This window comes from Pelecanus crispus, chromosome 9 (assembly GCF_030463565.1).
Source record: "Pelecanus crispus isolate bPelCri1 chromosome 9, bPelCri1.pri, whole genome shotgun sequence".
NCBI lineage: Eukaryota > Metazoa > Chordata > Aves > Pelecaniformes > Pelecanidae > Pelecanus > Pelecanus crispus.
Genome location: NC_134651.1, coordinates 9,549,649 through 9,621,737, shown reverse-complemented (window position 1 = coordinate 9,621,737; position 72,089 = coordinate 9,549,649). Strand labels below are relative to the sequence as shown.

The 72,089-nt window shown below is 37.8% G+C and overlaps 1 protein-coding gene across 3 annotated transcripts; it reads left to right on the top strand.

Moving 5' to 3' along the window:
- Positions 1-29,069: 29,069 nt before the first annotated feature.
- On the top strand, positions 29,070-71,500 carry PEX5L (peroxisomal biogenesis factor 5 like). Of its 3 annotated transcripts, XM_075716180.1 has the most exons (15): positions 29,070-29,132; positions 30,872-30,976; positions 32,341-32,379; positions 45,513-45,624; positions 47,618-47,827; positions 48,961-49,084; positions 50,262-50,358; positions 57,147-57,242; positions 64,567-64,683; positions 65,625-65,768; positions 66,636-66,706; positions 67,923-68,120; positions 69,875-70,040; positions 70,404-70,561; positions 71,296-71,500. In XM_075716180.1, the coding sequence occupies exons 2-15, from the start codon at positions 30,908-30,910 to the stop codon at positions 71,498-71,500; spliced, it is 1,806 nt and encodes a 601-aa protein (XP_075572295.1). In that variant the 5' UTR covers positions 29,070-29,132; positions 30,872-30,907. The 3 variants fall into 3 exon arrangements, with proteins under 3 accessions (XP_075572295.1, XP_075572296.1, XP_075572297.1); XM_075716181.1 differs by lacking the exon at positions 32,341-32,379; XM_075716182.1 differs by lacking the exons at positions 32,341-32,379; positions 47,618-47,827 and having other exon boundaries at positions 29,076-29,132.
- The last annotated feature ends 589 nt before the right edge of the window (positions 71,501-72,089 follow it).

The window sequence follows — 72,089 nt, the reverse complement described above, 5'->3', positions numbered from 1 at the left end:
CAAACTCTATAACAGGATTAAATTTTACTGTAAGGGTGGTAAAGGCTAGGCTTTAAGTAACCATTTATTGCAAAGGAATAAATGAGTCGGGGCCAAAATCTGATCCAGAATGTCCAAGTTACCATAGAGCCATCCAGATGGTAGTAGTAAAATAAAAACAGAGATGAAAATATCACCATTACTTTTTGGGTTTTTTTTGGTCTTCTGCATATTGTTGCTTTATCCAGTAAACCTTAGGCCATACCAATGGTTTTCCACCTGTGGCCCACAGACAGGGAAAATTCACAATTAAGAAAATTCATGGATATTATCTAGGGACACTAGAAATGCAATTAACAAAAGCAATGTCACAGTTGCTGGGTCTAAATTCCCTCTGCAGAGGTTCGTACCCCCACTGGAAATGTGCAAGGGCCTACAAGTGAAAAAGATTCAAAAATAGTACCCACGCTTCCCACCCAGGAGAGAAAGAACAATTCATTGATTAGAAAGCAAGCTTATGAACTGGAGAAAAATATTCAAACCTCTGCTCTGCCACGCACTCATGCGATCCTCAGCAAATCAATCATTCTATTCCTGAGTCTCTACCTGCAAAACACAGCATGCACATCCTTATCTCTTCAGATCCTTGTGAGAATAGCCTTAAAGATGTGCACTTCAAATGGATTATTGTCAATAGGTGTCACTAGATGGAGGAACAGCTGCCAATTGAATTATTTCAGAAACATTCCTAAAAGAAGCTACCTGTAATTATCAGTGGATTAACTGGCTTTACCGCACTGTGGAAGAAGGAATATTAGGAACAGCACCCGGTCAACTGTGTAGTCATTTATGAGACAGCTATGAATAAATGAAATATTTTTGTGAAAAAAATATGAAAAACAAAAGCCAAAAGTATCCCTCAACTGTCATATATGAGATTAATCCCAGGATAAAATCAGTCATTCTGCATTCCACTCCTCAAACTATTCTATTAAAACAGGGAGACTACAGGAAGCAAGAGAAAAATCAATCAGTAGCTTAAAATGATTTGGGATATGGTCAGTCACAGCATAAAGAGATTTCATTTTGTACTTGCAAGGAAGAAAGTACTTATATAGGAATTTGTTGTTTCACAGTTTCTAGATACTGAAGAATGGCATTAAAATGCCTCCCGTAGCTATTTATATGTTCAAAGACAGTCAAAGCTTTCAGTATTTTAAACAGTACTCCACAGCCATTTCTGGGATACCATATATTTCCTCCTCCAGCAGAAATGCTGATGCACAAAGTATCAAAAGATCTACCTACCTTGTGAATTTACCTATCAGTATAGAAATACAGGCTCAAAAGGGGTATAAATTTCAAGCTGTTGCTGGTGGAGTTATTGCAGCTAGTAACAACAAGGATTTTGTCCTTGATGTCCAAGATGAAACACACATCTACCAAGTGCACAATAATAAAAAATAAAATAACGTTAGGAAAAATAAATCGAGCTTGTAGAAGTAGCATAAGGTACAAATATTTGCAAAGCATTATAAATAATGCTGAGTATTCTGAGGGCCTTGGTCAATACAGATGATTCAAAAATGCAACTATTCATTGAGTCATTCCAGGCTGCTAAGGACTTCTAAATATGTCTTAATCTCTTTGTGCAAGATCTCCTTGCCTCTTGGCTATACTGTGAAGTTGGAAATTCATGTCTGAACAGGCCACTCCAGATTCCAGAGAAGGTGTTACATAGCGCAGCCTAGGCCATTAAAAAATGCAAGTTGCACAATTCACAGTGCACAGGTAGGATGACTTCCAATACCAGTGTCCATATGCTGAAACAGGCAGGGTTAATGCTGTCTTTGTCAGCAGACAGATCGGTAAGGGTATGTGAAGATAAATATTTGTGAAGCATTCAGATACTGCAACGATAACGACAAATAATGGAAAGGTGATGATAAAAATAACCTCACTCCTAAAACATCTTCAGAAGCCATAAAAATCTCACTAGGGATTATTTTGGTTTACTCAAATAAAAATGTGAGTGATATTACATAAAACACACAAACAAAATTTAAAACCTCATTCAAATCTGTAAAATAAAGTCCTGCAATATGTCATATTTAGTCAGCACCTTTTATATAAAGCCTTCTGTAACAACCTCATTTGCTCACTTGCTTGGTGGCTACATTTCTGAAGTGGTAGGTATCACATGGGTCTTCTGTAGTGAAGGTTTCCTGAGGTTTATCTTTGAAAACAGTATGCCCTATCACTGATAAATTTCTCAGAAAATGGTTTCTGCATCTTGGGCAACACTATTAATTTCGAGTTCTATTTCAAATCACATAATATATGCTGTCTTCAGTAGGATGACAGGTCTTGGAATAACATGATTTTCTCTGTAGAAAAACAGGAAGAATATAAAAAGTCGATAAAAGCAGAAGGTAGTAAAGAACTTTAAATGAAGCATCTGCAAACTCTCAAGGCTTTTATAGACAATTTTGTCATTTTGAAGGGGACGGTGGAACATTTTATCATTTAGGTTAGATAGCTCTCATTTTGCCCGCCAAAGCATGACTGCTTTTAACATTACATAAGCAAATGAACACACACACCTAAAAGCTGCGTATGTGGTCAATAAACACTCGTATTCAAACCAACAGAAACATTTGCCCATACATTTTTCTCAAAATTCTCAAAATTTTAATGCATCTGGAACTCGAAAACTTCTCTGACTAAAAGATTTCAATGAATAAGATTGAAAAGTTTGCTAATAAATTGCTACAAATTGCTTGAACGCTGATCCACTTAGTAACATTCGTATCGTAATGCAATTCATAACCCAAATCACATTTCAGAGTCTGCTACATTTCAGTAATGAATATAGCAATTCCTTCACAATAGGTTTATAAGAGTAAAGATCAGCAACTTTGCTAGGAAAAAAATGGATAAAGAATTCAATTTAAACAACATTTATTAGTTGCTTATAAGTTTCTTGAGAAAGTGTCTGTATCTGATTTCCAATACAACTGTTTTTAGAAGAATTCTGCACAACCTGGCTGTGGGCACAATAACAATCCTGGAAGCCTTCAAGGAAGTAGCCAATCATATGCTCAAAATATACAACGCTGCCAAAATTTCAGTCTACTACAGCTTGGACAACAACAAATACTCAAGAATATTACAAGCAGGTGAAAAAAAGACCCTTAGAAATGGAAAAAGGCATGGTCATTTTTTAATTAAAAGGAGTCTCTGTTCATATGCAAACAGTTGTACCTAGTCTGGGACCTACTTACCTTTTAAATGCAGCTATCCTTAGCACCAGTTTAGGAAAGAAAAAAAATGAAAGCTTAGTAGAAATTTGCATTAAGCAAATGAGTAAGCAAATTGTTTCAAAAAGTTACTAACTACATAAATTGAAGGAGAGATTAATAGTATACAAAACCAAGCAGAATTAGTTCCTGGCAATATATTATAGATTTCATCAAGCACATGCTAGCACATCTCTTTCTCTCAACCTTTGATCATCAACCATATCTTATCCTGCTAACTATCTTTTCCCTATTCCTTGTATTTTGTGCCAAGACAAAATAAGGTAACGTCCATATCCAAAGTTGTGGGCATAGATAGCACCAGAACAATGACAGTATATCCGACACGATATGTGAGTTATATCCGTGGAGTTAAATTTATTTGCTTGGCAAACTGTTTCCTCCTTCATGTATTATCACCTTTAGCTTACAAAATTTGGTGATGATTAACACAGCTCTGCAGAGGCTAATGCTTAATGGATTTTACAGAAGGGCTTGAAGAAATGTCCACAATGTCTGAGGCTTAAGTCCTGACACAGAAATGCATGTGCATACCTATGCTTTAAGTTTAACCGCATCAAATATTATACAGGATATTTTCTCCTTGTAAAAATGCCTCTAGCAAGGTTCAGCTCAAGAAACCCATAATAGAATATGTAAAGATCCCTTACTCAGCCAGTCTTCCCCTATCAGCTTTTAAAAAAATGTTTTTAGCTCTGATTATGTTTCTTAAGTCTTTGCTAGAGCTACATTCATCCAAACCGAGACAGAGCCAACACCACATCCTCAAAGTAACAAATCACACAGAAGCTGAGTACTGAAAACACATCTTTAATCCTTCAGTTTTGAAATATGTTTAAGTGAGAATCCATTCACAATAATTATGAATACAAAGCCTGCAACTGAGAATCATGGACTCTTCACATGTGATTTCTCAACAAGAAGAAAGGACTGAATACTCCGCCATCTCTTGTGCCCTTTATAAAGTAGTATATGATTCATAATTTACATCAAATACTCACTGGAGAAAAAGGTTTACACTCCAAGATGTTAACCTCTTAGGCATGCTTTCTTTGTTTTGAAGATTTATTTTCACTCAATGGTTATGTAGGTGACACACTACTAAGTAAAAAGATTATCCCAAATTTGCAGCCTAACACTGAAAACTGGTTAGTTTTAGATTATACTTAATCATGGATTTCAAGCAAGGATGCAAACAGGGGCCAGTGCCTGTATCACAGTTAATATGATTGGAAAGAACATGACGTTCAGCAGAAGAGACAGAGCAAGCCTGCTTCAGGTACACAGGAACTGAGCAGTTTCATATAATAGCAAGAAAATTCAGTGAGCATGGATCTGTCAGAGTATTCACGTGAGGACTTACACCGAATGATGCACACCAAAACAAAGAGCTTACAGTCTAAACCAACTACAACACACAAAGAGATGAAATAAAGAAGCGGGAGTGGACATTTTTCTTGTTAGAATTTTACAGGTGAAAAATCAAGTTGATGTAGACATTAGTACTCAAAGGGCTACTTGAAAACACCTATTCTAGAGACATTTTTGTTCTCATAGAGGTAATAGAAATTAATTTCTGAGTTCAATGATTCTGTAAAGTACCAAGAATTTTGTAGAATGGTGAAAATGAAGATGACAGTTATCTCCTAGGAGACAATAATCTTCAGTAGGATCATCCTTCTGAACATATTTAGCAACTCTGTAGGGTTCGATTGTTTTACAGGAAGAATTCAGAGTTTACCTGTGCTTTTAAATGTTTCTGAAGGGAGGATAGCAACCGAAGCTTTTCTACAGCTTTTGAAAGGCCAGTAAAGTGAAATTATTGGATAGGGACCAATACAATTTACAATTATTTCTTGTTTATAGTCCCCTGACATCGCATAGTAGCAACATATATTTCTTCAGAAGCCTTCTTATTTCCATGGCCAGAATTCATGCTTTAGTCTTTAGAGCCATACTGTCCATCAACTCCACCACAAATCATGTAAGAATTTATCTTTTCTAAACAAAGTACACATTCAAAACTCCCAACAGAAATCTAAAGCTTAGGCATTTACATTTTCACCAGTTAGTACCTTTCCAGAAAGAGTGTCCCATGTGTTTATTCATTGCATTCCTCATTATTATAACATTTTTTACCCTTTAGAGAACAGAGGGCAATATACCCTCTTTTAAAGGGAATATTGGTGGAAACAAGTTATTAGACAGAGTAATTTTCTCTTAATACTGAAACAAATAGTTTATAATTTTAAAAATTATTGCCTTGTATAGCAAACACAGAACGTAACATTTCCTTCCATTGGAAATGCCCTAATGAGTCACTGTCTTCTCTGCACAAGAGGACTGTTGATATGTATCAATCTCGAAATATGTCCAAGACTTTCATTCCTTTGACCCAGGCTAATCTTAGATCAGCAGCCTTGACTCTGGTGAACATCCTTACAAAAATTAATCGAAGTGACAGACGCAGAAAGAGGAGCAGACCAAACAGCAAAGTTACCATCAGCAATTAGAGAGAGCATTCTCTGAGGCCGCTGCCAGTTCCTGGGGGACCCTCTTCCTGCTCTGGACCAAAAGGCCCCTGACCGGAGCAGGAGGGCGAGCAGGAAGAGGGGCAAGTGTGACAGTCTGCCGGGGCTTGCACCTCCCTGTGCTGAACGGACTCGGCTCTTGCATTCAAGTTCAGTAAGATGGATGTGCTTTCATACTCTTCCCTTTCAGATACCTAATTACTCACTCTATCAATTTGAGTGTTTTCATATTTCCAGCTCATTCACAATCCTTCACAGCTGCTTTTCCCTGAGTCAGGACCCAGTTTGCTGCAGTTCACTTTTTCAGGATTATCACATAGTACATGCTTTATATGACATACTGGAGATGAAATACTCCCACCATTCATAAGAAAGTCATTTGCCAGATGGCATCTACAGAACAAGAACCTTGGACAACTTCATAAACGCTATCCCTCAGTTCTTACCTAGGTACTGAATGATTCACGGCCAGAAATGCACCACGGGTGGCTCTGTGCTCCCTTACCTTGGGTCTGCTATTAAAAAATTAAAAATTTATTTTTAAAAGGAAATAAAGATTAAATTCAGGATAGAATAATAGAATCATAGAATAATTTAGTTTGTAATAGGCCTCTGGAGATATCTGATGCAAACCCCTTTGCCCCAGAGTAGGTCTATTTATATAATACAAAAAGAATCTATGAATCTGCAAAAGATAATCTTATACAGAGTCCCATAGTACAATATCCTTCATAGGACATAAAAATTAATTGAACTTACAACAAGTGCAAACAGAATTGACAACCTTTGTTCTCTTGATACCCAGTGGGTGACCTGATCATAGGCTTCAACTGGGAAATGCATTCAGGCTCCCATGATAAGCATTAACAACTGTTTTCCCAAATACGAATGATTTCCTGCCTCACACGTGGTCTAAGTCCCACATATCCCAAAGACAGAAGGAATGAACAGTTACAATAAAAGAACAGTATTTTACTTTGTCTTCCTTCTTGCAAAAGGTAAAGAGGAAGCTTTGCTCAGTGACACCATAGCACAGCTAAAGTAACCGAGAAGCTGTGTCATCCCACTCTTCCACACACAGGCAGCAGCAGCCAAATGCAAAAGACATTTAATTAAAACTCTCAAGTTAGTTCTTTACATTTGGAGTGCTTCCACTGAAATACATTCTCTCATACAAAAAGAAAATTATGATCAGCCAGTATTGTGAAACCAACTGACGAGAGGATCAATGGGCTTTCTGATGCTGCCTGCAGATTTTGTTAGTACTCTATAAAAAAAAACAAAACAAAACAAAACAAAACTATTTTAAAATTATTTTAATGACAGCAATACAGCGAAGTCAAAATACAAAGAGATGGACAAGCTGGTTTTGAAAAACCAGTGACTCCATCATTTACCAAGAGAATTTTACTATAGCTAAATATATACCCTGCCACATTTTTTATTAAATGCTATGAACCCAATAAGCATAATATAAAGATCAAATGCCAGGTACAGTCCAGACCGTCCATTCCTTCTAGTGCAAGTAAATTAAAGCAGATTCAAAATAGAGACTAGGATCAGATTATAGCACTTGAGTTAACTGCAAATAGTTTTTGTCATTTGTGCCTACAAACCATAGCTACTACACCATCAGCAACATTCATAAAATTGGTTATAAACAATTTCAGAGGGAACCCTGTGGAAAGCTGCACCCTGATAGAGCTGTCTGGGTCTGTCTCTTCAGCTGCATTTTCTGTGGATACACGCCAAGTACAACATTTTGAAAAAGATGAAACTCTTTAGATGCATCCAGGGACCAAAGCTTTCTCTATGGCAAAGCAGATTTAATAATTCCTTTGAAGAAAGCTCTTGAGGAAGTTAGAGAAGCCACTAGTGTCTTATAAGTAGCACTTCCAATGACTCAAATCCAGCACCATGCTGTGGTGCCCTTCACTCCCTCCATTTAACACAAAGCCTGAATCACAGTATTAGCAGGCAGATAATAGTTACATAAAGTGGGCTTAGGCAGGAGGACAATAAAAAGAAACACATTATCTGTGCTCCTCTTGGTTGCATCAGTACCTGGAGTGTTCCTAAATGAGCTCCTCCAGGAAGGGTGTGCAGAAGACAAGGCTACAGCTGTACCCAAAATCCATACCGGGCAGCTGATAACAGAATGATGAGATCACCTGGTGACAGCGCAGAGCTGTCTTTCAGCATGACTCAGGAACACAGGGGCTGCACACGGCTATGAGCAACTCCGACTTCAACCCTTCTATCAACAGTTAGGGCCCAGTCCTGCTTCTATATGAATGCAGATGTCCACCTACATTTGCCAAAAGTAGAATATAGGATCATACATACTTCAAACTGGTTTAAAAGATACTGCAACTACAATACAACTACATTTTCCTGGCAAAGATATATCAGGCACATGGGAGCTACTAGCTCAAAGAAGAGCATATCAAAAATTACCAAGACAGAATTAGGAGGAACGAGGCAACTGGCCTTCCAGGTGTAGCAGATTCCCAGGAGACATCCTGTCACACCTGAGTCTTTCAGAAAGAACATGCTGAATTTATAACATAGATAAGGCCGAACAGCCACACAAGATGATGTGCCAAGGCACCCAATTTCAGAAGGTGCACAGACATAGATAGGAGGAAAAAAAAAAAAAAAAAAACAACCAAAACCAAAAACCTCTTTACATTTTAATTTTTTTTTCCTCCAAAATAAACTTTAATCTTTGTCAATAAATTGTCCTCTAGGGGAATTGGTGGGGGGGAAGTTCCTAGAGTAGATTTTAAAACTTCAGGGTTTTGGCATTCTTCTTCAGCGTTTTTTTTTTTTGGGGGGGTTGGTAATTACCATCATAAACAGCTGCTCCCAGTCACAGTACACTTACCGCTGCCAGGCCGCACACTGAGAGCTGGAAATCTACTGTAAGAAAAAGATTGTATAGAGTAAAACTCCAAAGGCTACTTTTAAGGCTGATTTAGTACCCTAGAGCTTATCAATTTAATTCCAGTTTTTACTGGAATTTTACAATTTTACTGAAAGTTTTACTTCTGTGTTTGATTACGTGATAGACCTTTAATCTCAAAAAGAAAGATTGCATGTTTGTGACTATATGATATTTTAGTTATGTAATGGGTAAAATTACATGGCAGACTGAATTCTACAAAATTTTACAACTAATGTCACTTTTCAGTTGAAATCTTTATACCTATTTACATTCTTCTGTACATTTAGGAAAGCATGATGGATAGTGTGATTAATTGCAAATGAGTGCATGTTGTTGAAATATGACCATCCAATGGTTAGAAGCTTTAAAACTCCCATATTCATGTTTCTGCAGTTGATGAATTTTCTTCCTAACTGGTCTTTTAAAAAGACTTCACTCTAGAAAAATTAATAGTCTCACTTCACTGAGTCTTTTCAGTAATTTAAGCAGTAAAAGAAATTCATCATGCAAGGTTGATCACACATGTTTAAAAGTTTAATTCTCCAGATTATGACTTTTAACAGGATATATATAAGTTCAGCTAATGTATCCCTGCAGAAAAATGTTATGCCTCAGAATACAATGCCTTTTGCAGGCAGGAGCTGGAGACAGTATTTTCTAACTACACGCAGTGCATGGCAATGCAGCGCTATAGGATTACTGCAGGTCATATTTGTACAATGTATTTCTGGAGTTTAAGACAATCAGCTTTCACTGTTTACTACCAATTTGAACTTAGTATCTCAGCAGTAAGTCCAGGTTCATCTGTAGTCCAGAAACTGCCAAAGACTGGACACAAGATGGTTTTGAGCTTTAGCCAATCACAGCAAAGCTTCTATTGAAAATGAGCTGATATGAGGATGTGCAGACACCTTTAACCGTTACAATTTTTGGATGGTCCTGAACAGACACCATCCTTCCCCTCCCTTGTGAAAAGGTCTGGGGAACCTGGTCATGATGTTGCATGTCTTCATTAGTTGCATATGTCTCATAAAACTCTACCTGCCCAACAAGACCCAACAACACAATTCGAAAAAATATTAAGAATGACTACAAAAGATAACATAAAAACTAGGATATAAAATATAAATTGCACTAGCATATGTCAATTACCTGCCCACTTTAATAGAACTATTACTTATTAAAAATACATTATTACAAAACAAATCGTACCAGTGAAATGGAGGCAGTGATGCCAGCTACACGCGTAATAACTCCAAAGCCAGCCAGCTCTGTTTCACCTTCCCTCAAAATAAGTACATAGGACGAGTTGCAAGTGTAAGATGGTACAGTTAGAGCAATGTGCTGTGCTGATATTTGGATTTCACAACTGCCATGAGACTGCTCTAACTTGACTGGTAGTCTTCTGAAATCCACAGATGATAAGCATTACCTATAAATGCAATCAACAGTGAAAGTGCACTGCCACGATGAAATACTTAGAACGCAGATACAGTTCCTGAGCTTCACTTGCTGTAGCTCTTGATTGCTCCCATGCATTTCAAGCTCTCTGTGCTACAAGTCCTGTAGCAGACTCTTTGGAAAGATGAGGCTGTCAAAGTCCGTGGGAGAACTGCTTTTTCCCTCTGAGCCTTTAATCATAAACACACTCTAAAAGAATTCAGTGCTACAGACATGCGAGTGTATAAACAGATAAACTTTCAATGTATGGTATCGGCTTATAATCTCACTTCATCATGTCTAACGCTTTGCCTTTTATAAGCCCCTTGGCTGAGCTCATCCCACGGCATACTTCATGGGGGCTGATGATACCATCAGTCTTTTCCTTCTGACATTTTTCATTATCTGTGTTCTCTCTTCTTCTGTCTGACCTCAGCACTTTTCACCTCAACAGCTGTCTCTATTCTCCTGAAAGCAGTATTTCTCTATAAGGATACTTAATCCCTGATGGTATTTTTTTAAATCTGTGTGACGAATAAATGATAAGGAGTATTTACCATCCAGGAGTTCTGTGGCTTGCCTGTGGCTGTGCACACTGACTGGGGCTACCTCCAGGCTCTCCCATTTCTAAATATTCAAGATGTTTCATTGTTATAATTCCCTATCATTCATACAATACACTTATGAGCTTCATTTGCTGCTTGGAACCAAGCTTAGTCTAAAGTTAGAAATTTTAAATCAGACATGTTTTTGTGCTGACTGAATATAAACTTTAGGCTGATTTTCAATGTTTATTTTTAATGGATTCTGAATGCTTCCACTAATTCAGGAACCCAGCTGATTACAACAAGAGAAGAAGGACTTATTTTGCTAAATGTAATTCCTGCTTACGGGATTTACTGAGTACCCCTTATAGCTGGAGAAGGCAATGGGATTGTGAGCATTTAACATCTTACAGGGTCAGGCCATAACCACTGTCTAAATTCCACCAGGTTAATGCTCTAACAGCAGATAACAAATGCTAGCCTGTGCCGTATCCCTAACTACAGATAGTGCATTATATTTAGTATTTAAATGTGTGAGAGTTAGTCTTTATACATGTTAAAATAGATTGTTATATTTAGATCTTAGACATTTTATCTTAATACAAGTGTCACATGTAGCTACAACTAGAACCCAGGATACAGTTTCTGGTTTTATAATTGCATTACTCAGACCTTAATAAAAATGGAGGGGATGTGCAAAGCTACCTATTCCTGCTGTGAGGTACCAACAGTTTGGCTTTAGGAAATACTTACAGAATATGCTGTACTCATGTTCTCATGGGCTCGGAATATAGCAATACCAACATGGATGGGCAGCAGTATAAAACCTTACAGTAGGAGTATTTGTAATATTTTAAACTGGCTTCTACCCATCTTGATAATTGATAATTACAATAATAATTACAGTACAAAAGCTAATAACTGTTCTGGATTTCTCTGAGCAAAAATGGTATTCTTTTCCAATAACTTATTTTACAGTATAAGTTCCCAACAACCTACATGGAACAAAGCACCTGTATGTATTTTTTGTTGCTCTTCACTCTTATTTCAACAGTTTTATATATGAAAGAAGTAAAAGACTACAGACATTATTGCTGCAAGAAGTTTAAGTACAGTCTCATCTTTGATTTCACATTAATAGCTGAAACTATTTTAGAAAACTGGACTATGGAAAAATATTTTCTCTTTAAAGTGGTGAGGGACAGCTGTGCTTATTCATTACCCTTTGTGCCACATTCCCTTATTTCTTCGATTTGTCTTTCATAATGGTATCCTCTTAGCCAGTATGCTGCTATATGGCCTCTAGCCTTGGTTCACAATTCTGAACGATTTCTAAGAAGTTAATACTCCTTTATAGAAGTGTTTGCTCACATCCATCCACTCACCAGGACCCCAGGGAGAAAAACATCAAACTCTCAGAAGCTGTTCTGTTCTACTCTAGAGGTGACAACCGCATTGCAAAGATCTGCTGTTGAGTGCTGAGCCTTGCCATAAAATCCAGAAATTTACATCACTCTAGTCCTGCTGTTTTTATTCCACTTGCTGTTAACATTAGGTATTTCTTACAAAATGAACAATTGAAAAGGAGATACAATTTTTTCTTTTCCCCTTTTGGAATTCATCCATGGAAAAAGCAAGACCAACAAAGAAAAAAAGATACGTCTAATGTAGCAAGCTCTGAAGTAGCATTGTAAAAAAAAAAAAAAACCCCACAAAAAACCCCCACAAAACACTAACAACAACAACAAAAAATCCTACTGATTTGAACATATGTAAGTTGGTTTTAAACATCCACATTTCTTTTCACTGAGAAGGACTGGCCAATATGACAGAGTTGTATGCAGTTTTTATAAACATTCAATGAACATAGATTTTTCAGGAAAAGTATAGCAGATATGGACTGGCTGGCTGGTGATGCCTGCAGTACACATCAAACGAATGTGCAATGAAGGTGAAAGTTTGGATAGGGTCAAGCTTGTGTAGCCATTTTGTTTTCAGAGACTCCTATTCATTAACACTATGAACCTGTTTAGGTTTTATAAAAAAGAGAGACAGTATTAGAAACGTCAGCACTGCATTCAAGGAACAGGTAATCTCTCAGGGTGTATTTACCTGCTCTGGTGAGCTTCACTGAGACACAAATACAATCACCCCATGACAGCTGTTGTATTAGTTCGTCAAAAAAAGTTTTGTCACATAATTCATATATGCCATAAAACACATTTCCGTATTTGTTTTAACATCAGATATGTCATGGAAACATTTAGAAGATGAATCAGTAAGAGAATCTTTTTATAGATTCCTAAATGGAGGAAGCCTGCTGATTTTACAACATGCAAGTATCCTGCTGGGAGAGAACAAAAATGCAGAACTAAAGTTAGGATGGAATTTCTTAGTCAATATGGCAATCACTGAAAAAAGAAGAGTCAGCATGGTATATTTACACAATAGGTAAGAAGTAAACTGCTTAGTTTGAAAATTTGTTGACAATTTTGGATCCTCATTTTGAAACGGCATTCTGTTCAAAACTTACATGCACTTATGTTAAAAATAAACCTAGAAACCCAGGAACATGGATTCCTTTGAATGTCCAATCCCCTGCAGTAATAGGGCACTGTCCTTTCTGTATGCCAAGGTCCATCTTAAAAATAATTTTTCCCCATTACTTCTTTTAGACAGCTTCAGAAACTTTTCATTGCCAACCTAAGTCTACTCATTATCCATCTTTTATTCTGCTAAAAATACAACCTTTCAATTGTATTTTTTTTAAATAAAAGCTTTCATGTCCCTGATGGGCCCTTTTGTGCATCTTTTAGCGTCAATCAACCCTTCTGCCAATCAACATGACTACTATGGTATTTAGATGAGGACCTAGAAGTGTTTGTACAATAGAAACGTTTCCTGTCTTGAACCAAAATACATATGATCAATTCACAGCTGCATAATATCACTAGCTTGCAGTAGTCCTGTGACTGACTGGTGTTTTTTTCTTACTGGTTATTTCCAAATGATAGACTTCCCAGATGACGGCAGAAGTTCCTTATTATTAGAAGGACCTTTCATCCTGGTTCTATTATTCTGATAAGCCTCTGCATTAATGATGCCTTCAAGCCTTGTATCATCCATAAGTTTATTAGCATCCCCAGCTTTTGGTGGCAGTCTTCCATGAAAAATATTTGGAGATATCAGTCCCAGACGTTCAGCTACTGATTTCGTTCTGACCTATATTTTTTTCCGTCACCTCAGCAACTATATAGAAGACCTGGACTTATTAAAACATCCTATTTAATTAAAAATTAAATATTTTCATAATTTTGCATTGCTTTGATAGTCACTTTAGTTGTGGGTCAGACGACAATAATTTTTTTCATTGTGATTTTTCCAGTCAGCCAACGAACCAAAGACAACTATTTGCACACCAGAAGAGGCAGATGCAATCTGGATACAAACAGAACATTTCCAAGGGTATTCCCATACCATGTACACTGCTGCTGGTGCTAACTGAGCAGAGGTCCCAGCAGTTCTCCTGCTAAATCTGTGCTTGGACATCGCTTTACTCAGATCATCTTGTAAGGTGCTCAGTATTCCAGACCACTCACATATCTTTTTCTAAATAATATTAAATCAATATATAAACAAGTTAGGAGAAATGTCAACATTGTACAATAGCTACTGCAATATAATCTGTGTTGCTAAGAAGCCACAGCTGTGCTTTATTGGTCCACAGTGTAATTCTAACTCGACAGCTTCATTAGAGAATATTTCACATCCTGCTTTACAAACACTTCCTATTGTTTCTAGGTATGATATTCAGTATAACAGAATAGTGGGCAACATACATCAGGATAAACCTCCTGTTAGTCAAAAAGTGAAACAGAAATACCTAATTTAATTCTGTAACAGCATTTCTGACTCACTGAACATGTAATTCTCAGAGATTAATTTCAAGTGTTGATATATTTATTTGTAAAGTAAAATTAAAGGTCAAAAACTAGCCTTCATTACTACTTTGCAGATATTTACTAGGAGGGTTTATAGAAATCATAACTTGAAACAGATGGCAAGTGATTATCTGAAATTCAACCATTACATACAATAGAACACTAGTCATAGCAGGCTCTGCTATAAAGAGTATAGCAGGCTGTACTATAAAGAGTAGAAAAGCAGCAGCAAAAAAAGAGGAAGACCAGAAGAGAATCCTAAGGCCACTGAAGGGACATGCAGAACAGAACTGAAAATTTATTAAATCCTCTCTGCACATCACACCTGACCTGAAGTGTGGGCCCAGGACAGGAAAGGTATCAGCTTTCCAAAATAAAACATTCCCCTCCAGATCAAGTAATGCCACTTGAACGGGCTGAAGTCACTGCCTGTGGGTATTCTACACCATCTATTCCCACTGGAGAAGTGAGGCATGGACATGAAGTGAACAGCAGAATCATTTTTGTGGATGCATCTCATGAGGCAGGAGTAGGGACCAAGTCAGTCTCTCAAACTGAGCTTGCTTTTTCTCTGAGCCAAGAGGTCAGGTAGTCAACAAACATGCTCCTCTCACTTAAGAGCAGCACTAGAGAGCTTCACAAGCAAGATATTACAAATTCCATGAATTGACTTTTTTATTATAAAAATATATATATATATTTGAGGATATTCCCTGGGAGATACAAGTCATGTACAAAACCAAGAAATTTTTTTATATTGGTTATATATGAGGTCAACTAAGGTGAGTACATGGAATATTATAACCTTAAAAGTTATGAATTACTAGGAATTGCTACATCTCATGGTATCACACAGCCCAGAAATTTAAAGCTACTTTCTTAATGGTACAAAAAACCTTACTGCAAACCTTGCAAAGAAAGTCCTCCTTTCTTAGCTCCTACAGTGTTTGTAACAATTGAAAGTCATCTACCATTTGCTGATCTGGTGATATCTGTAATACTTCTCATTAGACTTAAATAGCTAACTTGAAATAGTCATAAACAAGTCACGCTTGGTAATAGGAATTCTAAATTAGGCAGCTACAAGACAAACAAAAGCCTGTACTTTGTTCTTGTTTCTTCTCTTGTGCACAGGGAAGCGATTGTGCGCATAGCCTTTGATTCACAAATAAGCAAGAAAATTTCAGACTGAAATTTCAGAACGCAGCCTAAAATACAAGCACTTGCTTGTATTCACTGCATGAGTCTGATCTACATTTACTTTCAAAAAGCTCACTTTTGCAGAGAAGACAATGTCTCATTTTTATTAACAATTGATTTCCAGTTACCTATATGTATGGCAACTAATGTGCATATTTTTAATATTTGCAAGCAGATCTTGAAGAGAGTTTCTAAAAACTCACAACCTCTAGTATTTTCAGAATGCTTACAGAGTGCAAGAATAATTAAGAAAGCCCATATGCAAAAATAATACACAGTTAATATTAATGTTGAGTTCTCACTCTTGAAAAGTAAAATTTAAACTATATTGTCACAGGCAATAAAGAAATAAAAGGTCAGCATTTGACAAAAATGCCAACACCAAAAAAAAAAAAATGCTTTGGAGAAAATAGCAACAGCCTCAGCAGGCATACAAAGGAGTTATTCCTCTACTTGTGAGAGAACAGGGGCATGAAAGAAATAAGATTTTTTTCAACACTTTCAGGATAACACAGTAACATTTGAAAGGAGATGGTCTTTCATGTACTAGGATATAAGAACAAGTTCTTGGTTTACCTTAGCCAAACTGTGTTCAATCATTGGCATTGTTACTGACCAAAGAAACTTATTCTATTAATGAAATAAGACAAAATATGTGAGAAAACTCAAGTGTAGCTGATGAGAGGACAGTGCAATTCAGAAAGGAGTGTGTGAAAACAGCTCTAAGCTATCCTTTCCACTTCACTGACCATGAATCAGCCCCTTGAATTTTTTATTGGCTGCTAATGACTCCAAGGGCACTTTATGTTAAGGTGTGAACAGGAGGGGGAAAAAGAAAATCCTGGCCATGCTGTGTACACTCAGTTCAGCCTTTATAGATCAACCACAGCTTGGCAGGGTTTCCAACAAGGCAGCTCATATGTGGCCCAGGTAACACCCTCCCTTACAGGAAAGCACCGGTATTTTCCAATTCTACCAGGCATTTTACATAATTATAGGTAATTCTTCCTTACCCTGACCATGCAGTAGCTACACCGTGCCAATACCACAGGCTGCTTCACTCCTGGAAATCCTCATTCCCTCATCTCTGCAGGTTGCTCTCTGACACTGATCCCTTGGGACAGACACACACATTTCTCAGTTCACTTTTCCACTCATGAACATCTCTCCATAGGAAGGAATGGTTCAATTCACTCTCTTTACAAATATGCAAGTTTAATTAGTTAATAAGCATGTTTCTTAAAGCCTGAGATTTTGGCAGTTGCTCTGGTACGTTATCCTACCTCAGTAACTCCCCTGTAGCGAACTTTGGGCCTCTCACTGCTAACACCATCTGTGACAGCTGCTTTTTTTCCTCAGTTATGCTCATACTATCTGTGCTGAAAAAAAATCTGCCAGTCCTTGCGAGTCTAAGTACATGCCTATGTATTTATTCAAGTAATTTTTATTGATCTCAGTTGACAATGCCATCTTTCACATCATTTCACTGGGGTTTCATTAACATGAAGTACCTGAAGCTTAATGGGAAAGAGTCAAGTTTGGATCAAGACTTCCTTATTTACAAGTTTTTCAGAGTGAAATGGAGCAGCAGTGCATTTCAGTGAATACAAAATTCAGAGTGCTGCCTGATAGACCGATTTCAGACAGTCAGAACATTGTCACTAGAAAAGCTGTCTAAGGCCGCTCTACTCTCTTCCTAAAGCCACCAGGAGACAACATAGTGAATTACTGCTGGACTACACTGATAGCAAACTAGTATTTCTTTTCCTGTGCTGGCTCAGTTACTCTCCTCAGTGAGTAGAAAGCATAGTCAAGATACAGATAGATACAGATATTTGAAACTCTACCACTTATCCTCTACACCCAGGCCTAACACTTACCTCACCTGTGCTGGTGTGCAGAAATACCCGTTCTCCCCTCCACGTGTTTGTCAGCCACATCCTGGTCTATTACTCCGTACAAATTGCAGACACGAGCAAGCTGCTGCACCCCTTTCCCTCAGATACCAGCTTGTTAATTCTCTGGTAATAAGCACATTTATCGAAGCTCTCCGCAAGCAATTCAGAAAGTGGTTAACTCATCCCTACTCTTTCACTTGACCAAGATTTATTTGGTGTTCAAGAACAGTCCGTTCTAAATGAATGTGTTCTTGTGGAAGGAGACACAAGCAGCGTTATAGCACTGGACTACAAGAGTAATCCTGATTTATTTTTTTTTATAGAACCTCTGAGGAGAAATATTTCTGACAATAGCCATCATGCTATTGTCAGGCAACTTAACCTCCACAGCGGTAGGTTACTCTGCCCTGAACTACAGGGAAGATTTAGTTTAGCTTTAACTACATAGGACAGACTGGCGCTAGATTTGACTTGACATCCCAGCTGAACAGGCAGAATCTACTAATTAGTGCGACAGTACATCCAAAGGATTTTCTGTGTACCAGAAGCCAGTTTTGAAATAGAAGCAGTGTCATTTACATCCCAAGAAAGTAAGTGCTAAAGAAGCTTCACAGCAAGCATAATTGATGATTTAACAATTCTTTGCATATAAAACCTTAATTAAGATGCTTTGAGAATCAAGAACCTCTTTGTAAGAGGCATTTATCATTACCAGCTTCTTTTTACTAACTGGTCACAGATACCATGCTGTAGGTGCTCACAGAGTTTTTATTAAGCAAAATTACTACCCCACCAGCCAAACTAAGCTGGTTTAAATAGTTGCTATAAAAAGTGTGAACTCACCACCTTTTTAGTTATACTGCAGACATCCCCAAACTGAGAGTAAATAACTGAATTTTGAAATACTGCTGAATTACAGAAAAAAAATAGAGACATTGCTTCTCTGATGAGGAACCTGACAACCTAAGCATGTGGACTGCAAAACTAGTCTACTTTATAAACATATAATGTTAAAGCATACATGTTAAAAGCATGTGTAAACTGAGTGAATAAGTACATCTTCTTCTATAATAGACACTTGTTACTTGTTTTTGCATACTTACAAAGGAGGTAAAAAATAAATTTATTAAAAAGAGTGCTTTTGATTGCATCACAGTAGCTTGATATAGGAGAGGGTGAATGCCTGTTTAAAAAAAACCAATACAGAGCATACTGATATCCGCAATGTGCTGGCTATTAGAAACAGAGATATAGCTTTCAGCTCCTTGTAGAACAGGCCAAATGCTAATCACTGTCATTGATGTAAAATGAAATTAAATCCACTGAAGCCAAAAAGAATACTTGCAAATATATACAAAAGAGAAGATTTATATAAATGTAACTGAAGTGGCCCATTATGCTAAAACATTATCTTAGACAGTAAAGATAGAAGAATGAGCTCTTAATTGTCCAAGGGAGCTGAACTTCTGATTAGGTCTAGAAGTAATTATCTACTAGTGCACCTACATTTTTTAATTTTTGAAATTACAGCATTTTTGCAGTATTAGAGTAGAAAAGTCTATTCTCTGCAGTAATAATACACATCAAAGAATTAGGAATATCTTTTAAGAGCATACTCCTAATACCTTAATTTTAAGAACTTGCTTCCTGAAGGTTTCCAAACTGTGTGATAAACAAGGGGCTAAATGAAGGGACAGTAGCATAATCCTCTCTAAATGGGCTTATACGATGCTTCAGTACTTCAGATGAGATCATTCCAAAGCTGAAACTGCGTGCAGAGGCCACCTCTAGGTCAGGGACATTAAGTTATTTTGCAGTCACACTGTTACTCCACTACCTCATCTGCTGTTGCTATTGTCTCATAAATGGCAACCTGCTATTTTTAAGGAATAAAAATAAGGGGGTAAACATATTCTACTCTACTGTCTTAAAAATAGGGTTTTATTCTAGCAAGTACATACACTAAGACTCAGAATCCTTTGTTACCAAGATCACGCAGCGAAACAGACACAGAGTGAAGAATTTTGGGTCAAGGTACAGCATAGACCCTTTGTTGCCAAAGTGCTGTAACAGCTCTACTTTAGTCTCCATTCATTGTAGAAAGGACTCAAATCTTAAGGTTGTGGCAGAAAAATGACATAATAAATTCAAGGGTATCAAATATTTATACTATGGTGGGAATCAAATGTTTGTATTGCAGAAAGTGCTAAATCTATCCTGGCAGCATTCAGAACAGTGGCTTGAGAGAACTCAAATAGGTCAAGAAAATAAGTCCTAAAATTATTTTTTAATCATAAACTATCCTGATCTGTTGTTTTCAAACCTGCCAACCAGTATATGTTTTTATTATTTAATACCTACAGCTCTAATCACAGGCCTGATGAGAAAGTAACAACAACGTGCTTCAGAACAAATCCAGGTCATAACCCTCCATCTACCTCTTTTTACTTTTTTTGTTCCTTTCATTCTCTGCCTCACCATCTTGCTACCCTTTTATGTAGTAGAATCACGTATAATGTTATGCCAGGATTAAATAAATTTTAGAATTTCATGTTAAAATTTTCCATACTTTTTACATAGCATTTCAGCAAGGCATTTAACAAAAGAGCCAAAGAAAAACAAAAATCCTAAAGAGAATTAAATCTTTTCCTATAATTATTATACACTAATCATGAAAGAATCTATATGAAAGAATTAAACTGAAGGCATGGAGTTTGATCACATAATGTTTACCCCAGATTTACAGAACTCAAATCCTGAGATTTTCATCCTAATCTTCAATAAGAGTTAATACTGATGAGAATGCATTAGAAACTGTCTTCTCTGTCCAAGCTGTCTTCCTTTGTAAACAAAATCAGAACAATCAAAATAACAGTCATTTTAAAAGGCAGTATGTCGTGGTTTAACCCCAGCTGGCAGCTAAGCCCCACACAGCTGCTCGCTCACGCCCCCCCAGTGGGATTGGGGAGAGAATCGGAAGGCTAAAAGTGAGAAAACTCATGGGTTGCGATAAAGACAGTTTAATAGGTAAAACAAAAGCCATGCATGTGAGCAAAGCAAAATGAGGAATTCATTTACTGCTTCCTACGGGCAGGCATCTCCAGGAAAGCAGGGCTCCATCATGCCTAATGGTGACTTGGGACAACAAATGCCATCACTCCAAACATCCCCCCCTTTCTTCTTCTTCCCCCAGCTCTATATGCTGAGCATGGTGTCATATGGTATGGTCATACGGTATGGACTATGCCTTGGGTCAGTTGGGGTCAGCTGTCCCAGCTGTGTCCCCTCCCAACTCCTTGTGCCCCCCAGCCTGCTCGCTGCTGGGGTGGGGTGAGAGGCAGAAGAGGCCTTGGCTCTGTGTCAGCACTGCTCAGCAGGAACCAAAACATCCCTGTGTTATCAACACTGTTTCCAGCACAAATCCAAAACACAGCCCCATACCAGCTACTGTGAAGAGAACTAATTCTACCTCAGCCAAAACCAGCAAAAATACAAACTGGTTCTGAAATTAGGCAGCTAGCAAGAGATATATATGAATTTGTTTATTTGAATACGTATCTTATTATTCAAAACAGTATGCAGAATTTTATCTGACTCTGAAGTAACAGGGCATCCGAACACTTGCCTTTACTCAACACAGTTTTACCTTTCCTAAATAATACCACCTTTGTTACGGGCTTTCAAAACAAGAGTAAAACCATCCTTACAGTGACAATAAGCAACGTAGACTCTTTTAATCTGGTAATGTAAAAAAGCCAGAGCAAACGACAGACAACTGCTATGTCCATCCAGCAGTTTTGATAAAAATTTGTTATATTCTCTACAGGCATGCCAGTTCTTTTCTGTGCAGAAAACCACAGTTTCAGGACTTAAGACTCTCATAGAATTGTAACTATAGGATATGATAGGATTGATGTGCATGCAGAGCCTTCTTTTAGCTCTATAAGAGATTTCTTTTTCTTTTAAATTCTGTTTATTTCTTTGCCTCTCTTTTTCTCATTCTAAACATCTGATGAGTCTCTGCCCAATCTAGAGAAAATATCCACAAACAAGAATATTGGGCTAATGGGACCTTTTTTGGCTACACAGGCATGCAACTGTGAAGTGAACGATTTGATAAGGATACCTGGAACAAGAAGAACAAAGTCCTTAAGCTTGCAAACACTGGAGAAAATACACATTTCTTCTATGTTCCAGGCAGGGAGAGCACAGATTATACCATTTTAACATCAGAACCTGCATCACTTTCTTTTTTAAAAGAACTTGCAACATATTGCAGGCACAGTTATACTTCTAGTTGTCTTTTATGCGTACTTAAAAGTATTGCCATACACTTCTCAGAGTCCCACTGGTCCCAGGTGAAGAAGTAATAGAGAGAACCAACCCACAGACTGATCTCTCCCCAGAGATGATCCATTTTTTTCCCTGCAAAAGCTGGAGCCTGAGACTGAAGACAGACTGCTACTAGGTACTTGGAGATCACCTTTTACACGAGGCCAAAATAATTCTATGTTGCCACATCTAAGTGCATTTTTTTTATTGAGAAACGTTAGTGATATCAAGATACAACAGTTAAGACACAATAGTTTCTGGGAAGAGCTGAGTCTGGTGTTTTTGGTTTTTTTTTTAAATATAAACAGGAACATTTAAGCTATGCCAGGACTCACTCCATGTTTTGCTCTGGTCAGCACTGCCTTCGCTTTATTAATATCGATAAATTAATGTTTTAACTATCAGGACACCACACCTGAGAGGACAGGAACCTCTCTCTAACAGCAACAGAGTTAAAGGCAGAGATAATACAAAAGCAGATCCAAGAAAAAACATCAGAATTAAGACTCTCAGCATCTATAAACATTTGTGACAAGCATGCAAAAAGTTAAATGCTTGTCTCAAGTTTTGTAGCTCATTGTCTGAAGTTAAACAAGAACAGCTATTAATTTCACTGAGGCTTACCTTATCACTACACCCATAAAACATTTTATATAAGACAGGCTCAGAAACAGTTGTCTTGTAATCACCAATTAGCTCAGAACAGTGTTCTACATTCTGAATTTCCTACAAAGACTATTCTGTATTCCTGCTCTTTGATAAGCCTCTGATTCTTTCCACATTAAAAAATACCACCTCTCAGTTTATTTTCATTGTTTTTTCTAAACAATTCTTTTTAAAAAATGCAAAAGCTATGTATACATTTTTTCTAACTGTCCTGTTTACTCAACTTACCATCAGTTCTGTGTCTAGTCTAGTTGTGGCATTACATCTTGAACAGCATTAACACTAAGGCAAAACTTCTGCATTTCCACAGATTATCTATAATCCAAATTTATTTCAGCTGTATTAAATGGTTTACTCATCACTCTGGATTAACATCCTTTGTGTCTGGGGGAGGGTGTAAAAGAATTGAAATATAATTTCAACTTCTATCCCCCAAAATAACAAATTCTAGATTTGTTAGGGGTGGGGGGCACAGGGCAAATGACAGGCCAACGCTCCATGTCTACATACATCTTTAAGTAATTCTTAAGGCATATTAAGAAGAGTATGCGAAGAGGACATACTTCTGTCTGCTGATAAGAAATGTTACGGATTTATCAAAATTCTTCCGTTCAGTATTTATGGTCCACTGACGAACCCGTGTCAGCTGAAACATCTGGGTTCCTGAACCAGCAGAGGGATATAAGGAAAATTTGCTAGAGCGTGTCCCTGTCTCCCATCTGAAGACACGCACATGGAAGATTATTCAAAATTATCTCCTGTCCAGTTTCTTATGTGCTGAAACATTGCTCATTATTAAACAGAATGTATATGCACCAAATGTCTTAAGGCACAGATTTCACTGCTTTCTCACTGATGTGAATTTTTGACAAACTGCCACTGTTCCAGCACATGCACGTAACTCAGGCGGTATTCCTTCTTTATTAGGAAGTGGAATTTAAATTATCATTTGAAAACAACAGATAAAATGTAATGCCCAACTATTCGTATATGTGAATAAATGTCATTGGAATGAAATTATCTTCACTCCTGCAGCACGGAAGCAAGATCTACATTATACACACACACATTGTGGCAGATCCTGCCTGCCAGACATCTGTTCCAGGAGCTCTCTGTGCTCCTAACTTTACCCTTAGCGTCTGCCGCTGTGGTAGCCCTTCATCAACATGAACTGCATCCTGGGAAACTCCACTAAAGATAACATGGAAAGACGTGCACAGAACTGGAAGTCATATCAGGAGATCTTGTTTCATCAGTAATATTATGTGTATCAAAGTAGCAAGTCATATTTACTGTATAGCCTTCCATCTCACTACATTTACCACAGACTGTTAGTCTGAGTTCTCTGAACATTTCATGAAACAAAACTATTAAAAACCGTGTAGCAGCTTTCAGAGGTGAGGAACCCCTACCACTTTAGAGAACAATACATTATGTGCTGGGAGGAAGTGAGTGAGAAAAATACATAGTTTACACATCACTTGTGCAGTAAACACACATTTAAACAATGGGCAGTACATTAGTCACCCATCTGTTGATTTTGAAAGTGATCTGAGCTCCTTGAATTTCACTTGAACTAGTACTACAACAATGCCTTATTCTAATTCAGTACATGCATTATCATAGTAATAAACTAATTCTGTTGTTATTATGGGTGTGTTACGATTGGGGCTCATAATACTGAAGTCAACATAAAATGAACCCCAGTGGTGAGACAGATAATACTTTCGTTTAATTCTCTGAAGACTACCAAACAAATCTGAAATTGCCAGTTGCTAAATCCAATGATTTCACAATGTTCTTTGACACAGACTAAGCAGAGATGAAAGAAATTCTACAGCTATTCCCTGAAATTTTTTAAGTCAAATACCATTGTGCAGTCAAAAGACGCACCCCTTTGATAATGCAGTTCCAAATTATCAAGAAGTCAAGCAAATAAGTTCTAAAAAAATAGTTTCTACATATTCACAATGGCCTTATTAAAAGATGACGCTCACATAGAAAGACCTGCAAAACATCTCATCCAAGCCTGTTATCACAAGCACCTATATTATATAACTTGTTCATAAAAGGACCAGAACCTTAAACAACCTTTAAGTAGTTAGTTCTGTCCCAGACCTCGCTCTTCTTCCCAGCCTTGCTCTATATTCCAGGCTGGATTTACTATTTAGAGTTAGGTCAACATTATTGTTCCAACATTAGAAAGTGTTACCTTGCTCAAAAGATACGCTCCTTGTGTATATTCCAAACAAAACTTTTTGACTTAAGAGAAAAAAACCAACCACGTTCCTCTGCATCTTCCTCCTATTAGCCTGCAGGAATCATACTAGTTTATAGAGAATAAGTTAGATTTGACAGAATTGTTTATTAATTTCCATCATAATATGTGTTCAGCTGCATTATGTACAATAACTTGGCCTAAGTACTTGAGAGCAAAATGGGTCTTGCGGAGCTTTCACCAGAGATGCTTTGGAAGCAGTCTCTCTTGGCTTTCAGAATGAATCTATAGGCATCAGAATGGGACAACTTCTAAAGGGAGCACATGTAATGCCACAGTTACTGATGGTCAATAAAGGGAAAACCTAACGATGCCATTTCAATGCAAATGCTTCTCAAACTGTAATGCAATTTAACCACAGTATTGACATTTAAATGGACATAAGACACAACCCAATGAAGGTAAATGTGAACGTTTGTGCTGATTACCTTTTATCAGCTCTTATCTCTTTCTTTGCCAATTTTCTTGTAAGCAGTAATGGAAAAGTCTTCCCATATTAATACTGAAATTTGTTATTCCATCAACATAAGAATGAAGAAAGACTGGAGTGAAATAAGAGTAGTACACTTTGAACTTAGCCAACATGGATTTTGCTGCTTTACTGTAAATCACTTCATAGGCAAGCCTTCCTATACCCGGCTCCTTCTTTGCAGCAAACACTATCTGTATTTCATCATAATCTCATAAGAATGAACTACTAAAGGTCATGAATCAAGAGAGGTTGGGCCATTACTAACAGAAAGCTTGGTAAGAGGTTCCAAAGGATGAAATTACAATATGGAAATACTAGCTCAGGTCCTGACACTTCATCTACTTTGACAATACTGCTTCCAGTTCAGGACATACAGCTTGTTCAGGCATCTTCACACCACAGTCAGCTGAGCACTGCCTAAAGGAATTACGTTCCCATTTACCTTAGATATATACCTCACTTTGTTAAGCTCATAATAAAAAACTACCAAGAGCTTTGATGAAACAGAATTTTCTGTTTAAATATCCATCTTGTATTGGTTCCTAAAACGGCCTCACCATATGGTTAAGATGTGAGATATAGCACCACTAGAAAACAGTAGAAAAGCATAGATGTTAAAAAGACAGACATATGGAGAAAACATGAACAGAAAAGCCTGAGAAGGGAAAAAACACAAAGTAATAAACACAGATCCTATGTGAAATCAAAAGCTTACAGTGGTATTGTGGACACTAGAACTCTCATGGTACCCTTGCATAGCTGTGTGTGCTCATTTTGAGAGGTAAAAATGTTAGTACTGCATAATTTTAAACAGTAAAGCCAAGTTTGTCCCTTCATTTTTATTTTTTAATTGCACAAAACACAAAGATTTATGGTGCACAAAGCCATTTTGAATAGGCTGGTTAATTGGTACTGTAAGTCTAATATATCAGCTGCCTGGGGATCTGGACAGCAGCCAGGCATCCCAAGTTCAATACGTACAGTAGCTCTATCTATTCTTTCTCCTAACACAGAAGGACTACGGTTACTATAACTCAAAGTTACCACTAATGCATCTGTCATAAAGTTTGCTTTATAAAACCCCTCCCCAACCTATTAAAGCTTTTAAAAGAGAGAGATCAGTACTTCAAGATATTCTGGACTGAAAAGTACTTGGCAGTTTTTTTGTTGTTTTGTTTTTAAACACGCTTCTATTCAATAACCCGATGTGAGAAGTTCAGGATAGCTGGTCACTTTTTTGGCATTATATTCATAAATACAGCAAGCTGTTATTCTGTTTCTCCTCAACTAGAAAAGAGATATGCCACATGAAATCAGTAATCATATCACACATGTACTAGCACTGTCTGCATATCACTTTTTTCTATGAAATTTCTTTACAAGGGAAGCTGTGTTAAAACTATTTTACAAAAGCTTAAATTTAAACATGCCCATGTTGAGATGATTTCCAATAACTCAGTGATTAGTAATGCATTGTAGTGTGTCAAGTAAAGCTGAAACAGCTTGGTAGGATCTTTAACAGCACAGGTTTATATAAAGGCAGAATTTCTTTCTTCATGTATACATATTAAGAAAAAAAAAATCCAATCACCGAAGTTCTTTCTGTTCACTTTCTCACAAGAGTAAGTGGTATAAATATTCCTGAAAGGTGAATTTGAGACTCAAGTACCTTAAATATTTGTCAAAAGCATACTTCTAATTATGTTATGGATTTAGATAAAATCCTTTTATTGCATAGAAGATGACAAAGAATTTCTGTAATTAATCATTATAGTTTAATGCTGTTGTCAAAATGTTAAATATTTACACGGCATCGGCCATTTGCTTTGCATACAAGAACAAATTTGTAAACAACTGTAATGCAGAAAAGAATTACAGAATTATATAGTATTTCACCAAACAGTAATGTTTCAAGTATGACCATGTATTCATTCTAACTGATCTGCCCATCATGACTTGAAGGTGATCTATTGGTCCCATGTATTTAAAGAAAAGCTTTTATTGTACATGAGCATGGTTACAAAGCCATATACATTACTGATTTTAAAAAACCCAAAACTGTATGCTGTCCTAGAAAATTACATTAATATGCTCTTACAGTAGCTTATTTAAATACTCACTAAGTACCACATCTAAATAGTGTGGCTTGTACAAAATTTAATTTGGAACTATTCAGAAACACCAGCTGCAAAAAAACAGTATTTCCTTACAAAATCCTGCCAAATCAGCATACTCCTTTGAAAATGTCTATTACTACCCATTATCTGATCCCAAAGCATAAACCTAGAGAAACCATTATTAAGTTTTGAACCCAATCCTATTATAAATATTTAGCATCATGGGAATACTCTGAACTCTAGTCCTCATTTTGCTCTGGAGACATCACCTAAAGGAACTGTTCCATTTTAAGTGTATCAAATAATGAAATACTGGCATGTTTCTCAGTTTTTCTTAAGCAGTACGTTCCATGAAAACAAATACATTTTTCCTTCATCAATTTGTGTTTGTCTTGATTTGTACGTAGGTTGTCATGCTCTGCATCACAACTGTTTCCATCTATACATTGCAGAAAAATAGCAAATGATGAAATTTATTTACTAAATTATTAAACTGTTGTTTACATGAGAAAATAATTTACCTTGCACATCTGCACTATCTCCAAACTGTTCATTTTAAAGACCTAGCAAGTGTAAAATTAGCTGTTACAGAATTACGGGGTTTAAGCAATAAGCTACTGTAACAGATAAATACATACAGCAAGCCAAAACGCTAAAAAACAACACTTAATATTGAAGGAGGCCAAGTAAATACCACTTTTTTTTTTTTTTTTAAAAAGAATTATTACAATAACCATTGAAGGATTAATGTGCTAGAAGTGATCATTTCAGCTGCAGTTCACAATAGTAACAAGGTTGTCCTGGTCACAGAAAACCTGTTTTTATTCCTCTCCAATTCTTCTACCTAATCACTTCATAGGTATTCACTATAGCAAATACAGAGACCAAAATTTTCTAGGTTACGTACCTTACATTGGATGACAAAACCCATTTCTAGTCACCAGAATAAAAAATTGGATTTTCCAATCAATTGGTTACCTGTGTATCTCTCCACCAGAATCTGAGAATTTAAGCTATTTCACTGCAGTGCCTTTTTCTTTGGTATCCAGGAAATTGCCTACTAACTTCTAGTTTCAGAGTAATGTTATTCATACCATAGGCCAAGTAGCCAGAAATAAATCAACCGGACTTACATGTAGTCTTTTAGGAAAGCTAAAAGAAAGACCTAATAGAAATAGCAGTATCAAACCACTTGCTTTGACTAGCAAATATACAAAGTCTGCTCATAAAAAAATAGCACAGAGGTATTCATCAGGTTACTATTCTACATTGTACTATAGCCACTTTAAACTGATGAGACAGGTTTTATATGTGGTATCAACCACTCCCAGGGTTTTGCAGGGTTATGTTTATGAAAGGTTAACAGCAGGCACTAATACGAGTATCATGACTCTTTTCAGGCAGTAGGTGAAACCTTGAAGAAAAAGTGGCTCTGTCTTCAAAAAAGTGACCTGACCTTTGCTTTGGTGGGTTTTTACTCTGCAAGAAGTAAAAAGCACTGCATGCTTTCCAATGCATCCTTTCTAGCTGATAAACTATTTTGTTCTAGCACTCAGCACAAAAGGACTACATTTTATAAAGATCAAACAGCATGTTATTAGTGCTAGCTAACGATAGCTCCATGCGCCATACTAGTAACAAGCTTCATAGACCTGGAATATGTCATATGAATCATGAATGGAGTAACTATGTAATTGGCCAAGAACTTTGATATGCTTACTAATAAGAAGTAATTCTCATTGAATTATTATTTAATTTTACAATGACTTTGCAGTTCTTTGGATATCAAAGGCATCGCAAATCCAGCATGCTTATCATTTATGGCACTTCTGCTGAGAATTTCTTGCAGCATGCAAAGAACTCTCTGTAGGGCAACTGTGATGTGTTGCACAAGCAAGCTACTCTGACCTGACGATTAATAAAATGTGTTCAAAAACCACAATAGAATGTAACAGTTTTACCTGCAATTGATGAAATGTTCCTGAAACAATCTGTAGTTCAGTATAAGCAATAGTGTTGGGTTTTTTTATTGGACACAGAACGCAGCGCTAGTGAAAATAATTCCAGTATATCATGTGGTAGTAAAAGACACCTTCTGTTAATAGACTTTTAAGTATTTAAATATATTTAAGCCTAGTGTAAAATGCTGCTTTTATGGAGCCAGATCCTGCAGTCTTTGCACAGCTAAATCTTGCACAGAAGTCAATGGGAGCTTTCTAAGTACAACGGAAGGACATGCCCAGGGTCATAAGCATAACACAGTTCTGCTGCTATGCTTTATGTGTGCGCTCAGACTTTCCCTGTCACTTGCAAGAGTATGAGCGACCAAAACACAGAAATCCGTGTGAAATCAAGAGGATAAATACCCTTTTTAAATAAAGAGTATGGCTTCAAAGAGAGTATGGCACAAAATGTTAGTGCATTTTGTTTGGCTAAAATATTAAAATTAAATACTGTTAAAACATTTTAACTTTGTCTTGAATATTTACAATATATTAAGTGAATTTTCAGATAAGTGTAAGGTCAACCACAATGACCTTTTTTGGGAGAACTGTAACAATGCCTATGATGGCAGAATTTGGCTCCGTATATTCTCTTGGCAAAACCCAGACTGTTTATATAATGTAAATTGCTTTTTAAATTGTTACTAGAGCTATAAGCACTGCGGGCCCAGGCCTACAGGCGATGCTTTCAAATTGCAGGGGGAGTTTGCCTCAGTGAACTACAAGGATCTGTGCTTCTATTTGCAAAATCAGCTTGATACTATTTTTAAGCAAACGAGGCGTTTCAGATACCGACTTTTGGGTAACTGAAATGAAATCAAGGGGCTGGTCCTGCAGCCTTGCTCCCATGGCGATCCTGCCCTGGAAAAGGCGCCAAGCCTTCCCTTCGCGCTGGCGCATTTCCAGCCAGCCTTGCCCCAGCCAGGCAGGGCCGCAGTCCTGTTGGCTTCATTGGGGCAACTCGGAAGGGTCTCTAACGAGTTGGCTACACCCCAAGCGCGTTGATGACGAACGGCTTCACAGCGAATTTATTATCATTACTATTCTTTTTAAAGAGTGTTTGTGTATTCTACTTCCAAGCAGGCTTCGCTCCCAGCCGTAGAGGCCGTCCGTTTGGCGACGGGGTGGTGCCGGGGTGCTCGGGAGGCGCTCGCCGCCAGGCTCGCCGCTGACTCGCGCCATTGTCGATTTCGCTGTTGTAGGGCAAAGGCGCTAGGGCGGCCGATAAGGCTGTTGCCATGGTGATGAAGGAGATTCCGAGGGAGGAGTCTGCAGAAGAAAAGCCCCTCCTTACTATGGCATCACAGGTGGGCGGAGCGCGGGGCTCTGCGGCGGCCGCGGGCGCAGCTTCCCCGGGCGGGGCCGGCCTGAGCCCCTCGGCGAGGGGGCGCGCACCAGCGCGATCCCGCGGCCTCCGGACGGGGGGGAGGCAGCGTGCGGTGGATAACGCAATCGCTTGGGGTCTTGGATGCTTTGACATGAAAATATAAACAAAAATGCGGTCTTCCCCAAATAAAGGGATCCCTAGAAAGTACAGTACACGTCAGTTACCGGAAAGTTATTCAAAACCAATTCTAATTCATGCCATCAAGAGTCACACCGCAAATACTCATTTGCAATGCATATATAAAGTAAGAAATGACCGCTTCACAGTAGTATCGTTTTCAATATTTCAGATCCCGTCCCTAAACTCTCGCTGGGATTCTACTCCTGGTCCAACTCAGAATATGTTATATTGCACACCCCATTGCTTTCATTTCTGCAACTTCTGTCAAAGGACGGACGTAACGTCACCACACTAAACCTTACACCTTGGAGCACCCATTGAACCTTAGGTGGTTTCATTAGTTTATTGGAAACGGTGACTGAACGCTACCGTAACACACAACACTTCCATCTCACTACAAGAGTGGATTTTATTCCCTCCTGTTGCTCACATGCATGAATTTGTTCCCCGAGCAAGTGCATTTAGTTTGCTGTTAATATTTAGTGCGCACAAGTTATTCCTTCTCAACAGGAGGTTTAATGGAAGTAGTCTCACCACGTAGTTGTTCTTTTGTGAGAGCCTTCAACAAAATCCACAATCCTGTCTGATTCCTTTCATGTTTTAGGGTAACAGCTACTGTACTTCTTGAAAGTAGTGAAGATGCACACAAGGCCGGCACATACCTCCTACAGAGCATCACAGATGCGCTGCACTAATACACACACCTTGTAGAAATATCATCTACTACTTTGGAAACCAGGTCTTGCGATCTCCTCCCCAGCCCCTGTTGAACACCGTATTTTGCTTCTGGTGAACTCTAATGTCTATGAAGTAATTGCACAAAATAAAAGGATGCTCTTTTTAAGGCATCGTTCCTAATTTTCTACTAAGTGATTAACAATTAGAAAGGAGCATAAAATGCTGCCCCCTCTACCCACCCACTCTCTCCCGCCCCCTCCCCCCCCCCACCCCCCCCCAAAAAAAGTGTAAAGTTCCATTGGCTTCAACAGGGCCAGGGGTTCAGCCTGGGTTCATTAAATGTTTAATGCGCCATTTGTAGTGGTTGTCTGTCAGTCTACTCAGCAATAGTCTATGATAAATTTATGAGTAAAATGCTTGTGTCTGTTAGTCAGTGTAATTTCTTCCACTAAACACAAATACCTACTTCCCTGCTATGCACCAAAGGGGTGCAGAAGCCAAAAGGAAGCAGAATCAAGTGAAAAAGTGAGTATTTTCCATAGCCATCTCTGCATCATGTATGTGTGATGTGCAGTTATACAACCATATTGCATACGTCATTTGTATCCCAATTGTCTGGCTGTAATGTTGTTTTGAGATGCTTCCTCTTTAGTGTGTCTGTGTAAACCTCCTGTTCAGACCATTCATTCAGAATAACACACTGCTATATTGCAATATACATTTAGCCGTCACCATCAAAGTGTTTGTCTCTGCTCTTTACATGATGAAACAGATGGATGTGGTTGCTGCTCACAGGGTGAAACATGCACGTTCCAAATTGGCTGCAAACAAGTTTCCCAAGCCAGATCAAATTGGGTCATGAGAATAAGGCCTGGTCTTTCCAAAGTTATCACCACCACTGAACCCAGTACAGGCACATCTATATCTTAAGGAAGTAATTCTTTACATTAGGTATCTATGTTGCTCCACTCCTACAACTAACTAAGCAAGAAACCTCAAAGTAAAACACAAGGATCAAGCCCAGACAGAGCAGATAGAGGAGCACTGGCTTTTCGAAAAGTAAAAAAAAAAAAACAAAACCAAAAAAAAAAAAAACCACCACACAAAAAAACCCCACCAAAAACCCCCACAAAAACCATAAGGTTAAATTTCCCATTTCTAAAATCTTTGATGAATGGAGGATTAATCATGTCTGACTGTGGAAGCAGACTCCACAGGAAGCAAAAGTGGAATCTGATACACAAAGAAGAGACTCTAAATCGTCATTTTGAGAGAAATAGTGATAATGTAGGGAAGCCCCTGAATTTATATTTTAAGAGATGCCTCTTTGCTCTCTTCCTCTAGAAAATGTTAAAAACATATCCAACACAGAACAAGTCAGGTAAATATTCACAATTTATTGTTACGCTCCTAGCAAAGCCCTGCTTGTAAAATATGACACTTATTTGTTGACATAAATACTGTGAATTATATTTTGATGAAGTTTCCAATTCACAGATTATTTTATATCATAAAATATTATTTCATATCATCAGATCTGGAGACAAATCTTGAAACATCATGAACCAAAAAAGTACTGCAGACTCCAGTGGGGCTATGCCAGTATTTGGCAACTGGGAATGTTGCCCATCATTCCAGCAGTAATGAGTATAACACAGTAAGCAGAGGGGTATTCTTGGTAATTGAGAAGGCCTTTCAGTATCTGTTTCTTGCAAGTCTACCTCAATTATTTTCAGTGAAAGTCACTTTATTGGTGTGAGAAAGCATTCAGTAGTTGCCAAATTTAATACTTTAAGCATCAACAGAGAGTGAGCTTTCAGTACTAATGGGATTTTGTAGAACATAACTCTATACTATGTTGCTGTCTCCCTTTATCTTTTTAAAGATAATTCAGAAGAGACTGGAACAAATGAAGAAAGGGGTTTTTTTTATATGAATAGAACCTAGAAAAAGTGAAAGAAAGGTTGCTGAAGGTTCAAAGATTAACTGGAACTTAAGCTATGAGCAAATATACTGCTAACTGAAGCAGGGAAATAAATGAGAAAAATCATACATAAAAGTTTGATTTGAATTCCAAAATAAAATTTTTATTTAACCTCTTCACAGTTTCTTTGCATTTGTCAGGAGAAAAAAGCTCACTTCGGAATTACTATCTAATGAGAAATTTAAACATAAATATCCCCTGGAGTCAAAGTCTAATTGTACAGTCAGCTATGAAATTCCCAATTTACTACAGGTCAGTGAACTTCAAAAGCTCTGATTCAATAAAGTACTTCGATCCACACATACTTTAAAATATGATTAACTGCTTTATTGAGCAATAGAAAAGTGCATGCTTAAATGCCTGGCCAGCCTGATTTTAAACAAACAAATCTCACGGTGTCACAAGAGTTATTTGTCCCAGATTCATCACACCTAATTTAGATTCTTCATTAGAGTACATGAATTGGAAAGCTAGTGATGGCAGGATCCCTATAAAGATAATAGAAAGAAATAAGACCTGCGGAAGGTGATTCATGTCCAAGATGATCCTGTGGCAAATATACTCTGGTATTATATGGAACAAAAATGGGGGGCCATGAAAAATTCACCAATAAGAAATGCAAAGTATATCATTGAAAGCTATCCCTGCTTCTGTTTATAACTGAAAAATACAGAGGCTGCCTACTTAGAATTTAGATGAACCACACAGACATTGCTCAGAGTATAATTTTGATATTGACTGCTTATAATTTAAAAAGTTAACCTACAGAACACTTAGTTTTAGAATTTGAACCGGAAAGAAGTTAAAATTACATTCTAAGAAATGTGCCGAAATTCATCCTATCCCACAAAAAATGAAGGCTACAACACATAAATTGTCAAAAAACGTTTTATGACTACACCCCAATTAACTCCACCAGATGCTTAAGACATTTTTTGTAGTCTCTGAGGTGTTAGTTAGTATTCAGAGTAGGAATTTTTTTTTTTTTTTAAGTGAACTTCATTTGCATGCCATTTGTTGATCCAAGCACATTTATATTTACTCAAGGGCTTAAGAGTAAAATACTCAAACACTTCCACTGCCTAAATTTCACTGACTGCCCCCTTCTTGGTTGGTTGGGCTTTTTGTTTTGTTCTGTGTTTGGGGTTTTTTTTGTTGGGTTTCAGGTTTTGGCGGGGTTTGTTTGTTTGTTTTAAACTCTGATAGGAGATCTTTCACATGCTTCCTTTCAACTTTATAAAGAAAACAGAGTATAGATTGCTAATATTCAGCTCCCAATGTTGTTAGTAGATTTTCTGATGTGTGTATTAAGGACTCACTACATTAATTTGATTGCACAATCACAGTTTTCCATATAAAAGTTAACAGTCCCATTTGAATCAACCATGTTCATTCTAAGTTTCTTAGCATTAGACCTGCCATTGACTTACAGCCTGCTCCATAAATGTTTACTAAATAACCTTATAACAGAATGGCAGAAAATTAAAGTGAATGTACTTAGCTTCTGCTTTCTTTTATACCAATCTAAACCAGAATTAACTCCATTTTAACTAATTGATATATATTAATGTAAAAAAAGGCAAAAATCATGCCTGTTTTAGATAATGACAATAATTAAGTTTGGACTACAATAATTCACTGTACATTTCAGTCTGCTCTCCGAGAACAGTGGCAATTTCCTCACTGATCTTAGGAGGACTACACCTGAGATTATATTTTTAAATTCTTTTTAAAGGATTCATGGTAAATTCATGTATTCAAGCAGTATTTTCCATACATCTCAAATCCATCTCATTTGATTTATTATAAAATTTTGAGTAGTATAGCAGGGGATACTTCTTAAGTCTTACTGACAACTCTCATCTGTTATTAAAACAGGGTAAATAGAAGAGTAAAAGAGAAAATACAAAATTCATAAATGCATGCTTAACAGTACAAATATTGATTGATTCTTTACCTCTAAGTTAAATACTGCTCAACACTACTATTGCTTTTAGGGCAGTATGCATAATTGCAGCAGAAATATTCTCATGAGTTGCCTTGACAATATGCTTAAAAGTCATAAATTGGCTGCTTGCCTAAAGTTATACAGATTTCTCCGTCACATAAATTAAATACATTTTCCATGAAATAACAGTTTTAATTTGAAATTACTATGGGAATTGACAGTGTAATTTTTTCATAAAAAATTACATCTACTGTTTCATACATTTTAAAATGCCTTACCATTCCATAAGCACAGAAAGATTTGGACAAACATTTTTTGTAAATAATATATTATGCCAGTTTAACCCTGGGTTTTTATATGAATTATTTATGAATAGGAATTAATTTTCAGAAATGTGTTGGTTCCTCACTCATGAATACTCTAAGAAAAAATACACTATCCTCTTAAAGAGTTGCAAGCCATGTACTTCAGTTGTTCTATATTCAATGAACTCACTGTTTGCACAGCAAAACTGTTCTACTGAATTGCAAGTCCAAAAAAATTCAAACAGCTTTCAAGTTTCAAGCTTTTCAATCTGCAAAAAACATTTCAAAGCAAACACACATAGCATGACAGATCCCTACGGAGAAAGGCTGTATTACTTAAGAAATTATGACTTGCTTCCTATGACTGCCCACAGTAATGCATCCAAAATGACAGCCTTATTCTAGATATGCTACAGAACTCTGTTTTAAAAGAAAAATCCACAGAAAGGACAAGAAAAATCTGTGTTATTTCAAAGTAATTCTAGCCTATATGCACAGATGCAGCAAGGGTACAGTAAAATATGAGTTTTGTTGCACGGGAAATGAACAAAGGGCATTTTCACTACAGTTGAAGATCAGTAGGAATGACATAAGCTTTACAAAAATTGAATTCTCTGATAAGCCATGATATATTTGATATTGTTAATTCTGTTGTCTTCATCTTTACAGTCTTCATGCTGCTATAGCATGAAGATTTGGTCTTAAAAAAGCAGCAGTTGTGCATCTTTTGTCTAAATTGACATTTGATTATGTACCATACTCAGAATAGTGCATGAGGCTGTATACAATCCACTGCTGCTGAAACTCTTGAACTTACCTATGTATCACTGGTGGTTCACAAAGAATTTGTACCTGCTGCTCAGTTCCATATGCTGGCAGCCTTCTTTACTTTCAGCTAATGAAAAACATTAAATAATTTTCTAATATTTTGTAAGCAATCATCATAGTTGCCCCCAGAGATGCTGGAAGAGTACAAATGTAATACCTGCAATGTGAGTGAAACAGGACTCCTCTAGTTTCTGTCCTCTGCACCTTTTTAAAAAGCATTTGAGACCTGTGGTTTGCAAAGTCTGGCTTCCTCTTCAGCTGGAGTTGCCACACAAAAAGTAATTTCAATGAACGATGCAGAAACCAGAATCTAGCATCTTAAGTTACCGTTTGTCCCCACTCACAACACTTGTGCCTCTCTAGGTCTCCCACAGCATAAGTTTCTTCAGCGCTTTCTCAACAGACAACTTTGTATTCCTCAGCCTTCCTGTTCTACAGGATTTTCCCAGCCTGTATTTAACATGTCAAATTTGTTAATCCCTCAGTTAACTAGCTGGCCTTTTTAGGAGTACAGACTAGGTACTTCCGTAAACTAACATTACAGAAATAATTTCTTTAAAGGAACATTCTGTAACTTCTTAGTGATTATGTTACTTTAAGGATTTCTAAGCTTCTACGATGATCAGTTAATTTTGTCCTTGATCACTGTTGTAGAGCAGTTCTCCAGATAACAATATGAGGAAGGGGAGAGACTAAAACACAAATCACAGGGTAACACTGCAAAGACAATGCATGGCCAAGTGAGGGGAAAAAAAAAAACAAATAAAAACATCTAACACCCAGGAAATGGAGGCACTCCTTTTAGTAAACAGCTTCCTTTACTTAAAAAGTGCATAGAACATGCAGCTATTAATGCAACAGACAGATTTACAGTAAATCACATTTTTATACGAGTAGTAAAGGTCAAATTGTCAGTCACAGTTGAAATATGACAACAAAAGTAACTTTTCTCCCCTTCCCCCATGGCTCTGATCCAGCAAGACAGTTGAGCACATGCTTAACCTTGAGTTTTGCAAAACATGCTTAAGTGCTTTGCTGGAGCAAGGCCAAAACACAGGAGCCAGATACAACTACAATTCCCATGTTTAGTTTCCTTTAGCCAGACCAAGAGGAACAGAGGGAAGGAGGATGGTGAACTATGAGATATTTAGTTCTACCTTGCAGCAATACACCATCAGTTGTATAGATCAGCACTTAAGAACATAGATAGGATGCTACTGTGACACAGCGATCACAGCAAGAGTTATCATCAAGCAATGCAACTGTTGTTTATGCAGACACAACATAAGCATGTTATCATTTACCAATATAGACGTCAAGCAGAGGTTTAAACAACACAACTGGCACGTGAATTTAAATATCCAATACGGTGCCTGTAGTAATCCTCCCACAGCTTCTCTGACTTCACACAAGCCCTCTGGCAGTTGTTTGCATTAAGCCCCAGGGGGTCACTTGGCTTGGGTGATTTCAGGTAAGATATTGTCACCTCTGATTCATAGGCCACTCCACACAATTCCTACTACTTAGCAACAAGAGTACCAGTTATCACCTGCCGAGCAAGACTTGTCTTCAGAGAGGCAGCAACACCAAACTGCTCTTTGCAGGAGGGTGAAATGAGTTTGTTGCAGTCTTAGAGCTTCCCACAATTCATGTTAGGTGGAAGTCAGTTATACTGTGTGCCCTGTGAATTGATTCTCTGTTCTTGTGAACACCAAATATTTAGCTGGCATATTAGTTTTGTTGGGACAAAAATTCACACTAGAGTGACAGAGAAAAGATTAGTATGACCCTGGCACAAAGATGATGCAAAAAGTGATCGCACTTACTATACAATAGTAAATACAGTGTGTGAGTCGGTAATTTTGATTGTGAAATATTTATAAACATGCTAGAAAAGTGGGTGAAAAAACCCATAACTCATGCAATTTGCACTTTTACCATGAAAAAGGAGTTCCCTTTCCAAATCTACCTTAGTGAGCAGAAAAGGAGGTCTTCCAGTTCTTATCCTGCCAAGATAACGATCTGCAGACACAACTGTCAGGCCAGTACTTCCAGTTATGCTCTAGAGAACAATAACCTCAATTTCTAGTTGTGGTTCCCATTTATCAGTTTTTAGAAATAGCTAGTTAGTGGAAATGAATTCACTTGTTTCCTCTTACTCTAGTGAATGCCACCAAAGATCGCAAAACCACCTATCTATCAAGAAACCATTGCTGTGTATCATATGAGTTAATTAATGACTGAAGTTCATGCTTTAGTAGATGCCTCTGGTTAAGTGGAAAGAACAGTATAGCACTTACAAACTACTCAAATTAATCTAACTCGTTCACCTATTTATCCAGCCTCACCCAAGCAGCAGACAAGTTTCTCAGAGTAAAGTTTGAAAATACGATTTCTCCAACAGAAAATCTGAGTTAAAAGGTTACTTCTTCTCCCATGCTCATTACCACATGTTCATTGCCACACCCTGAGCTTCCTAGATCAGATCATTTCACTGATGCAGTCAGCAGCCCAACCACACTCTCACCAGCACGCTGAGTGGGCAGTACAGCAAAAGGTGTAAATGTCCAGGAGCAGCTTTGCTGCTGAACTGTACAGGGGGTTACCCATTAGTAGTTTGGGGCTTGCTAAATTAGTGCCTTGAGTAATTCAGTCACCCTCAGGTGACAAAATGGATAGAATCCAATCCAACTGACTTGGGTAGCTAATTACATCTAAATTTTAGGTGCCTCTTGAACCAGCCCTTCTAAAGTAAGTTCCATATATAGCCAGTGGGAAAGCTAGGTGCCTTTCAGAGCCTCCTGAGGGACAGCCTAAATTAGGCAGGCAGGATCTCCCTCTGGAGTTGCTTTTCTAGGCATTTATCTCTCCCTACTGAACATGGAGGTAATGTAGGCACTTAATTTAAGAGAACTAGTTCACTATGTGCTCAAAACATAGGCACTAATTAGCTGCTTATGCCTGACTAGAACCCCCTAATTTAGATTCCAAATAATTTATCTTCAAGACTAGCATTATGTTATGCCCTACTAACATTAAAAAAAAAGAAACAAAACAGCATGCATTGTGCGCTGGAAACAAATGAAGATCAGGAATGCAGTAAGAGAATGTATAAAAAGGGATGTCAGGACCATACCTTACTGACGGCCCCAATGCACTCCAGCACTCCCACAGCATAAGTGCAGCACTCTAGGAAGAGAAAGCAGACAAAGCACTTTTAGCCATGAGCAGGGCAGGTTGTGCAGCTGAACATTAGCAACTGTAATTGCGACACTAGGTAAGAAGTTGGCCCTCTCAGCTCTTCCCCTGAGCACCAGGTGTGCTCCAGCTCCCTCTGCCTTAAGGCCAAACTAAGCTGCTCTGTGGAAACTTTTCACAACACAGCTCTATCAGCTGCCAACCTCCCTGCCCCCCCCCCCCTTTTTTTTTTAATTTTAAATCAGGCTGTGTCCTAGGTACTTCATAACTCTCTTACTACAATGTAAGATGGAGACTGGGAGCAAAGCCAAGCCAAGAGGGCACCTGCATTAAATCCATAAGCCAAAGGCCCTGAAGATGAGCAGAAGACAAGTGTCTACAGGACAGCAGAGCTGCCACCATGGTAGCAGCTGGGTGGGTGCTTGCTGTGCCCCATGCAGGGTCCCTAGGGCAGCGCCGGGTCTGAGGAGAGGCCCTGTGGCCGAGGCTTCAGGAAGGTGTTTTACCAGGCAGGGTGCTCCTGTGGGGGCAAGGGGAGAAAATAAGGCCTGGGAGGATTTAGGGGTGACTGCAGGGGTGAGGAAGAGGTGCTGGGTGGGTGGCTGAGGGAAGCTGAGACCAGGCTGGATATTAGCTAGAGGGAAGAAATCCCTCTCATGGCTGCTGCTCCCTTTCAGGGGGCCAGCGCTGCGCCTCTTCCACAGCAACGTCTTCCCTCACACCCCAGCACACCTAGGCTCGCCTAGGGTTTGATATTTTTGACCCTGAAGCAGCACCATTCAGTTGGGCTCCCGCTTACCCTTCAGGCCTGAGGATCACCCAGAAAGGGAACCACCGTGAGCTGCTGCTTGCTCCTGCTCCTCCTCTCACAGCAGCTCTGGGGGCAGCATGGAGACCGATAGCCAAACCACAGCACTGCAGAAGGGAACGTTCCTCAGCAAAGGCAGCTGCAAGTAATAAACTACACCAGCTGAGTAAATGCAGACATCTGAGGATGGGGCAGGTGACAGGGCACAGAAGATGGAGACCAGGGGATTCCCTCAGTGTCCTGGGCTGCAGGACTGCCCCGCCTGCGCTGAGGGGAGATATGGCGGACAAGGCCTCCAGCATGGCCTCTGCCACCGCCTGACATGGCCTCTGTGCCTCATCTCAGATCTCTGCTAAGTAAGCCTTGTCTTCGAGAATATTTAAGCAGTGGGGCTGATATCAGCCATCAGATGATGCTTTTGACTCTCCCAAAGCACCAAAAAAACCCCCATAAATATGAGTTTTGGAACAAAAAAGTCCAATAGCAGTACTGGGGTGAGAAAAAGCACCTTTTTCTGTGCTGTCCGGCAACAGAAGTCGGTCACAGAAAACTCATTTGAATTTAGGAGTATTTAATAGTATGGAGGAGTCTCTTCGGATGTATTAGTAATAGGGAGTATCACCCTCCACGGATTTTAGATATCCTTCAGTTAAGGGAGTGTGTGGGGTTTTTCTTTAGTTAAAACAGATTTTAGAAAGAAAAATGAAGTACTTAGAGACATTATGAGAATTTATGGCACTCACTGGCTAAATTAGTACTCGGAAATCAACAGTTTCACAGGCTGAGTCTATACAGCTTGGCGTGTGTACAAATATTGCACGCATAAATACCGTGCAGCGGTGCAGCGCCAGCCGCCTGGCTCCGGCTCCCAGCCCCGCTTCCTCCAGCACTGCGTGATGTTGGGCGCCTGTCTTAATTTCGCTTTGCTTCTCTCGTCTGCAAAATAGAGATAATACTTCTCAGCTCTGTGGTGGTGCCAGGCTTGATTCATGAATGTTTTAAAGCATTCTGTGATATTCACCCTGAAAGGTGCTTGAGAACCATAAATTATTACTTTAATATAGATAATAGTTTTCATCTCATGAATGCTTTATAACACTACTCCAAATTCATGCCTGATATAACTCTAATAACTTGAGCAGAGTTAAACTAGGGATAAATTTGGTACAATATATGAGGCAGCAAAATGAAATTCCCAGTGTGAGACCGAGGGCTTACCAAGTGGCATTGCATACACAGTAATGTCAGAAACCTACCCCACTGCCTGCTTACCTACAGCAAAAATATCAGCTCATGGCACTCTTTAACCTGTTAAGGTTTGATTCATCATGACATGCCTGTTTCACGACAAAAACATATTTTTCTAATGTGTTTTATTGCTATACATAGGTAGTTTGTATTTATTGAGAATTTGTAGACTCGATCATGTATTTGCTATCTGTTTTGACCCAGATGGTTCAGTTGAAAGCAGATTATTTTTCACAGGAACAGTCCTTTTAATAAGACACTCCTACAGCTTCCAGTCCTTAGTCATGGGAGCATAGGACACAGGACTGGGAGGGATCCTCTGGGCCGCAGTCCACTTCTCAAAAGCAATCACATCATAAACAGCCATGTAGAAAGCTTGTCAAAAGCCCTTTTAAATAGTTAGGCTTTCTGCCTCCCTACCCTAAAAAAAATACTGTTCCTACACTTCACTGCTGCAATAGTTAGAAAGATTCTTTTAATTCCCAGACTAGATCTATTCATGGCCGGTTTAGATCTCTGTTGTCGTGGCAGCCTTTCTCTATAGCTGAAATAACTTTCCTCCTCCAATGTCATCTAATCACTCTCCCTTTATGTATACATGAAGAATAATTATATTCCTACTCAATCTTAATTTTGTTACCCTAAGCAAGTCAAACCCTTTTAGTCTTTTAGTAAAAATTAAATCTTGGTATTTGCTGGCAAAATTAATGAAGTGGGTATTACCACCAATCTTCTCTCAGTTTGATGGTAGAATTTTATCAAGGGACTTTGAACAATACACTGCTGGCATCAAACTAATGAAGGCCTGTTGCTGAGCAGGTCTTCCTTATATAAACAACATAATAAAGAAATTTCTAGGAATGTGATAACCAGCTTTGAAAAGGAAAAATATTTGCCAGATATCTGCTACTTCACACTTCACTTGAACCCTGGAGAAATTCAGATCTTTGCTGATTCTAGTCTCCTTCCCCTCCACGATTCTGATTCTCAGCATTACTGCTGCTCTTCCTGGAGTTTATCCTCTTACGCAGCAACAGGTTTGGGCAATAAATTGCCTTTCCAGTTGGTCTTCAGATTTTCTATTCTTCACTGTCTCCAGTGAGTGATCTTGGCTGTCTTGGTTCTTATAATCCTTCTTCATTCCCTCCCTCTCCCATTCTTTCCTATTAAAGAAAATTTCCATGGAATGTAATGGGAAACTTGATAAGCCTCCAAATCTTATGCAATAATGTACCCTATTGATACACTTCTATAGATACAAAATATTTCCTATGCAGTTTTTACATTTACAATGATTCCTATAGAACCTTTTCTTTCTTCCCTCCTGTCGCCCTCCAAACGGTGTAGGACTTTTCTTTATGCTGTTAGTATATCACAGAATAGATCGTTGAAGATCCAGCTGATCCAGAGGCTTTGACAGTCTTTCTGCTGGATGCTGTATTCGCCCAAATATGCAACTTCTTGCAAAAGTGCAGCAGCTGCTACTGATGCTAGTTCCTAGAATGGGATGTGTAAAAAGAAAAATGTATTCAAGCAATTTTTGCTGAATATTAAAAGGAATTTGGACAAGAATTATCTAGGCATCCACCTTCATGTTTTCACTAATAGAAATGAGTAAGGACTGTCACCTAATTATAAACAGAAAACTAAGGCCCTCTTAAGTCTTAAATATCAGTATTAGGTAAAAGTATACACCTGGAGATAATGTGGTTACTGTAGAGCCACCTTTAATGGAAATCAAAGCTGTGCAGCTGGTAGAAATGCAATTTCCAATCAAGTGTTGAAATTTACCAAATTAAGCAAGTAACTTCCATGCGTTGAATGAGACAGCAACCTGGGCAATGAATTCGGAGAGTTAAAAAATCACATGATTAAGTCACCTGCAAGGTGCATCTGCAGTCTGGGTCTAGCACATGCAGAATTAAAGTTTGGGACAATATCATCGCCAGATCTCTAAATCAAGTGCCTGCATTTGCACATTCTGCTACACACAGTTGGGCAGGCAATCACTCATCTGTCTTCCATCTTACTCATGTAAATTGGTATTTCAGTGCAGAACTGGTCCTGGGCAAATGAGTAAGTGCACATATTATACAGTCAGTCAGCATTAGGTACCAGCTTAAATATTTGACCCATCAAAATAATAGACTTTTTATTTCAACAGCTCTGGTATTTTCTTGCAACTTAGTAATACAAAAATCAAGTACCGAACAACAGTGAATCTAAGCTGTTTTGCTGTAATAACTTTAGAGGCAATCCTGCTACTGAAGTAGCTAAATGCCAGTAATTAACAAATATCAAATGAGGATGAGTAAATACCCTTTTTTGCCGGTTTTAGTCCATGTTGGCATCCTAAATTTAAAAGTTCAACTATATCTGAGAGAAAATTTTGAAAATTCAACAATGGAAAAATAGTGAGAACACAACAGAGAGAAGGAGAGCAGGGAGGATAAAAGTAAAGCTGAAATAGCTCCAGATGAAAGTAACAGACAGAGGGAAAACATGTTTTCACATTATTAAAGATAAAGTAAATGCAGACCACACCATCAGACATCCATCCAGCTCAGCTTAGGTCTTGATCCTCCAATCAGAGATAGCTTGCAGAGAGGAGACTTTTATTTATGAGACTGTTTTGTCTTTTTAAGACAAATTTCATATACATGAAATAGCCTGTAATGTAGAGATTTCTTTTAGGTAGCAGAAAACCAATGCATTCATGCAATTACACTAAAAAGGGAAAACTTCTCATAAATAAAAACTGTATTAGGAGTCTTCACACAGTCAAAACTCATGCAGGAAGTTCATACATTCACCAGGCTCCATCCACTGTCATTCATATGTCTTTGTATTGCAGAGAAGTGTTTTCTGTCTCAGCAGGTTATTGTTTAATGGGCTAATAATGCACATCTGCCAGCTGAAATGGTATTGTGCAAGTTCTGTGGGGAGGCATGTTACTGGTGAAAAAAATGACCGCTTCCAAACACTAAAAAGGCCCTGCTTAGTCTCCTGGTGATAGAGAAGGCCAACTTCACCCATTGATTTGAAGGGAGATACATCCGGCCTTGTATACTTTAGCCCTATAAGCAATAGTATGCAATAATTGCTATGGAAAAATCCACCTTGCTGCTTTATTTTTGTGCAATTTGTAAAACTGGAATATAATTTTGCCCCAAAAGAGTGATTAAAGTTTTTAATTTTAAGTCCAGTACATCTTCTAACTGCAATCTCTTACTCTTACAATCAAAAATAAAGCACATGATATTGTGAGAATGTGTTTTATTTCTTTAAATTCTGCATCCCAACAACACTCTGTGACCCTGGGGTTTTTTTTGTTGCTAGCTGGTGAATGAGCAACAAGAAAGCAGACCCCTTCTGAGCCCTTCCATTGATGACTTTCTCTGTGAAACTAAACCAGAAGCTGTTGCAAGGCCTGTAACATCAAATACTGCAGGTAAACAAAATTCTTTACTATCTCTCACTAGAGAGAAATAATTTTAGTTTTATCTTAATTATGGTACATTTTTGTCAAGGGATTTCTTGATTTGTTACTATTAGCACGAAATTACAAGCTGGTATTAAATTGTACTTGCCTGATCGATTAGTAGAAAAAACTTTGTTCATTACATTTGAGGGCAAATCTGATGTGATCTGAATCACATGTATTTTAGCAGATCTCTGGGGTTGAATTAAAGGGAACTTGTTTAAGCTCAACAGGAAGTACATTATCAGTTTGACCCGTTCTCAGATTTTGTTTTTACAAAATTTTAACCTATGGGTAAGCCATATTTAGTCTGGTTTTAACCAAACCCATTCCTTACTCTAGAAAGATTTTCTTTAATAAAAACCTGGATAGAATGTCAGAGAAAAGGGAAGAGATGTCAAAACAGTTTATCCAGGCTGAGTTTGGACACTTTATTAGTGAAAGGATCTAATACCTTTCTTAGATCCTTGGTGTTGCAGTGAGATAGTAGAGCAGATAGTAAAAAGTAAAAGTGAATCCTGAGAGCCTTCTGAATTATACTGAATTATATTTGAAGTATATTGTCCTTTGGAAGTGGTTTTAGAAATTGGACTCCTCCTGTTCAGTATTTGTGCAAAGGTAATCAAAGCGGTTGAGCAGATCAGCTGAGATACAATAAAATCAGCATAGCACTACTATGTTCTGTTGCTATTTCATAAAATGACTTTGCTTGTTAGAAGCCATTTAAGTAAAATCTAGCTGGTTAGAACACAGCGCTAATAACGCCAAGTTTGCAGGTTCAGTCCCTGCTTACTGCAGGGGGGTTGGGCTCGATGATCTCTCAAGGTCCCTTCCAACCCAAAGCATTCTATGATTCTATGATTCTATATACATGCAAATTATTAAAATGACTAATTGACAGCTGGGTGATTATCTTCACATATAATTAATATGTGTCTAAAGCAATATTCAAGTTCTAATAACAAAAACTGGAAGACTGAATTAAATAACAGTTGTAAATACTATTTTTTCCTTTTATATATAAATATATTACAGAGGTGAATAGAAATATTTCACGTTGTTTAAAAGTGGTGTTTGTTGTAACAAAATAAATATCTGTAAATCCTATATCTGCCTTGAATATCTATCAGATTTTGTGGGGTTGGGGTTAATTAGATTTATTTAATAACAAAATAAAAAATTCTATGAAGGTTGATGAAATTCAGTGATTTACCAAGAACACAGATAAAGCAGTGCAAGAGATAATACAAATTGATCTGTCAAAAACACCTGCCCTATAAAACGATGATAAAGAGGGAGTTTTTCTATCTTTTATGTGTTAAAGAATTTTATATGTTCTCTTTAGGCAACTTTGAAATTAAGAACCCAGACTGAACATGCCTTTTATACTGATATAGTCCTTAATAGAAATAGCAGTAGAATTTATAATTATATCCAATATTTATCCCCCAAAAGACAAACAGCAACAACAGTAGAAACCATTACTAAACATACCATTATTCCTTTAAGACCCGAGAAGTCCACCCAAGAAGCTGTCTGCTCTTCAGCTTTTTCCGTAATGGCATGTGGCACAACAGTAGTGCCCTAAGCAGCTGTTACCAGTACCTGATAAATCATAAGAGTAAACCAAATCTTATCTAAAAGCTCAATTGCACAGGGAACCCTCACAACATAAGAAAATCTGTGGAGTAAGGCCACAGCCTTAAGACCTAAGATGTCTTTAAGATTTTCAGAGGAGAAGCCTTTTATGCAAATCAAACTTTTTTAAACTGCATCCAGTTAAGCACCTGAAATCCCTAGTTATATCTGAATATGCTGGTCATCATCTTTAGCCAGGAAATATACATCTACTCCAGTCAAATTCAAATACATTAGTAATTTTTTTTCCAATTAAAACTTTTTTTTTTTTTAAAAGAGCTATTTGAATTAAAACAACATTGAACACTAACATTTTGTCTCTAAGTATTATCAACAGGTCTGGATCTCTTGGATCTTAGTGAACCTGTCTTACAAACCCAAAACAAAGCAAAGAAATCAGAGAATCCATCAAGAAGTGAAGGCTTAAAAGCTTCAACCCACAGAAAGAAGACAGACAATTCTGACCTTATCAGTGTGGATACTGAGCAGGAAGTTCAGACTGTCAGAGTTTCAGACAAGTCTTCACTAGATTTAGGTAAGAGTGTAGCTATTTTATCAGTGCTACATAGCCTTGCTTAGCACAAGTTTCTCCTTGCTACTATCACAAAATAACGAGCAACACCAGGATTTTTGTTGCACTGCATTTTAGCAGGGAGTGTAACCTTTGTTCCACATTATAAACTACTTGAAACGCTAAACTTGAAACACTGTAAACACATTTTGCCTTTGCCATTATACCTATTAAGTTGTCACTAAACATGCAAAAAGTCTTGAAAGGATTCTTTAAAAAAAATTTACTCAGGGAAAGTAAAATCATAGAAAAATCTATAGAGATATCATGAGAAATTGGAAAAGACACAAATCAGAGGCAGCTGATACTGGATGTCCTTTTCAGAACTGCAGATGTCACAGAAATACACATTATATTTGTAAATACTGCTTTATCTATGCATACATGTGGAAAAAAAAATCCATTCTTGACAAAAGAGCTATATTTATACAGATTGAACAAAAATCCCAAACACAACTCAATATCCTGCCAAGCATGATCTATAGATGGCCTTTGGAAAAGGTGAATTTAATTTAGTTCCATCCAAACTAAATTACTTGCACCGCAACTGAGAAATTTGCAAGGTAAATGTAATTTATACCAAGGTAGCAAATTTTCCATTCATCAGCACAGAAATTCTTTTAGAGAACTTTATCTTCAAACAGGAGCTGAACATCTCTTTTTTGCAAAGCAAGTCCAACATATGACTGAATAATACCAGTTGCCTATACAGTCATTCTTAAATGGGAGTCAGTAAAAGAAGTTTTATTTTTACAATTTGACTACAATTAGGAAATTAAAAATATCCAAAACTATCAAATAGTTAGTATAATTTTATCAACAGACCTAAATTACATACAAATCACTGATTTTAAGTCAAGAGTTCCACTGACATTCTGACCATGAATGCTAATAGATTTAGAAAAATATTGTGAATTCCTAAATATTTTCACAGAATATCAGCTAGAAAGGTGCACGACATTTCTGTATATTGGACCTTAACTAAAATATAGTCTTTGGTGCCACCATTTTCTCTGTAACGTACATTTAACAGAGGAGATAAAATTTTCTGCAGTAGTTTCTTTAAAAGATTCATCTCTTCTTTTCTTATTTTTCAGCTGATATTCAGACACAGCTAGAGAAATGGGATGATGTCAGTTTTCATGGGGACAGGAGTAGTAAGGTCCACCCTTCTACGGAGCGAACATCATCATCTAGAGCTCCATCAAAAGAACTTCTATGGTACAAGTTTTTGCTTTCCTTACAAAAATATTCCAGTCCAGCTTTCTTAATTCACAGAAATGCCTGCTTGATGACAAGTCATATTATTAAATCTGTTATGATTACACTAAATGTGTTCAAGCAGATATTTTGGACAATGTATCATAAGCAAGTACACTATAAAATAACATTTTGCCAGCAATTTTTAATGTTGTGAAAAGGAGCAGGTGCAATTACTAAATAAATGGTGGTGAGAATTCTACAGAGGCATGCAGTGATCCAAAACCAACTACAAACACATGAGTAAAATGAGTAAAAAGGGATACTTGGCAGTGATGTGGCAGTCACTAGATATCCGGTGTATTTTGGGTTTGCTACCGAGAGGGCAGAATTTCTGTGTATATCTGAAAGAGGCAAGATAAAATATCCAAGCCAAGTACTACCTCTCTCATGCAGTTCAACTAAAATTGCAGAGGATATAAATGGGGGAAGAATTAGACTTTGCCTTTGGGAACAGTTCACACAGATTAATTCTGTTGCCTTCTTGATATGTAAGCACCACTCATATTCACTACATTATGCATGACCATAATTAGCATTTTCATATGCTAGAAGTGGTTTTCTGACCAAATGATGCTTATCCTGTACCTTAACCTGCCCTTTATCTGGGTGTTTCATTAACTTAGAGCTTTACACAGGTTTTGCTCAGTTAACTTGATTTTGGTCTACAGGGTTTCGTTTTCTAGGAAGAAAGAATATTAGGATATTGTGGCACAAAAATGCACATATGCCAAGATGAAGTCTTGTAATGTGGTGGTTGATTCTTAGAGACTGACTGCAGGTATAGCCTTGTGTCATTGCCTAACCTCATTTTGCCTGGCTATGAAATAGAAGCATAGTGGTAGAGGCAGTCTTCATTCCATTATACTAGTTCCACACCGATATATACCCAAGGCTCTACTGGTGAATCAGGCCTGACTCTGTTCTGTTATACTGACTGTTGTCTGCACGCGACTGAAAAGCGTAAGAGTGAACACTGAGAACACTGAGAAGGGGCCAGGCACTTTTGACAAGTGCAAGTTCAACAATTCAGTTGAAAGAAAGAACCTAATTAATCAGTATGTGCTCATGAGCCTGAAAGACATAAGGCAGCATGTCTTAGTGTGCAGTGATGAGTATGTAAATGCATTATTTCTAGGTCCACAGAAAACAGATCACAGTCTGAGCTGACTAACGTCAAGAGTGCCTTGGACTCTGATTCAACATCAGAATTAGAACTTGCACCTGCAACACAGGTAAGAGGATTTGGTAGATTTAGTACCAATAAAAAGGCAAGTAAGGAGCTGTCCCACTGGCTAACTATTCACATTCTGGAAGAACTATTTAAGGGATATTTGCAGGATCGTCAGTTGAAAGATTCATATAGCTGATCTTCACACAGCTTCCAAATTAATATGTTATGAAAATAACTGAACTATGTTAACATCTCAAACATTCAGAATTTAATACTGCAGTGAATTGTGGCCTTCCTGTACAGGGAGAAAGACTTCAAACTACAATTTACAGCATCATCATTTTTCTCTTCCTCCAGTTCTGAAATTCAAACTTCTAATGGTTCCCTCTCCCTGTAATATACCTATTCTCAAGGTCTCTTGCTCAACCAGGAATCCCCAGAATTGGGAAATGGCTAAGGAATATGGGAAAGAATCATTAGACCAACATTCATTAGCAGTTTTCATCACAGGTGGGAGAGCAGTGTGGTCAAAGGACTTTTTCCTCCTGGAAAAGGAACTCTAATAGGGAGGGCTCTGGGCTGAAGGTTTGTAGATTTGCCCAATTCCACTGTCATATTGGACCGGACCTTGTGGAAATCATTACTTAAAGTTGTATGGTTTTAGGTAGGTATGTATGTATGTATGCATATATATATACAAACATACATTTATATATGCATTTACATAGATCAGGTTGCTTATACACCTTCTTCCGTGCTTATTTTTTAACTGAAAGATTTCAAATTCAGCCAATGCCACTGGCAGGGGGGAGAGAGTTGTTTGGTGGATTAGCTTTTAGTTGAAAATAATTTTCTCCTCTTCCACAGCTATTTTTAGGGCTGGACTTCAAAACCTTTCTGTCAGATGGAAAATCTGGAAGTTAATGGAAAAGAATAGCCTCATTTGAAATGGAGAAACGAGACATCAAAATTCCAAATGTCTTTCCTGAGATTATGCACTGGTTTTTGCAGAAAATAGAAATAGAACCCAGTTACCAGGATCCATTCCTGTGTTTTTGTTAGGAAAAAAAGTCTCCTTTACCTCTCTGCCATCTTTACGTTACAACCATGATTTTTTTTTTTTTTTCCCTCTTTGGAAAGCCTAACACTAGTTGCAATGCATGATATCTTTCCTTTCTGTGCAATAGATTTATACATCTTAAGAAAGGAAAAGATCTATTGCGTAATATTATCCACTTGAGATGAACAGTGTGTTTTCACATGCTTTGTCCAGCTTATCTTTAAGTAACTCTAACCCCTTTTTAGGAGGCTGTTCCTCAGCCTAATAGATCTAAATGCCAGGAAGTTTGTGCTCAACCAAGGTGTGTGTAAATCAAGTAGACAGTCACAGAATTTAAGTGCTGTGGCTTTCTGTAAAAGCAGTTACAAATTTAGGATATAACATTTCTACTTTATATGGTCTATTTCCTGTTTATCTTCCACTAGAATAACTGCAGAAGCAAAAATCCACGTTTTTAATTCCATATAAGTTCAGTCAGTTGAGGCTCCATGCTATTTTATAAAATGACTGGTATTTCAAAATAAAAAAAATGTGAAGTTGAACCAGCCAACTTAAAAGAGAAGCAGAGTATAAAATTCTTATCTGTTGTTCTTGTATATTTCCTTTTTTGTTTTGTTTTATCATAAGCTGCTTTTTTTCAAACTTGTGATCCATTCAAGTCATGAAATGTTGTTGAACTGGGAATTAGTAGTGCAGAGAAATGACCTGAAGTGAGATTGTGTTCTTATTCTAGGTAGTTTACTTAGAAATTTAGTATTTTCATTCACTGCCTGCTTCATCCTCCTTATACTTGGACTGTCAAAGTTGTCAGTTCCCAACAAACAGGCTCATCTCTCTTGACTGAGTTCTTAATCTGCTTGTAAAAGAAATCATGTTAGAGCTTTTATCAAAGCATATGTTTTCCATACTTTGTCCTCTATAGATCTTGCCTATCTCATTTAAGGGTAACCTTTGCCTATGCAACAGATTCTGCCATACCCTAAAGATTTCATCTTGTCAAACTTGCTGTGGTGTTCCATCAGCAATTTCTCAGACAATCACCTTCATCACTCATCTTTGACACGTTAGATTTAGTTCCTCAAAGTGAAATACTCAGTAACTAGGTCATATTTTCATTAAAATTATGCAATCTCCTTAACAAAATCCTGTGTTTACCAGCACTTATGCCAATACAAAATCACAAGGGCAAGCTTTGAATTAAAAAGGAAAAATGTGTTTGAAGCCTGGAACGGGCAATAGCATGGTGGCTGTCACTGGATGTGGCTGTCCTGCTTCTCAGTATTCTACTCATATCATATGTTACCTATTATTAACTCAAACTGCATTGGCCCAAGGTATCTTGGTTCTTTCTTTTATCTACCATTCTGGAAAGTTCCTTGTTATGCTTTCATTAGTAGTGAGATATCCTAGAGTGTCTGGGTTTTTTTGAAGGTTTATTTTCTCCCTTATAATTAGAAACTGCAGAGGGAGATAATACGTTCAATTATATATGCATAAAGTCGGCTCCTGTTTTAACTCTCTAATTGCCTCCCTGGGCATTTTAGATATTTTATTGCTCACTCAGAATGCATACACAAAAACCCTGACATGCTAAAAAACTGTTCCTAATTTTAATATGTCAGCACTCTTAGACAAAGATATGGCACTAAGCCTGAAACCTGAGAAATCTGCAGTTTGGGGCAACAATATTTAAAATGCAAAATTTACTCCCCACTTCTCCCAAATAGCTACAGTAAGACTAACGGCCCTAGCTCTCCCTGGATGTGCCAGTTACTCTAATGAAATGAAGACTTACAGGGGATAGATTTAGCTCATTATTTGAGGACCTGCTCAAAAGTTAAGACTATAATCTAAGCCTGTCACCAACAGTTAAGGTCCAACAGCACATAAGCAGACTACAAGCACAGGAAAGTGTGTGCAAATGCATCAGAATGGAAGGTTTTTGTCTTCATTTTTGTCCCTGAAGACAGCAGCCAGTGATCAGCTGCAGCAACTCCATTGTAGAGTGGTGAGCATATCAAACCAGTGTATGCAGAGTGCCTGTGCCGCCGACACACCCGTTCCACCCTGACCCATACCCCACCTTGGGCTCCCCTGAAGGGAGGCAGCTGCAGAGTCCCACCCCATCACCAGCTGAGGATGTGAAGTTCTCCAGTGCTGGCACTCCATTCCCATCCCCTCTCTTCCTGCGCTAGCGAAAAGCAGCATGTTTGTTAAAGTGGCGTCTTTCATTTCTGGGTATCACAACTCAGGATATGACTCTGCATTGTCTATATGTAAAGGCAGCTAATGCGGGCTTTGTTAATGACTTCTTTTTTTCCCTCTGGTTGAGGGCAGGTGTGCTTTTAATGGAGGATAAGGTATATTTCTGTGGGGATTATGGAGGGACAATGTGTATACTCTGACATGTAGCAGAGGAGGGGACTTCTGTGCTTCTTGTCCTCTTCCCCCTCACCTCTTACTGCCCCAACAAGCTTGCTCTCCCCTTCTGCAGCACTACTCCATCTGAACATTGTGATTTACAGTATTGTCCTTGACCTAAGGAAACTCCAGCCACCTGAAACAAAAGATTAAAAAGCGGAAGTAATTGAACAGTTTGCAAGAGCCAACTCGTAAATAATGAAAAGGCTAGGAACTTAATTAATGTCTACCAACACAGTTTTGTGTCAAGAAAACCAACTTTAATTCCTTGATCAGATTACAGGTTGGGTTGGTAAGTGTTGCTGTGTGATATTCTGCAAGATGTTTGAATTAACGTACCATATCCTGATTTTAAAATTAGCACCATACAATATGAATAAAGCAGCTATTAAACAGATTAAAACTGGCTAACTTAAGTTCTCAATAGTTATTTACTAGGAATTGTAATCACATGGGTGTTCTTCTGTGATTCCAAAAAGAAACCATGATCTTCAATATTATTGATCTGAAAATAAATATGCAAGCCATTCCTGATAAAATTTGCATATGATGCTGTCGTGGTTTAGCCCCAGCCAGCAACTAAGCACCACGCAGCCGCTCGCTCACTCCCCCTACCCCGATGGGATGGGGGAGAGAATCGGAGGAGTAAGAGTGAGAAACACTCCTGGGTTGAGATAAGAACAGTTTAATAATTGAAATAAAGTAAAATGATGATGATGATGATGATAATAATAATAATAATATAATGATAATAAAAATAACAATATACAAAGCAAGTGATGCACAGTGCAATTGCTCACCACCCACCGACCGATACTCAGACAGTTCCCGAGCAGCGATCGCTGCTCCCTGGCCAACCCCCCCAGTTTATATACTGAGCATGACATCATATGGTATGGAATAGCCCTTTGGTCAGTTTGGATCAACTGTTCTGGCTGTGCCCCCTCACAGTTTCTTGTGCACCTGGCAGAGCATGGGAAGCTGAAAAGCCCTTGACTAGCATAAGCAGTACTTAGCAACAACTAAAAACATCAGGGTGTTATCAGCATTCTTCTCCTACTAAATCCAAAACACAGCACTATGCCTGCTACTAGGAAGAAAACTAACTCTATCCCAGCCAAAACCAGGACAGATGCAACAGTAGAATGAAAAAAAAGGTAAATAAAAGAGCCATAAAATGAGCTGGTGACAAAGATATCTGCATAAATACATATTTCAATACAGTCACTTGAAAAATCATACATTTCAGAACAAGAATGCAGGCTCTACTTACAACACTATGCTGGAAGGCAATTTGAAAAGAACCTATGGCTCAGAGTGTACAAGGATATCAACGTCAGTGCTCCCTGTGCAGTACTGTGGTGCGAAGAGCATGTAGAAGCAGAAATAATTAGTGGGAGATAGGACATCACCTCATTTCTGTATAAAGAAGCAGCAAGACAGGTACTGGAATACAGGGTTCACTTTGGTTGTCTGTATGGCTATTAAAAAAAATAAAGCTATAAAAATATAAAGTGGGAGAGTAAAAGAGACACAAAAAAGACTGAAATCTGAATAAAATGCTTCGTAATGAGATAATTTAAGATCTCAATCTCTTTATGTCATTTAAAAGACAATTAAAACGTGATTAAAGTCATCAGTATCTTTCCACAGAGAAAATAAGGGGTACTAAAAAGTGCTTTAAACTACTAGAAAAAGAATAAGAAGTGACAGTTGGAAACTGAAATCAAAATTAATAGCAGAAACAAGGAGGGCAATTAAACAAATTTGCAAACAAAGTGATAAGATTAAGGTCTCTTGATAACTTCAAATTAAATTCAAGCACCTCCCTCAAAGACAAATATTCCAGACAACCTCAATTTATTCTCTGTGTAAAACCAGTTTCATCCTGTGGATATTGAGCAGCAAGTACCGTCATGTGATATACACACAAACAGACAATTTGAACCAGTTCTCTCTTCTGCCCAAAATTCTATTAATCAGTAAAATAAGTGTTTTGTGTATAGGATTGAGTTTTGGTATGTTTTCAATGACAACCTGAAATCTCTTCCTGGCCTCACCAAAGAAAAAAATATTTTCCAAACACCATGGACCAGAGGTAGTAGGTGCGAAAACAGAAACAATAGATCCTCAGTGTAGACCTTCCCTCACGCTCTGTGCTTCCTGACACTGCAGCAAAGTCCAGAAGCCAACACAGAAGAATGCACACAACTCCCTGCCACACGCCTCTCACGGAAACGGTGCTGTGTCATTCTTTTCTAACCATATGTGTATCATCAACCCCATATACATTTCACTCATCAATCTCTACCCAAGAGACCAAAGACTCAGGAACAAAACAGAAACTTTAGGGCTAGATTGACGAACAGATGTCATCTTTCTAGGTAAAAAAACCACACGTGTACACACACAGACACACGTGTTTGACCATGCATCGCACATTACTTATATGAACACCCAGGAATGTATTGAGTGTTTCACCCTAGCAGTGCACATTCCAACACTTGGAGATACAGCCCAGTGAGCCTGAAGTGAGCAAAATTAGTCTTTTAGCAATGTGGCTCATTGAAATGGAATATACCAAGTACAGTCATCAGACATATAATGACATAAATTAATGCAATTGGGACCATGGTCAGGCAAATGGCTAACGAGTTTAACCTCTGACAAACACGAGGGAAGGGATTAGCAGTCAGAGCTCTCTTAGCAAGATTAGGCCACTTTGTGCTTTTCTATGCCACCATTAAGTACTGTTTGGTTTTGTACTGTGCCTTTTGTGGAAAAACAAAATGTTTTTAAAAAAAGAACAGGGAGAAACTTGTTATGTGCTTCCAATGGGATTGACTGATAGTAAAGCACAGAAGAGAGAGCTACTGATTGTGAAAAGGATTTGTCCTTCCAGTGAAATCCATAGCAAACCTGGCTCTCCAGTATGATCCCAAAGCAGAACCTGAAAGAAAAACACAAAATGTACACGGAAAATGAGATTCTTTCTTCCTGAAGCATAATGAGTGGAATGTGTTGCCACACTCGTAATACAGGAGTAGGAACAATTAAGGTAAAAGTCTTACACAACATAGTCAGCTCTTCTCTTTGTAGCCCAACTCTTGCATTGTCTTTTCTTGGATGTCTCTTTATCTTTCACACATCTTGAGTGAAATGAAAAGTCTGGAAAAGATAAATTACTCTGCTTCCCATGAGGGATGATCTCTGCTACAGTGTAAGAGAATTCCGAGGAATTCAGGCAGGGACAAAACTAGTTTTGCCCAAGAAAAAGGCCATTTGGGGCTCTAGGCAATTAAGGAAATAACTCAGAAATGTGGCAGAGAGTATATCATCCCTTTCTGATTTATTCTTTTATTTTTTAGGCACGATCAACTAAGGAGCAGCGTTGGGGAGGGCCTCTTCTCTCCAGAAATCACTCCTTGGAGGAGGAATTTGAAAGAGCAAAGGCAGCTGTTGAGGTATTACTTCATTTATTGTTTTCATTTTCAGCTAATGTTCTACAGATTTCTTATTCATCTTGCAGCACAAGGATAGGAGAAAGTTGGAACTGGATTATTTAAAGCAGAGAAAAGATACATTTCCTGGAGTTACTAATTTAAAATAGCAGTTTCTCTCTTAAAAAAAAAGTAACCTTAGCTATAAATGAAGATTAGACAGAACCAACTTTTCAAGCTCCATTTTGTATTGCTATAGCAAGTGGGTCAAGAAAAATTCTCCATAAAGGTGAGTCCTTCGAAACTGAAAGTGTAAGAGTGAATCATATTTTTCCCCAGCAACTGAATGTGCACAATCAGTTATTTAAGCTCGGACGTAAACCAATTCTCCACAGTGAAACTGGAATTCAGAATCATTGATAAACAGAATGATTACCTGCTGTAATGGGTAACTAACTGCACATATAGCAGTAACCATGCACCAATGCATTTTTATAATAGTGGCAGAATGTTAAACACAGGAGTACTCTTGTTTCCTGGTAAATCAATTTAGTTTGAAAAGGTACAGGTGTTTGGATAGTTCTCCTATTGCATTTCTGTTTTTTCCACCAACTACTACTTTTCCAACATGAAAAACGCCTCTTGTTGTCCTCTAACACTAGTCCCAATTGAAATCGTGATCCTGTCTAGAGACAAAGTAGCATACAGTTTTTTTAACAGAATCAAATAAAAAAATAGATACAAGCATCGATCTTGAGCATCATATCTTCACAGGGTTTCAGTTGGTAACCCCCCCAAAATCCCATTGCTATAAAGAGCCAAGGCAGCTGCATCCCACTGAGGCCAGACGTTCAGGTTGAATTATGTAACAGCCACTGAAATGAGTTTTTAGGGTGGAGAGGATGAGGCTGTGAAACTGATTATTTTTAGCATGAACTGCAGTCTCATCAGTCTCCAAACACCTAGAACACTTTAGGGATATTTGGGTTTAGATTTAAATTTTAGTGTCTGTATTTTAATACTCCTCTAACTCAAGTTTTATACCATTGTAGTTCCAGTGTCAGCAGTCGAACTATTCTAGATTAATATTTGCTGGTTACAAACAAAACTGGGCCTAAATCATATACTGGCTTCTAGCCAGAAACAGAATTTCCTATTTAAGAAATGAATTTTATCTGTAGGGTTTTTTCATGATATGCTAAGGTAAGACTGCATGGTTTCTACCATGATTTCTTAGGATCTTATTGCACACAAAAAATTTCTTGTATCAGCATATAAGGCTAAGATGGACACAATCAGTAAATTAGCTATTTTATAAACCATACACTGAATACATTTTTTTTGTATCTTCTGAGTGCATTGTTCTTTCCCGATCAAATAGATTCTTTATAAACAACCGCTGGTGACGCACAATAGGTTTTTTGATGTCACACATCATACACATTTGCTCCAGGCAGGAAAGGAGACGCTTTCAAATCGCCACTGCTTAAAAGGCTGTAGATGTTCCTAATTGCACTGCAGGCTGATCCTTAAAGTGGAACATGTTGTGCTGTAATCTGTGATTGTGACACAGGGAATTGGATGATGAACGTCTCCACGTTACGGTTAGTGGTTAAGGAAATGATGTCAGCACTCTTGCAATTGCCAGAAACCATGGGTGATGGGGAGGTCCCAGACATTCAGCAGAAATCAAAATGAGTTGAGGCCAACAACAGATTACATTATTGAATTACTTTACAAAGTAAAGTAAGGAGTAGAATATATTGTAAAAAAAAATTGCACATAAAAAGGTTATTCTGAGGCAATGTCCTGGTTTCAGCTGGGATAGAGTTAATTTTCTTCCTAGTAGCTGCCATGGTGCTGTGTTTTGGATTTAGTATGAGAATAATGTTGATAACACACTGCTGTTTTAGTTGTTGCTAAGTAGTGCTTACACTAAATTAAGGACTTTTCAGCTTCTCATGCTCTACCAACTGAGAAGGCTGGAGATGCACAAGAAGCTGTGAGGGGGCACAGCCAGGCCAGCTGGCCCAAACTGGCCAAAGGGCTATTCCATGCCATATGACATCATGCTCAGTATAGAAACTAGGGGAAAGCTGGCTGGGGGTCTGCTGCTTGGGGACAGGCTGGGCATCAGTCAGCGGGTGGTGAGCAATTGCATCGTGCATCACTTGCTTTGTATATTCTTTTACTGTTATTATTACTACTACCTAATTTCAATTATTAAACTGTCTTTATCTCAACCCATGAGTTTTCTCACTTTTACCCTTCCAATTCTCTCCCCCATCCCACCGGGGGGGTGAGTGAGCGGCTGGGTGGTGCTCAGTCACCAGCTGGGGTTAAACCACGACAGGCAACAAAGACAGATTGTTATAACGCTTTAATGTAGTCTCAAAAACAGCTATTAAAAAGAATCTAACTAAATGTTTCCCTAACTGTGTAGCTGGCAATCTTAAGTTATTCGTTCTGTTTAAAATAGAGACTTGGACCAGGTAGTTAAAATGTAAAGGAAAGTATTCTTCAAGACCTTATAGAGCAGTTATTTCCATTTGCATATGAAAGGAGCTGGATTTTCATCCTAGCTAAAATGAAGTGGTAAGAAAGCTAGAGTGATTGAAATAAATTGCAGCCCCTTTCAGAAAGATTAGTGCTTTCTTAAGTGGAGAATAGATACAGCTCAAAAATTCATCTTTTAGGCTTTGGATGTTTCTGTAATATTCTTCAACCGGGGAAGCTCCAAGTGGAAAGATTAGCCAGAAAACTGATCAAGAAAAGGAAGCAAATCTCAGGTTCTTTGTGGCCTAGTTCGAAAAGAATTAATTAACAATTCAGTAAATGAAGACACCAAACTTTATCCTCCACCCAGTATTCACTTCAGAGCTTTGGGAATGGTTTTAAGATGTCAAACTTTGAGATTAATGAAGATCTGTGAGGTAATTCTTTCTTAAGAAGGTTTAAAGATGTCTATGCCATTGGGGAATCTTTTAAGAATAAAGAGGTAAGTAAATTAGCTTTTTTACAAGAGAGGGTCCAGATTCACTTGCAGTGATTGGGTGCTTACAGACTTGGCTACCTTTTCTGTCACTCCGGAAATTGGATTTGATTTTTGCCCCATCCCTTTGTGCACACGGGAGGGAAGCACAAATAGCCTAAAGTCTTCCTGACTTCCAAATGCCATACCAAGTATGTTTTAATGGAATCTTTGTAATAATTAGCTGTGTTTTACCAAAAATTGGTACTTTTGAAATTTTTAAAAATGCCAGCATGGGAATTCATATCCATCCTGTACCTATATTCTGTTAAAACTATTGTTTTATCATCCACTGTCCTATTGATAATGAGTTAGAATAAATAAAAACAAAACCAAGAAAGCGCAAAAACTTCAAACTGAGTAATGTCTCAGAGATGGAAAAAAAGCAATTTTGCTATTTTCTTATTCCACATTTCCCTGATGTAGAGATTAAACTGCAGATGCCACACTGTTCTGTGAGCTTATGCAAAAGAAATTTTGAGCTGTCCTTCTCAGCATCATTTTATTTACAACACCATGTCACATGAGCCATCTGCTGTATAATACACTGTTATGAAGCATGGGAACATATTACAGCTAAATTCCGTGACAATAGTAGGAAGAAGATGGGATTAATTTATTCTAGCCTAGGAAAACAGTCCAGAATCATCAGCTTTGTGGTTCCCATGAATGGTTAGAATCCTTTCTGTACCTGTGATATTCCTGTCTCACTATTTCGATGTCCCTTTTGGCTATGCCTAAGACTGCCTACACCACATTTTAAATTGGGATCTAGGAGCTTGAGTCATTCAGATGCATTTTATTTAGTACACTCCCAAATCACAATGGGAATCTTTGCCTTGATACATGTTTTTTATCTCTAAACTTTACTAAAAAGGCATACTTCAAATTTTGTTTTGAGAAGATATCAGCTAAGGAAATCTTACGTAGTTAGCACATAAGTTTAACTTACTGTGTTTTTCACATTGAAGGGTATGTTGATGCAGTAATTCAAAGAAAGAACGGCCACAGAACCTTTGTTTCTTATACATTGGTCAAGAAGGAACATTGCAAATTAATTTTTAGCAGTACAGGTATTCTTAAAGTTAGGAAAGTTAGTAAAATAGGTGAGTTTAGAAATTATCCAGCAATATTCAGAAAGTACAGCTGCCCCCGCCTTCACTGTATCGTAGGAAGTAAAGAGCCTGGAAATATTTTGCCTCCCATTTGTTTAACTGCTTCAGCATATTTTTAAATACTAAGGGTAAAAATAGCCTCTTTGACAAAATGCAGAATATTCTGCTTGGAAGTAGTCAGATGGTACGAACATTTTTCCTGGTTGTCATTCCACTTAACTGCTGCAGATGATCTGAGAACGTGTTAAATGTTTTCAACTGGTCTGAAAACTTTCGGTATGTTCAAAGTAATTCGCCAGCATTAAGGTAGCAAAAACATGGAAGTGAAGTAATTGGCACCAGTACATAGCAAATAGAGTTAAAATTAGATCTAGGAGTCTTGATGCAAAGCCAGATTTTCAGAAACACTCGATATTATTTTAACCCTCCCGCCACTGAAGTCAATGAACAAATTGCTCCTAACGACAGCTGAAATAGGCTTAGGCCTTACACAAAGACTGTGTGATATGTATGGTCCTCTTCCTCAAGGACGTTAAACTGCTCTGCTGTTGGCATTGTTACTTGTCACAGCAATATTGTAGCATTTTATCAGGTGCCATAATTGCGCATGATCCAGTTGCTTGGTGCAGCTTTGCCATACCAGAAGCCCCACATGCTGGAGGTGCCTAGAAAGCCACAGCTGGGACTGAAGCCCATTTGGCCCAAACAAGCAAATCTGTGCCTATAGTTGCAAAATAACAGTAGGGTCCTGGCCCATGTCCAAGTAGCTTATGATGAGTTGAGAGACATTATACCAAAATGGGTCGTCTCCCCATTACATTTTTCCTCCACCTTTCACTCACTATAGATAGCCATTAAGCACGGCTACTTGAATGCATAGTAATTCATTAGCTTTTGAAGTGGAGTATGCACACAGTGAACTTCTGTGTGAATTATAAATATGTAATTTTGCAGCAGAATTTGAGCTTAAGACCTAAAACCACTTCTATGCTTGCTTACGATCTGCAGAAATGTGATTTGGTATGTTTCCAAACCATTGATTCATAAGGAATTCTTGTGGGGAAAAATACAAGCAAAAATTCTAACACAAACATCATATATATATATATATATAAAAAATATATACATTAAAAAAATACATATAATCTATATACAAATACATAATATATCTATATATATTATATAGTTATAATTGTTCTATAAGTGAATCTGTTTAAAAAGGCATTACTAATTACTTTTCAGTAGTTCTATTAATATTAATCTGTAGGAAAGGGAAATTTCCGCTCCTTTACCTCATCCTGAATCTCAAAATTACTGCTAGTAGAAACATGGTCAAGTAATTTTTTCTTCAACGCAGTGCAGATTTGCACTGAATGCAAAAGAGTTGATAGATACATCTGTTGAACAGGATAGTTTAAGGGATTCAAGTGCCGCTGGTCCTGGCTGATAAGAGTAACAGGGGGAGAGATCTGATTCATTATCCTAGTCTTTTCAAACCCTAAATGGACATCTCAGCACAATCTCACAACTATTTAAAAGACTGCATTTCCTTCAAATTTGGAACGAAAGCAAATTTTGAAACCTCAGTAGCTGTTCTGTAACAGAGTTGTCATGTTCTGTTCACTTCTATTACAAAGAGTGAAATCTCCGCTCCAGGAGTGAATGATTCATGTTTGTTTCCTAGTCCACAGAGGAACATAGCAGGTACCTTCACAGATCCAGTAATTGCATAATTTGCACAATTCTGCATCTCCTGGAAGAAAGTGCTGGATATCAGGGGGCACACGCTACAGGAAGAGCCAAAGGGAAATGCCTGTTAGATTTCTAGAGAGGGAACGCACCTTGCCATTTGTAAAGAGCCTTATGATTTACAGCAACCACACCTCATGTCAGCCAGTGCAACTCCTCCTAATCCTTCACACCTAATCTCAAGTGTTCTCATTGCTGACTCATTCTAGATCTGTTAAGAGCTGTGCTTTCCTTTTTCCAAGTGCCTAAGAAGGAGGGTTGCAGCAAGTCATGCAATCACAGACTAAGCTCTATTTTTGTAAATCACGCCTGGCTATGGAGCAGCAAAGGGTCAGTCTTGCAATGAAGATTCTGACAAAACTATCTGGACCAGTTTATAATACCTTCAATTAATTTTGATTAGCACCTCACTCTCAAATAGTTCTGTCTAAACCTCAGTAGAATTCTTTGTGCTCTTGTCTTTGACATAAATAAGCTGGGAAACTGTGCCTCAGTAGTGTCAGTTCACTGGAGCTCTGGCCATGACCTTATAGGAACTGGAGAACTTTGCAAAGGCTCGTCGTACTGAGCATATATTCTGCTATGGAACTGCTTTTCAGGGCTTATGACTAACGTGTGGAGGCTGACAAAGTAGCACCTTAACTTGGATTCTCCCTTTTTTTTTTTTTTTTTTTTTTTAATCCTATTTCTGGTTTTTTGGCATCATTTTCTAGTAGCCACAGTGGTTCCCTCATTCTGGTTGTTACACATCCTAAATCTCATTCTTTTTTCATCATTTCTGTTTCTCCTGTATATGCATTTTTCCCTCTTGTCTTTGAGCTGAATGTTAATCTTACTGTACAATTTTATAACGTCTTATAGATTCCTCTCACCAGCACAGTATATGATGCAATATTTCTCCACTATGTCTAAAAGCCCCATTTGTATTAATTCTCTCATGCAAAACCCCTCTGTCTAAGCTTTGCCATTACTGTCCTACAGAGTTGAAAATGATGCTGAATCTACCAAAGTGGGATGCTTGTTCTTTTTTAAACCCTTTTATCTATTGTTATTCTTTAGCATATATGCTTAGGGGTTTTTTTAATTTCTTTCTTTTTTTTGGCCAGGGACTAGCAGCATTCATTTCCTTCAAATTTTATGTAACAATTTGCTGTTAGCATCAATAAGATGCAGTGTAAGCTGCTGCAAATCCTGCTTCAAATAGAACATACGCTGCCTCTGAAATAAAGAGTTTTCTGTTGATGAAATGCATTCCAATATAAGAGATGAAATTTAATTATGTGGAATTCCAAGTTTTGCTGTAGTATTTCAGTCAGTATGATTATTAATAGAATTAATACTGCTTAGCAAAATTGCCAGACTCAGACTGCTATAGAAAGAAATTAAAAGCTTGCCATTTTATTTTAAAGTTTTGTGGTTCATTTTCTTCTCTTTTTCCCTCTTCTTATTCTAGTCAGACACAGAGTTTTGGGATAAAATGCAAGCAGAATGGGAAGAAATGGCTCGCAGAAACTGGATTTCAGAGAACCAGGAAACACCAGGGCAAGTCACGATCTCAACCATTGAGAAGGTAACACAAAGTTTTTCAATACAGTACATCCTTCCTGTGAAACTGAGATGAGCCTCGGCTATTCAAGGGAACCCAAGAAAACTCTTTGGACATGGAAACTAATTTTACCCCGAAGAGGTCATCCTCTTTAAGTGTCTGTGAGTGGGGTACATTTAAAAGACCTTACCATAGTGAGAATCCATTTAGACTTGCACACTGCCTGAATTCAGCTGAAAGAATCATGAAGCAAACTGCTGGACTATGGGCACTTATGAAGACGGGCACTTAAGGAAGCACACCAAATAAAAAAATCTGGGCTGGCACATTCAAACACTGTTGAGGATAGAAATGATAGAGATTCTGTCTCTCTTCTTCATTCCCTCCATTGTATGTTCTAATTTGATTTATATTCTGTAGCTGATATTAGCATATACCTTTTACACTGCAGCGGCAAGAAGAGAAAAAGGCAAAATTCAAAGAAATCCTAAAATAAACTCAGGCGCTTGCAACACTGTTCTGTATCTTGAAGGTTAATTGAAGATTTCAGGGTATTAACTGAACAGACATCAGGTTACAAGCACTGCGGGGAGTCAGCTGCTTGATGTGTGCTCTTTACCGTCAAATTGGATGTACTGGGCTCATGCTAGGTTCAGTTCTGCTTTTATTGCAGTCAGTGTGAGTTGTTGCCATTATCTTTGATGGGAGCAGGAAAGCCCAACATGAGTACCAGTAAGTATAACTTCAGAGCTAAAGTAAAAATAAAGAGAGGAGAAACATAAATGTCCAGTGATGCTGACTTTTTACACTTTTTATCATTGAAATTTCAGGGGGGGAGCTCATACCATTCTCATAGAACAAAGGATGTTTACATCTAGTTGGAAAATAGCGAGTCATTTACTTCTAGAGAGTTGCCGTTCCTTGCTACAGTGCTTCACCATGGGTCCGTTATGTCTCTTCTCCAGGGTTATTATTTCCATACCGAGAATCCCTTCAAAGACTGGCCTGGTGCTTTTGAGGAAGGACTGAAAAAAATGAAAGAAGGTGACCTGCCAGTTACAATCTTATACCTGGAGGCTGCTATTCTACAAGAACCCAATGATGCAGAGGTATTCACTCATGTGCCTTTTACTGATAAAGGAAAAGGGGACTCCCTTTAGCATGCAAAGATGGAATGACTTCGGGGCCCAAACCTTTGCTAGTCATGACTAACTGAAACAGACTGAACACTAACAGTGGTTTAAGGATAGTGTATACCCTGAAATAGATAAAGATCAGCTCTTCATAAGATGAGAATCTATTTTTGAAATTATAGGATTTGCAAACTGAAAAGCATTCAAAAGAGACAATATTTCAAACCTTTCCTTCTTTTTGTGACGTTTTCAAACTATCTTTTAAATGCTGCTGTTGAAAAGGTGAACATTTTTGATTTAACAAGAATGTTGGCAAATTTTTAAAAGTTAGATCAATTTCTGCAATATTGGTCTTTTTCATGAGTATATATTTACAGTCTGTTTTCTGTGAAACATGAAAAATATTTACAGTATAAGTAGGTCTCTTTGAATCTATCGCTACATTAAATTAAGCAGCAACATTTTGAAAAGCAAAGAGAATTCCCAGACTCTCTAGAATCCCTTAAACCTAAACAACTTAATTGTTCTTCACCATTTTCCATTCACCATAGAATTCTAGCAACATTTAAAATGTACAGCAACTCAAATTTAAGAAATCAGCATGTGGTCATACACTGACAGAACACCTTTGCATTCATTGATTATAAATGTTATCAGGCCCTAAGATATTCAAAACTGCATTGATTTGTACTGTTGGTATGCACGCCATAGAAAAATCCGTAGTTAGTGCTGGACAGATCTGCTATTTTTATTCACCCCACTGCTTAACAGTGACATTAGTTGTAACTCTGATTGCAGTTGGGTATATATAACAAAATAACACAATGATGATTATTTTTGCAGGCCTGGCAGTTCCTGGGCATAACACAGGCAGAGAATGAAAATGAGCAGGCAGCCATTGTCGCCCTCCAAAGGTAGATGAAGATAATTACTAAATAAGGGGTCTGATGAGTATTAGGTAATGGAAGCCTAGGTATATTTAACATCATACTTACCTCGTAACATGAAGCATTCATTTAACTAAGTAAAGCATTGACATAGATATAGAAAACTTCCCAGTGACTTCAGAGGAATGACTAGTGATTAATATTTGTGTTTTATTAAATAAGTGCAATATTTCTTCTAGCAATTTAAGTAGTTGCACAAAAGAAAAGTTACATGGCCTGATAAACATGAATTAGGCATAATGCAAATAAAATGCCTTTTTGATGTTCTAGCCACTTGGCATATTTTCTGTAGTCTTCTTTAATGAGGAGGTTTTCTTAATTGGAACGAGCTCCCTTCAGCTGCTCAGTGCTAAACTGACAGCATTTTTAGGTTGATAGAGATGTGAAGATCATGGTATGCTTGTATGTAAGATGTCAGTTCCAAAATATTAGCATTAGTAGTATCTTCTGTAGCAGGTTTTCATGTTTCCATTTGAAGCAAGTACCCTCTCCATATTCAATTGCATTAGCAATGTTAACCATCAAGTCATTTCACCCAAGGAGACTCTAACTTAGTTATATATGTAACTTACTAGCTTACCTGGATAGAAATACAAGGGGTTGCCTGATTCAGGGCTTGCTCATCCCCATGGTTTTGAAACAAGCAACAGTGATGTTCACAAAATAGATGAGATTCTGTTTTCAGTTAATGGTATATAACTGTGGAAAGACTACTCAAGTTGATTGGCTACAGCTTTGATTATCAAAGAAAAACTGAGAATTCAGGAGCACTGAGAAGATTCATAGGGATGGAAGAAATTTTGTCTTCAAAATACTCTTTTGTATAGTTGCAACTGTTCACTTGAATTTACATAAAGCTTCTCTTTGTTTACTAGACAGATACTATAAAAATGAATCTACCTACATTTACTCATAACCAGAAGGATGAAAAGAAAACTTATATGCATACGTTTATGTACATATGTGTGTATGCAATGCGCATGCCTATGTCCGTGTATACATATGCATAATGCACTTGTCACAGAAAAATAAGGCAAAGTCCCTTCTTTCGAAGTATTACTGGGTAGATCTTACTTGTGTAAGTGATTTTTTTTTTTTTTAATTTTTCAGTTTATTTTGGAAGAATTCAAGAATTGTGTTTGGCTAAAAAAGACCCCTCAATATATTTTTGTTTTCTGCGTAGGTGCTTGGAACTACAGCCAAACAACCTAAAAGCTCTAATGGCCCTGGCTGTAAGTTATACTAACACTGGCCATCAACAAGAAGCCTATCAAGCCCTAAGAAACTGGATAAAGCAAAATCCAAAATACAAGTATATAGCAAAAAGCAAAAAAGGGTCCCCAGCACTTACCAGGAGAATGTCCAAGACATCAGATGAAAGGTAAACGCAGTGTAAATCCTGATGGTGGGAGCTTTAACAACATCACTAGAAATGACGGTCCGTGCTGTGCCCCCTTAATCTGTAGAAGCCCAGCCTGTTCCCTGTGGTGGAAGACTCAACGTCTCTAGTGGCAGGAGTGGGAAGCCAACACAGGACATTTGGTTTAGCGACTGAAGGCTAGATCTTATGCCACTCCTGGAAGTTAAAAAACAAAAAAAACCAACCCAAAAACACCAGCTAAAAAGAGATTCTTCCCCTCAGCTCCCATCACTTTCCTCTGACCTTGTCTGCTGTCTCTGTATTCCCACATCACGCATCCTCCAAATCCATACAAGGCCTGTATCCTCCTCTACATGTGTGTGTTCTTCCTACTGTTCATCATATTTCCTATACCCCAGCCAAGCCCCCAGAATCCAGGAATGATAGCCATTTTGCAGTGGGACATGGCTTCAGTTCACTGAAAATACTGGGAGGTAGCATCTGCTTGTTTAAAAGCCATTCTGGTTCTAACCAAAGAGACAGTGTAGTCATTTTATCTGACTTCAGCCTTGCATACTGTAATGGGAGCTGACAGCCATTTTAAACAACAAAAAAATTCACGAGTTGGCAGTCCTTCATTGTGATTTCATGAGGTCAATAAATATCTCTGAATTGCGAGATGCATGATAAAGTCATTAAAGGCATAAATATATAGAACTAAAACACTAGGGCTATCTCACTGCTTGTCATTTTGAAGACAGGCCTTATATTTTACCCCTATCACAAACAAGCCTTGGGGTGACAAGATAATTTAGGATAAGCAAAAATAAAATATGCAAGTTCTGGTTAATTGCTAAGTGTGTTATTCTACTCTGGCCTTATCCTGCTGACATCTGGTGTTGTCAGTACAAAGGTTTTATGAAGTCTACACTGGGTACAGAAGTCTTAAATTTGGCATCTTTCTTCAGGGGGCTTGGCTAGTCGATTGATCTAGTCCTCTCAAGAATGACTACTATTTTTGCCAGTAAAGAACTCGTTTACATCTGAGAAACTCATCCGATTGTAATAGTTTTAATAAGTCTTCATGTTATCTCACTTGTGTTCATTAGCTGCACTTTGACTTCATAGAATCATTTAGGTTGGAAAAGACCTTTAAGATCGAGTCCAACCCTTAACCTAGCACTGACAAGTTCACCACTAAACCATGTCCCAAAGCGCCACATCTACACATCTTTCAAATACCTCCAGGGATGAGGACTCAACCACTTCCCTGGGCGGCCTGTTCCAGTGCTTGACAACCCTTTCCGTGAAGAAATTTTTCCTAACATCCAATCTAAACCTCCACTGGCACAACTCAAGGCCGTTTCTTCTTGTCTTATCGCTACTTACTTGGGAGAAGAGCCCAACACCCACCTCACTACAGCCTCCTTTCAGGGAGTTGTAGAGAGCGATAAGGTCTCCCCTCAGCCTCCTCTTCTCCAGACTGAACAACCCCATTTCCCTCAGCTGCTCCTCATAAGGCTTGTTCTCTTCATTATACAGGTGAACTTCATTATATAGGTGAACTTTTTTATTCCAGACATGAGTTTATAACAGCACCTGGAAGTAAATCTTTGCTATGATGAAGTTAAAGAAGCTTATTTTCAAATTTTAGGAGTATATCATTTCTGATACATCCCCTACAAGGATTTTAATTTCTGGCTATGCAATCAATATTGCAATATTTGTAAAAAACTGTAAGATGGAACTTTAAGTTATTTTTCACCCTTGTCTAGCTCATTACTTGAAGAAGTAAAGGATTTGTACCTGGAGGCTGCTCACCAGAATGGTGATATGATAGACCCTGACTTGCAGACAGGACTTGGAGTTCTTTTCCACCTGAATGGAGAATTTAACAGAGCAATAGATGCATTTAGTGCTGCTTTAACTGTTCGGCCAGAGGTACGTTTTATGCTTTTAAGAATTTAGCTTTACAGGCCATTTTCTTTCTCCCCTCTTGACCAGGCTAATATTAATGAGATGTCAATTCAGCCATTAAAATTTTAATACCTGAAATAGAAATGTTAATTACAAGACAGTCCATTTAGAAGCAGATTTATACATGTCCAGTTTCTAGCTGTGTGCTGATTAATTGTAGTAGTTATATAAAGTTGCCTATAATCATGAGTCAGAACCTCACATTCTGTGTCAATTAAGAGAAGATACAATACCGTTATTTTCTGCAGTCCTCCTTGCTTTGCAAGCAAAAATGAGCTATTACATCCCTTTTTGACACCTACAGTAGAAAACTCATTTTCTCACCAGGACTATACCTTATGGAACCGTCTTGGAGCAACCTTGGCAAATGGGGATCGAAGTGAAGAAGCTGTCGAGGCCTACACACGTGCTTTAGAAATACAACCTGGCTTCATTAGGTCCAGATACAATTTAGGGATAAGCTGTATAAACCTAGGGGCATACAGGTAAGTAACAAAAATGTGTAAACAAAAAAGTCAGGGATCATAACTACAGAGTGAAAATTCATTTTCTAGTTGGAGCTATCTAAGAAAAAAAAATCAGAATATAGCTACATAATCTCAGCTATTGTAAAATTTTGTAATTATTTTTTACAAAGCACTAACAAAGCAATGATACTTTTCTTATATCCACAAATTCTACATAACAGAACTACTCAATTTCTATCAAAAGAAAATACATTCCTCATTCAGCAAGCTTCTTAAGCATTTTTTTCAGCTCTAAGTGCAAGTACTCTTATTATAACCAGTGGGATTGTTCTCACACTCAAACTTAGGCCTGTGCTTAAGAGCTTTTCTAAAAGCAAATGTAAGAGCCTATCTCTAGAAGGAAAACCAGTTAAACTGCTTCAAGTAGCTAATACTGTCAAAACCATTCTCAGTACATCCTTCAGGGATCAAGGATGGTATTCCAGGGTCCCAACTGTCAGCTTAAGACAGTTAAGATGAACGGGAACTACATAGCATGAAGCCAATCTTCCCAGAGGTATGAATAGACTGAGTTCTGCATTGCTACAAGCCACATCCACTTGTTTAAAGAAAATCAAGCAAGAATAACACAGAGAGACTGATGAACCGCATTGTAAAATAACATACTTGAGTTTAGTATAGAACTTTAGAAAGTTTTACTCTAGTTGTTAAGCAAATTATATTGCTTGTTTCTTTTTTCTTCCCCCCTACAGAGAGGCTGTCAGCAATTTTCTCACTGCTCTCAGTTTGCAAAGAAAGAGCAGGAATCAACAACAGGTTCCCCATCCTGCCCTATCAGGCAATATTTGGGCAGCGCTTCGAATTGCTCTGTCTATGATGGACCAGCCAGAACTATTTCAAGCTGCCAATGTGGGTGATCTAGACATTCTGTTAAGAGCTTTTAATCTAGAGCCGTAATAAAAAGTATCCACAAATTGATTAAATTGTATTAGGAAACAGAGAACTCTTTTATTACTCATCTCAAAATGACCACGTTTTCCAAAATATCATGGCTGTAGATCAGTAGGGGAATTTTCTTGGACATTATTCAAAAAGGAAAAGTTCAAAAGCACAAAATATGGTAAATAAATTCAAACTCAAATGATTGAAATGAGCTGCCACTAATCTGACAAAGCCCTGAGCTAGATGAAATAGCCATTTCTGAAGAATCTTCATTCCATGCAAGATATATCTTTCTATATATATACAGCTATACAAAGAAAAATATACTAAGAACAAACCTAGATAATCGTTATTGCACATTAGAATGGCAAGCAATGCATCCAAGGAACCTGCTTAGTAGCTCATCGCACTATGCTGACATCACTTTGCCCTACGACGTCGATTCCCTACCCTTTGGTTTCTTCATTGAAAAGTATTCTCAAGGTCCATTTTTAACATAGGTCTGAAAATAGATGCATGTAAAATGGATGTCTTTTGTTTTGAATATATTTATTAGTTGGCCGTCAAGAAAAGTTTTGCTTCCAAAGGTACCTTGATTAATTTG

What these genes read in the sequence shown, in the direction of transcription:
- PEX5L (XM_075716180.1), top strand. Translation starts at nt 30,908, where the DNA reads ATGGTGATGAAGGAGATTCCGAGGGAGGAGTCTGCAGAAGAAAAGCCC. An exon ending in AAGAACCCAATGATGCAGAG is followed by an intron (nt 65,769 to 66,635) that starts GTATTCACTCAT and finishes TTATTTTTGCAG; the next exon opens with GCCTGGCAGTTCCTGGGCAT. An exon ending in ATAAACCTAGGGGCATACAG is followed by an intron (nt 70,562 to 71,295) that starts GTAAGTAACAAA and finishes TCCCCCCTACAG; the next exon opens with AGAGGCTGTCAGCAATTTTC.